This window comes from Dipodomys merriami, unplaced genomic scaffold, assembly GCF_024711535.1.
Source record: "Dipodomys merriami isolate MVZ:Mamm:240054 unplaced genomic scaffold, mDipMer1.0.p SCAF_712, whole genome shotgun sequence".
Lineage (NCBI taxonomy): Eukaryota > Metazoa > Chordata > Mammalia > Rodentia > Heteromyidae > Dipodomys > Dipodomys merriami.
In genome coordinates, this window is record NW_027206305.1 from 411,074 (window position 1) to 481,914 (window position 70,841).

Genomic DNA, 70,841 nt, shown 5'->3' on the forward strand with positions numbered 1-70,841 from the left:
AAGGAAGTGCAGAAGTGCAGGTAATAGCACCCAAGCTGAGTTCCATTTACCTGGTGATCATTTCAGAGTCCTTGAGACCTCAGGAAGGCCCTGTTTTTCCTGAAATTTCCTATCTGACTAACATAGAGCCTCCAAATACCACAGGAGAGGAAACAAAACTGTTACCTATTCTGCCCAGAAAACTGTTACTATCTGAACCAAGTTATCTTTATTCACTATAAATTCCACCTTTCACCTTCCCAGAACCGAGTACTAACCCCACCTCCCCAAAGCTACAAGTCTGGATCCCTTTCTGTAGCTCAGGATGCTGCAAAAACGTCAACTTCTGGTTCTCTTCCAGTCTCAGACTTGGTAGGATTCCTATATATAGGCCAGGATTGGTAGTATATACCTGATGTCCAGCACTGGAGACGCTGAAGCAGCAGGATTCTGAGTCCAAGGCCTGCTTGGATTATACTGCAACACCTTATCTTTATTTAAAACAAAAGAAAATCCTGCTGGGCATCAGTGGCTCATGCCTATAATCCTAGCTATTCAAGATGCCAAGCTCTAAGGATTGCAGTTCAAAGCCAGCTCAGGAGTCTTTGTGAGACTATCTCAATTAACCACCAAAAAGTCAGAAGTACTGTTGTGGTTTAAGTAGTAGAGCAGCACTAGCCTTGACAAAAAAGCACAGGACAGTGCACAGGTTCTGAGTTTAAGCTGTAGGATCAGTATACAAACACAAACACATACACACACACACACACACACATCCTGGCTGACAAGGATATCATGACTAAGGAGAAATGGAATGTTGTAGGCTGGAGGTTTATACTATCCTGGAGTAGCTTAAGGCTTTTATTTATTTATTTTTATTTATTTATTTTTTGCCAGTCATGGGGCCTGAACTCTGGGCCTGGGCGCTGTCCCTCAGCTCTTCAGCTCAAGGCGAGTGCTCTACCACTGGAGCCACAGCACCACTTTTGGCTTTTTCTGTTTATGTGGTGCTGAGGAATCGAACCCAGGGCCTCATGCTTGCAAGGCATGCACTCTACCTCTGAGCTACCTTCCCAGCCCCAGCTTAAGGCTTTTAATAGCCACTTACCTTCACATTTATATCTGGCCTAACATTCTCATGACTATTATTTAAACCTCTTGCAATGAATCACAAAGCTGAGTAGATATCCAGCCTCTACCAACCTAATACTAAGAATGCCGTAAAAACACATGAAACTGTAACTGAGTCTTCCCTGGCTTGTTATAGCCTGTCTACATGAGATTCCCACCAATGTAGCTGGTGATGGTACTACTTTGTGCCTTTGTTTTGTTCCATGATTTTAAAAAGTTCATATAACCTCTTATTTGGTGAAATGTGCCATTCAGGGTAAATTGAATGCATGTTCCTCATATTTAGCTCAAAATAAACTGTTCCTCCCTCCCCCCCCAACCTCAGGTCCATTCTCAAGCCTATGCTGCTTTAGAATAAACTATTTTCTCATATCTTTCAAAGCCAAGTTGTTATTTGATTGATGCAGTCTCATAATCATTAGATGGAAGGATGACCCTTCAGTGACTCACCTTGTATATAAATTCCTTGTACAATGTCTCTTTGTGCCAGGGAAAAAGAGTGCTGTACTTGTGTTAGTTAACTTTTTGTTGTTATAACAAATGACTAGAGGAAACCAACTTATGAAGACAAAAGGTTTACTTTTGAGCTGAGCACTGGTGGCTCACCCCTGTAATCCCAGCTACTCTGGAGACTGAGACCTGAGGCTTGAGACTCAAAGCCAGGCCAGACAGTTAAGTCTATGAAACTCTTATTTCCAATGAACCACTAAAAAGCCAGAAGTGGAGCTGTGGCTCAAGTAGAAGAGCACTAGCTTTGAGCAAAAAAAGCTCAGGAACAGTAACCAGGCCCTGAGTTCAAGTCCCTGTACTGGTGCGTACAAACACACAATTGGGGCCTTTAAGGGACATTCAAGAGTCAAGCTATCCAAGGAAAGTAGGATATCCCAGAGCCTGCGTCTCTGTAAAAGAAATTCATCTGGGATGCAGCAGAAAATGAATGTGCCCGATTCCTTTCAGCACTTGCCACCACAGGTCAGCATTCCTTGCATACCTGGAAGTAAGGGAAGTAGAAAATGCGATTGCCATCTGGCAGGGAAACTCTGAGATCACTAATAAAGGATCGGAGCAGAGATCTACACCTGAACAAAGCAAAAGGAAGGGCAGAGGCTCATGCTGGCATTTCCTATCCAGGAATTGTACAGGCCACTAACTTGAAGTATTTCATGTTCCAAAGGGAAGGATGGCTCAGAGCTATGAATTTCATATGTGTCTGATCTCACTGGCAAGACTCTCCCTGTCATAAACTGTATGCATCTGCAAGCCATTAACGTACATGCTGATTCCATGAGTATAGTCAACCTCAAGATTATATGTGGTTTCCATTGTGCTTTCGAGAAGGCACTAGATTACATCCAAACTATCTCAGCCTATCCACATGATTCATAATAAATCCTCAATAATGAGCCTGATTATGATTTCACTGCCCAGGGTTAGGAAGGAGACTGTGTGGATTTTACACAAGGGTTTTTTGAGTTCTGTGTTTGTGTGTGTGCCAGTAGTGAAGCTTGAACTCAGGACCTGGGTGCTAGCTCTTAGCTGTTTTTTTTTTTTTTTTTTTTTTTTTTTTTTTTTGGGTCTGGTCATGGGGCCTGAACTCTGGGCCTGGGCGCTGTCCCTCAGCTCTTCAGCTCAAGGCTAGCACTCTACCACTTGAGCCACAGCGCCACTTCCGGCTTTTTTCTTTTTGCTTATGTGGTGCTGAGGAATTGAACCCAGGGCCTCAGGCATGCAAGGCAAGTGCTCTACCACTGAGCCACCTTCCCAGCCCCTTTTAGCTGTTTTGATTAAGGCTTGAATCCTGCCACCAAAGCCCACAGCTTCACTTCTGGCTTTTGCTAGTTAATTGGAGATAAAAGTCTCATGGATTTTCCTGCCCCAGCTGGCTTTGAACTATCATCCTCAGATCTAAGCCTCCTGGAGTAGCTAGGATCACAGGTATAAGCCACTGGTGTTTGCCTGACATTTGAGTTTTATTCTTTACTACAAGCTACTGACATGTAAGCATCCTTCTATACATCTTCTTTTTACATGTGTTTTAGCATAAGTAAGTCTCCTCTCCTAGTCACTGATATTAGATGGTAATAGGCCTGAATCTTTGAGGCCTTCCTTGGGCCCTCAATAAAACACAGCCTGGGGGTACCTGTGCTATCAGCTACCATAGAGAAACAGACACAGAATTAGCACTCTGGTCATAAATAAAAGTAAAACTGGACAAAATGAAAACACCCCAGGCAACTCATGTTTTTCATTGAATCATTCAAAGAGAAAGAATGTAATTTCTGAAAGAAGGGGGACACCTTATTTGTTGTGGTTGACCATGCAGGGAGCTGAAGCCTGGCTGTGTGAGACCAATGGTAGGGACCTACATTTCCCTGGGACACTGGGACAAGAGTTAAGCACTGTTAAATACCATCTAAGCACAGTTACTGATAAGCTTGGGTTTTTTTTGTTGTTGTTGTTGTTGTCAGTTGTGGGGCTTGAACTCTTGAGTCTGGGCACTGTCCCTGAGCTCTTCAGCTCAAGGCGAATTCCCTGTCACTTGAGCTACAGTACCACTTTGTTTTTTAGTGGTTTATTGGAGATAAGAGTCTCATGGACTTTACTGGTTGGGCTGGCTTTGAACTGTGATCCTCAGATCTCAGCCTCCTGAGTAGCTAGGCTTACAGGAGTGAACCACTGGCCATTTGGACTGTTTTATGGCTCAGGGATTAGAATTTAGGACCTCGTCCTAGGCAGGTGAGCAATACCCCAACCCCATAAACCTGTATTTTAAGCATCTTCTGTATCAATTATTATTATTTTTCCTTCTTTAAATGTGCTGGGTTGCTATGTGCTGGTGCCTTCACCTATAATCCTAGCTACTTGGGAGGCAGAGGTCAGGAGGCTCATGGTTCCAGGCCAATCTAGGCAAAAAAAAGTTCATGAGTCATCACCTGAATAGAAAAAGCTAAATATGCCTGTTATCTCACAGCTCCACTTTTGACTTTTAGCTGGTTAATTGGAGGTGAGTCCTGTGCACTGTCTTCAAACCTTGATCCTCAGATCGGCCTCCTGAGTATCTAGGATTACAGACCACTGTTACTCAGCTATCCCTTTTGTTTTTGACCACAATAAAAAAAATTTAAAGGCAGTAAGGCTGGATCATGTGGCTATAAATTCCTGTGGCTTTGATTTATTTTGATTCTGATGCAATTGCTCCATCTCTTTTCACCTGAGAACAATAAGCACACTTTTTCTTGGACTCTGTTCGCTCTCAGGTCTAATATGGCACTGCTACAGTTTCATTTTCCAAACGGGTATCAAGGCGGCCAGGGTGTCAAAACAAACTGGAGGTCATAGACATAGAAGGAAGGCACCTGACTCAGAGGGAAACGTTGTTCTTTCTATCCACCCAGCCTATAGACTGGATCTATCCTGAATGCTGCTGACCAGGCAGCAATTCCCAGCTGTTGAGTGTAATTCCACTTTATATCCAAGGCAATATTTCCTGCATCCCCAATGTAGACCTTGTTCTGGGCACTTCCCTATGCATTGTGTTCTTACAAGCCATAAGGTTTTATCTGTATGTTATCTGATGCCCAATGGATAAATAGTTGCCAAGACTGATAGCTAGAACTGGAACCAAGCCTCATGCATGCCTCCAAGGTGGCTCACATCTGTAATCCTAGCTACTTAGGAGGCTGAGATCTGGGGACAGAGGTTCCAAGCCATCCCTAACAGCTCATGAGACTATCTCCAATTAATCAGCAAAAAACAGCTAGAGCGATGGCTCAAGTGGTAGAGCACCAAACTTAAATGAAAAAGCTAAGGGACAACACCCAGGCCTTAAGTTTAAATACCAGTATTGGCACACATAATCAAAAACATTTGATGTATGAAAAAAGCAAGATCCTGAACTGAGCATGCTCAGGAATGTGCCCAATTCAGCTTGTGATGCCGCCTTTCCTACATGAATATGTATGACCTTCCCCAATGAAAACTCCTTGATTTCTTTGTTCAGAGAGAGACAGCATTGGTAATTATTGCCAGTGTGCTTCTACCTTGCTGAAAGCAAAGAATTTTCATTTATTTATTTATTGTTGGTTGTGAGGCTTGAACTTGGGGCCTGGGCATGGTCCCTGAGCTCTTCTGGTCAATGCTGGTGTTCTACCACTTTGATCCACAGTGCCACTTTCTGTTTTCTGGTGGTTAATTGGAAATAGTCTCACTTTGGACTTTCTGCTCAAACTGTCTGAACCGGGATCCTCACTTCTCAGCCTCCTGAGTAGCTAGGATTACAGGCTGAGCCACCTATCAGCAAATCATTATCTTCCTATATGTTCTTTTGTTGTTGTTGGTTTTGGGGCTTGAACTCAGGGCCTGGGTACTGTCCCTGAGCCTCTTTGTACTCATCTAGTGCTCTACCTCTTGGACCAGCTCCACTTCTGACTGTGGGTGATTAATTGGAGATTAAAGTCTCATAAACTTTCTTGCCTGGGCTGGCTTTGAACCGGGATCCTCACTTCTCAGCCTCCTGACTAGCTAGGATTACAGGCGTGAGCCACCGGTGCTTGGCAACACAGCCGGTCTTTACCTTTGGGATCTCAGTTCCATTTCCAGCCCTCAAACGAAAACTGGTCCCTACATGGTCAGCTCTGTTGTGTGTTCGGAGAGGCCGGGCTCGTAAACTCGCCCTGGGTTGAGAGCCATGGCTGTCAGAAAAACACGGCTCTGTAAGTTCAAACTGGTGCTATTTACAAGGTGGTTTTGAACTCAGGGCCTGGTCGCTGTCTCTGTTCCCAAGGCTGGCGCTCTACCACTTGAGCCACAGCTCCACTTCTGGCTGATGGGTGACTAACAGGAAATAAGAGTCTCACGGGCTTTCCTGGCTGGCCTGGCTTCAAACCACAGTCCCCAGATCTTATCCTCTTTGAGTAGCTGCGGTCAGTTTTACCACGCATTTATCGGGAACGAAGTTTCGAGAAAGCCAGACGCAAGACCGGCGAAGACTCAGGCGAACGGCGTCCGCATCCCCTCAGAACCCACGTCTCATTTCTCTCACGTCGTGCGAGAGTACTTCACTGAGCCGGGCCTTCGCATTGCACGCCGGGATTTGTAGTTCCTGGAGTCCCGCGCGTCCCGGGCCAACGCAGGAGTCCTCCGTGTTCGACGCACCGTTCCCGGAAGCTGAGGAGGCTTAAAGCGTCTATAACTTCCTTTCCCCGCCTCTTGGTCCCGCAGATTGGCAATCTGGAAATCCAATGGGTGGGTTGACTGATGTTTTCTGCTACTTTATTGGCTTGGAGTTTTGTAACCGCCCTGACAAACTTGCCAACCATTGGCTGAGCCTTCAGGTTTGAAAATCGTAGATTTCGCCCGCGCTGCACCACCCGGTGGCTCCTCCGGTGAAGTGAGCCCTGAAGGCTCGCAGCCGAGGGGGTCCGGGCAGGCTGGGCTTCGGGGTCCGGAGGTCGTGGAGTTGGGTCGGAACAGTCCTTAGGAGACGCGATGCAATCGAGTGAGTGCGCGCGGGCGGCCAGCGGGGTACGGGTGGGTAGCGACTCGATCATCCTCGGTTCTGAGCTCCTTCCCTGCCCGGTCGAGGCCGGGGGTGTGACCCATTCCCTCACTCCCGCCGCTTCCGGCCCGGGAATGGAGGGGGTCCGCCTATCCCGGTGGCGAGGTGACCCGCCTTGGTTCTAGGGTCCTGAGGTGACGCCCCAACTTCCCATCTAGGCCCGAAGCCGCGACTTCCCGGGTGCCTGACATCTTGTTCTGTGTCTGGGAGACTGTTGACTTACTTAAGCTCCGGAAGTTGGAAACGGACCGGATTGTTTGGCTCTAGTGTGCCCGGAGGCCTCTCCGTACCGTGAAGCCCCTCGTCCAAGCTCCCCTGCTGCTGTGGGGTCTCTTTTTAAAGTGTCCATTTCTGTTTCTTGAGGCCCACGCCGCCCGTTACTTTGACACAGCCCCACCCCGTCTCTGGGGGCTGCTCCTGGGGGGCGGCCCAGAGCCAAGCCTTGACGCCCACCTTTCTGAAGCTGAAGTCCTGGAGTCTCCTCTAGCTAGTGATTAGAGTGCAGTTTTAATCCATGCTTCGCCCTCGATTTCCCGGGGGATGGATTTAAACTCGTGGCCTCAGTTTCCTTATCTAGCTTGGAGGAGGATTCAATAAAAGGGAGTGGCTAGTAGAATAGACCATTCTGTTTGGAGGTGTGGTAGGGAGGTGCTGAACTTCCTACACTTTTAAGTAGTTGTACAAAGGGTTTTCATTTGAGCATGTCAATTTATGACTACAAGGTATCTCAGTCAATGTCAACCAGTTAAGGATAAGGATTTTGCTACTGTTCAAGGAGACTGATTTTCGTAATTCTGACTCTTCCCAGGGTCACCTCTGTTCTAACGGTGACTTTTTTTTTTTCATTCTTTAAAATGGCTAAGTCATGGCCTACTAAAATCCATGGAAAATGCTTTTTTGGATTTTGTGAAAGAAGCATTTTGCAGGTTTGAAATAGGTACCCATTGTTGCTCTCTGTAGCTCCTTTGCATATCTTTGGCTCTTTCTTTCTTTCTTTCTTTCTTTCTTTCTTTCTTTCTTTCTTTCTTTCTTTCTTTCTTTCTTTCTTTCGTCAATTGTGGGGCTTGAACTCTGGGCTTGGGTGCTGTCCCTCAGTTCTTCAGCTCAAGGTGAGCGCTCTACCTCTTGAGCCACAACGCCACTTCCAGTTTTCTAGTGGTTTATTGGAGATAAGAGTCTCACAGACTTTCCTGCCCCGGCTGGCTTTGAACAGTGATCCTCAGATCTCAACCTCCTGGGTAGCTAGGATTACAGGCGTGAGCCACTGGCACCCGGCATCTTTGGCATCTTTGGTTTTCTTGAGCAGTTTTTTTCCCCCTCCTGGCCTTGAACTGGGGTTTTGCACTTTGCCAGGGCTGTGATCTGGGTGCAGAGGAATTAAGAGAGATGGCAGAGGAGAAGCTATGCCCTTGATTCCTTGGCTGCAGAGCAGAGATCTTTGCCTAAACTCTCTCTCAATTAGTATTGCCCTTGGCACCTAAGAGCTGGGCCTCTGGGTGTGTTTTGGCCTGCCCTAACCTGTGCTGAGGTGTTAGTGGTGCTGGTGGTAGGAGGGTGCGGCAAGGAGAATATGTGGCATTAGTTGATGGATGGATGAATTCATTTGAGTACCAGGCACTGTGCTGAGCTCTAAGCTCTGGCTGATGAGCAAGATGAAGGGCTTGCCCTGGGAAACAGTAAGTGGACAGACAAGTAATGAACAAGTCACTCAAGTACTGTACAAAGAATTAAAACCAGTGATTGCCATTGTGGCCTGGGTGATACTTTACATTGGTGTTCATTCCTCCCTGATGATCTGAGATCTGAAGGAGGAAGCCATACAAAATTGGAAACAAAATGTTCCTGATGGAGGGCAGAGCTTGTTTTTTTGTTTGTTTTTTTGCTGATCATGGGGCCTAAACTCTGGGCCTGGGCGCTGTTCTTCAGCTCTTCACCTCAAGGCTAGCACTCTACCACTTGAGCCACAGCACCACTTCCGGCTTTTTTGCTTATGTGGTGCTGAGGAATAGAACCCAGGGCCTCATACATGCACGGCAGGCACTCTACCACTGATCCACCTTCCCAGCCCCCAGAGCTTGTTTTAAGGACAATGGCTAGTGTTCCCCAATATCAGGACCAAAAAAGCCTCCTGAGGCTGCGATCTGACATGGTCTTAAGCTCCAGAAGGATCAAAGAATTAGCATCCTTTCATCCTACATGGATACTGAGTTAGGCATGATTCCTTTTGCTTTTCATGGTCTGAATCAGGATGGTGGGTCACTGCCTGACATAAGGATTCATTCCGTGATGGCTTGAGACGTCACTTTGACTTTCATTCATCATACTATGATTATAACACTCTTCCTCCTGGCTGCAGTGATTTTATGATCAGATCCTAAGCTCCTAAGCAGAAGAGGATGCCCAAGCTCCTAACCATTTAAAAAATTAAAAAAGCCGGGCACCGGTGGCTCACACTTACAATCCTAGCTACTCAGGAGGCTGAGATCTGATGATCTCAGTTCAAAGCCAACCTGGGCAGGAAAGTCTGTGAGACTCTTATCTCCAATAAACCACTAGAAAACTGGAAGTGGTGTGGCTCATGCAGTAGAGCACTCACCTTGAGCTGAAGAGCTGAGGGACAGTGCTGAAGCCCTGAGTTCAAGCCCCATGACCATCAAAAAAAATTTTTTTTAAGAAAAATTTGGGGGTCAGAGGTGTGACTCAGGTGATAGAGTACCAGAGAATGAGCAAAAGTATCAGATAATGAGTTCGAGTCCTTGCCTTAAACAAACAAAAATTTGTGTTCTTTTTTTGTTGTTGTTTTGTCGTCCGTCCCCCCCCCCCCCCCGCCTGATATTTGTAGACAGGTTTTCCTAAAAGCAAGGAATTGTTTATCAACATTTCTCTCATGCTTCCCCAACCCATTTTTAGGTCATTTCAGTTGTGGAGTATGTCTCTGAACCTTTACAGGAACAAACAACCCCTTTCTGGTCACTGACCTTATAAAGAGACAGCTGGAGTCAATGTCATTGCTTGATGGCTGGCATCAGCTCATATTCAGCATAGGTGTCTTACTCCTTTCTTACCCATTTACAAACAGTAGGAGGAGAGCCCATCATAGAGTAAGGATAGGCTTGTGTTTGGGGCAGGGACAGGGTGTAATTGCAGTTTCTCTCAGATCTAGGAAGGTAGGTGGCCATATCCAGGTATCTTAAGCCCCCAAAAGGCCATTTGTAAGGTTCAAATCCAAATTAGCTGGGAAGTGTGAACTCCTAAGGACAGCCATACTCTGTGTGTGGGAACTATGTGCGCATCAGGGGAAGGGGGTTTGAAGTTTCTTTTCCTAGAAATGAGGCCATTGGCTTGGTATTTGGAGTTCTGCATTGGAGAGGAGATACACTTGGAAGGGTCTGGTGTTTTATGGTGACTTATGAGTGAGGGCTGTTTGGTAGACTCTTCTGGTCCCCAAACCCAAGTCCTTGTGCCTCTTGTCTCTGCCTTTTCCCAGACAAAGCCAACATGGAGACCACAGCCCCAGGGCCCATTCACCTGCTGGAACTATGTGACCAAAAGCTTATGGACTTTGTCTGCAACATGGACAATAAAGACATGGTGTGGCTCCAGGAAATTGAAGAGGAGGCCAAGCGCATGTTCACCAGGTTAAGGCAGGGGCTTGTTGGTGTGGTGGTGACTGGGGGTGGTGGCAGGTGCTGCCAGTGTTGCTGTAGTTTTCTGTTTGGCCGGCCAAACGGCCTGTTGGGGCTCCTTCCTGAGCACCTCATGAGCTGGAGGTGAGTAGGGGAAGAAGAGCTTGAATACCTTGCCTGGCTCATAGTGGCTGAGCTGGGCCTCTCAGGTGCAGGGTGTGGTGACTCTTCTGGAAGCTGGCTTCTTTGCCATGTTTCTAGGAGGAAGCCCTGGATACCTGGCTTATACTTCATTTTGGAGAGCTCTTTTGGTGCTACTTGCCCCAGTTTGACCTGTCACTGCCAGAACAGGGGAAGAAGGGAGGCTAGTGGGAAGGGAGGCCAGTAGTTTCCAGGAAGCCTCAAGTGTGACCCTCCTTGTATTTACAAAGCAGAGAATTCAGCAAAGAGCCCGAGCTGATGCCCAAGACTCCTTCTCAGAAGAACCGACAGAAGAAGAGACGAGTTTCTAATGTTCAGGATGAAAATCGGGATCCCATCAGGAAAAGGTAGGAGAGGCCAGGGAAGGGTGAGTGGGGCAGGTGGCCTCCATAGGTGAGCTTGCTTCTAAAGTTGTAACTAGGGGCAGCAGAGCTGGGTGTCTATGGCTCACACCTATAATCCTAGCTACTCGGGAAACTGAGAGCTGAGGATCAAGTTCAGAGCCAGCCCAGGCAGGCAGGAAAGTCCAGGAGACTCCTATCTCCAATGAACTACCAAATAGCTGAAATAACACTGTGGCTTAAAGTGCTAGAGCACTAGCCTTGAGCACAGAAAGCTCAGGGACAGTACCTAAGCCCTGAGTTCAAGCCCCAGGACCGACATGAAAAAAGTGGGGGAGACAACAGCTTATGGTAGTGGGGTGGTCCCCTTGCTGGGGATGAGATGTTACAGGGAAATGAAGTGTTCACTGAGACCAGTTTAGAGTGGGTGTGCCCCTTCTTGTGTAGGTGTGTGGTGGGGGTTTTGGTAGGGGTTTATCTGAACCTTGGGGGAGAGGAGAGGGGAAGGACTTCCAGACTGGGGGAGGAGAAAGAGCAGCTGACCTTTTTTTTTTGGTTGGTCGTGGGGCTTGAACTCTGGGCCTGGGCGCTGTCCCTCAGCTCTTCAGCTCAAGGCGAGCGCTCTACCACTTGAGCCACAGCGCCACTTCCATTTTTCTGGGTGGTTTATTGGAGATAAAAGTATTATGGGCTTTCCTACCTAGGCTGGCTTTGAACCATGAGCCTCAGATCTGAGCCTCCTGTGTAGCTAGGATTACAGGTGTGAGCCACCAGCACCTAGCAATAGCTGACCTTTTTACCTTTTGATCCCCAATCTTCCTGTATCTGAGCTTGGTATAGTCAGACATAGGAATGATGGTAATTGGAGTATTAGAGCTGAAGCCCTGGGTCTGAGAGTCAAGGCAGGCCTGGGTGTAAGCTGCTAGCTCTGCCTTAGCAGCTGCATGCCCTGGAGAGTAATCTTTGACTTCTCTGACTCTCTTCATTCCTCCTCCAAAGTGCGGGAATCATGGAGTTCACCTTCCAGGACTACCTTTTAGCAAAAAACGAGAGCACAAGTGAAGTTGGAAGCCAAGGTTCTTAGCACAGTGTCATTAACTTAGATGTCAGCTGTTTGGTGAGGCCTAGGTGTCATTTCTAGTTTCTACTTAGGGAGACTGGATCTCGTAGAGGAGCAACTGGGATCTGGTGGCTTGAGGTGGAAGAGCTGCTCTGTGACCCCTTTGATGCATACTTCGTACAAGCTGGTAGCCACTGGGGGCATCTGTTATGCCCTAACTTGTTTACAGGGGTGCTTCCTTGCCCTCGTGGATTGCCAACAGTCTCCGTTCTGTCACCCTAATAGGTTATCCCGCAGAAGGACTCGGAGCAGCCAGCTGAGCACCCGACAGCTCCGCAGCAGAGACAAGGTGGAGAAACTGGCCACAGTAGTGGCAGAGAACGGCTCCCCTGTGCTGCGGCGGGTAACCAGGGCGGCTGCCGCAGCCGCAGCAGCTTCTGTGCCATCGGCTGCTCCTTTGCCCACCTCTGGGTCTCCCATAGAACTGACCAAGAAGGTTACGGTGAAGATAGGCATCAATGACCGCCAGAATGCAGAGAGGCGTCTTACTGAGCTCACAGCTGCTCTGACTCTGTCAGAAGCTGTGAACCCCACCCCACCTCCAGCTTCTCAGGACGGCTTGATTTCAGATGAAGAACCAACACCCAAGAAATCAGAGGCTGGGAGACTGGAGTCTGTCACAGTGAGCTCCCTGATGACTACCCCCCAGGACCCTAAGAATGGAGGGGCTGGAACAGGGCGATCTGCCTCCAAGCTTAAGATTGCTCAAGCTTCCCGGGACTCAACTGACTCTTCATATTATCCATGGCAAGAGCGTGTGCTGGTCCCCATCCTGCCAGATAACTGCTCCAAAACCAACGGCTCCCGTAGGCATACTCGGTCAATGCGGCACAGCCTGATTCCTTCAGGGTCCCAAGTCTCACTGGCCCAACAGTACTCCCTGGCCCACAAGTACTCCCTTGTGACCAAACAGGATGGTACTAGCCGCAGATCAAGCAGAAGGGTTTCCAAGAAGGCCACCAAAGAGCCAGCTGCTTCTGCCCGCATCATCTGTGAGTGTGGGGTATCCTGGGTTGGGGAGTGGTCCTGAGTGCCAGGCTCACCTAGAGGGTTTCTTTTTTTTTTTTTTTTTTTTTTGGGTCCGGTCGTGGGGCCTGAACTCTGGGCCTGGGCTCTGTCCCTCAGCTCTTCAGCTCAAGGCTAGCGCTCTACCACTTGAGCCATAGCACCACTTCCGGCTTTTTTCTTTTTGCTTATGTGGTGCTGGGGAATTGAACCCAGGGCCTCAGGCATGCAAGGCAAGCGCTCTACCACTGAGCCACCTTCCCAGCGCCAACACCTAGAGGGTTTCTAAGGGACTTTCTATAGACCTGTCTGGTGATGTAAATTTTCTATATTTTTGCTTTTCTGTGTGACGTGTAGGTCTAGCTAGCTAAAGCTGGTCATTGAACTCTTAATTTGGTTGAGGAATTGAGGTAATTTGTTTATACCTTATGTTTTTGGTGGTACTGCAGATTGAACTCAAGGCTTTGCACACATTAGGCAAGTACTCTACCAGTGAGCCATATCCCTGGACTTTAGTATTTTAGAGATTAGAGTCTTTGCTGTGTAGCCCAGACCAGCTTCAGACTCTTCCTTCTGTCTCCTGGGTGCTGGGATTGCAGGAATAGTTTACTAAGGAGGTAAATTTTAAGTGTCACCACATTTTACTCAGTTTAGATACAAATGGCCACCTGTAACTAGTGGCTGCCATATTGGATAGTAGAGATCTAGTTCAACCTTGTTTTTATAGAGAGAACTGAGGTTGGCACCAGTGTCCCTATTGTATTGTAGATGGCTACACTAAAGCTTGAACCTGAGCCTTTTCCCTAGAGCCAGAGGATTCCTCCCCCTTCCCAGTTCTGTAAAGCCTGACTTAAATTCACCATGTGTGTGTGTGTGCTGAAAGAAACCATGTTTGGTCTGGAGATGTGAGTTCTCATTGCAGCAGGCTTATTGTTGGAGCAGGTGCCTTGCATATCTGCAGAGCGTAGAGGAGGGGAGAATCAAGTGACTCTAGAGACTAATGGCCTGGTTTTGAGTGCAGCTTGACCATCATCTACCCAACTCTGTGACCTTGAATGGGTTATGGAAATACCTTCATAGGCCTCAGAGCTTTATCTGTGAACTTGGCTAGGTGTCACCTCATGAGAATGTTGGGAGCTTTTCTTTGATTGGTCCAGATAGAGTGTCTAGGATGGCTCCTAGTATAGGAAGGGCACTGTAATATTAGCTGGTTTGGTTATTCAGATCTCAACTCCAGATGTTGAGTTGATATCCTAGTGGGAACAGGAGTTTATGAATCACAGAGGAGAGGTGACAGCTCTGGGGGTCAGGGCTGGCTGCATGATGGGGTGAGACTGAGCTGGGAGGGTTTGGAAGGATGCCTGTAATCCTAGTTACTCAGGAGGCAGAGATCTCAGGATTGCAGTTCAAAGCCAGCCCAGGTAAGATGGTCTGTGAGACTCTTATCTCCAGTTAAAAAGATTTGTCAGCTTTGAACAAAATAGCTTAAGACCCTGAGTTCAAGTTCAAGCCTTAGTACTAATAGCGCGCACGCATACACACACACACACACACACACATACACACACACACGTGCGCACGCATACACACACACACACACACACACACACACACACACACACACACACACACACACACACACACACACACACACACACACACACACACACACACACACGAGGAAATGAGGAGAGGTAGACAGGGAGACTGGGTAGGAGCTAGTTGCAGAGTCTAAGCCAGAGAATGGACCTAGCAGTAGGACTGATGGAGAGGATGGGCCAGGGTTTACACTAGGGTATAGTCACTAGCAGCTGGATTTGGCTGACACTTCAAGGCTTAACAAAAGAAAAGCCTATGTAATTTGTCTGCAGCACCACCATGGCTTGTCAGCATTTTTGCACTTGAACAGAGAAGGACACTGAGGCATAAGGAGGCCATAGAACCTGACACTTGGGAAGATGGCTCTACCCTGGCAGTTTTTTTGTTTTTGTTGGTCGTGGGGCTTGAACTCTGGGCCTGAGCGCTGTCCCTCAGCTCTTCAGCTCAAAGCTAGCACTCTACCACTTGAGGCTTCAATGCCACTTCTGGTTTTCTGGTGGTTTATTGGAGATAAGAGTTTCACGGACTTTCCTGCCCGGGCTGGCTTTGAACCACGATCCTAAGATCTCAGCCTCCTGAGTAGCTAGGATTGCAGGCGTGAGCCACCGGCCCCGGCTTAACCTGGCAGGTTTTAAGCCCTTGTTCCTATTCTGTCTCTTCCTGCATGTGAGGGGGTCTCTGAGCTGACTGGGGCATGAACAAGTCTGTCTGATGCTAATTCTAGTTCATTTTGTGACTTGAGAGGGACATAAGAGGGTGACAAGAAAGCAGAGTCCAGGATCTGGAGTCACCAAGCCCCTGGGTGGCTTTTAGTGTACCCCTTCACTTATCTTACTGCCCCATCTATGAAATGGTGATGGCGTGTGGCTTGAAGGTGGAGAGAGACCTTAGTGCTTGTGTATGGGCAATTTGGTTTCAACACAACAACCTTAGAAGGACTGTGTAGCTGAAGTTCAATGGAGAGTGACCAGGTTGCCCCAGAACAAGGACCAGCAAGTAGGAAGATATGCTTTCTGGGTGCCTTCTGACACCAGGCTCTGGGGTGGGGCTTGGGTTACTGTGGAAACAAACTTTGACTTAAGAATCTGCAGGAATGGAGTGGGAAGGACATGCAGGGAATGGAGACTGGCAGGAGCGGCAGGGCACAGGGACCTCTGGAAGCCAGTGTGGAGCCCTAGAGGGTAGAGCTGCAGGGAGGGGGCGTGAAGCCCCTGCCCTCTGCCCTGGGGAGGGGCTGCCTGGAAGCAGTTCACAGGAATGGATAAGCAAGGAATAGTGGCCCCTGCTGCAGGATTTCTAGAGGGTTCTATACCAGCCAAGTTCCTCATTGGGCCTCCTTGTCCACTTCTGTATTGACAAACAGCTCTTCAGTCCTCTTGCCAGGGGAGAGTGACCTCCCTGCTATCAGATCTGCTAGGAGGCCAGGATGGCATAAAGTGGGCATTGATCATTCCAAGAAGTTCTTGCATGGGTGAAGGTTGGGTGGTCACATGGGCATCTTTTCACCCATCAGGGAGTGTGGATCTGGAGAGATGAGGGAAGCCATATCTTCTGGCTCCAGTGGGAACAGTTTCCTCCTGTAACTGCTCACTCTGTAGCTGCTCCCTTGCTGTCTCCTAGCCTGGCTGTTGTACCCCAGAAAGAAGAGGCCCCTGCTTCCGATGCCTTGCTTCTTGCTTGGTTCTTTCTGTGTCTTGCCAGTTGGCCATTCCAACATCTTGCCTGTCTTCCCTTTTTCCTGGGTGCTACCTGGCCTCACCTTGGCTTCCTGTCAGCCCCAGCTCTGGTCATATCCCCCTGGTCTATGCTGAGCTGGCCCTTTTCTTCATCCCATCAGCATTTTTCCTACCCATGGGCTTGGCAGGTGCTTTCCCTTCTTTCCAGACCAGTGGCTTTCAAGTTTTGGTCTTAGTACTTGTCTCCAGTTTTACAAATGATAAAGGCCTCAAGGTTTTTTTATTATGAGATTATATCTATTGATTTTTTTTTTTTTTTTTTTTTTTTTGCCATTCCTGGGGCTTGAATTCAGGGCCTGGGCACTGCCCCTGAGCTGCTTTTGTTCAAGGTTAGTGTTTTCTGTGTATGTGGTACTGAGGAATTAAACCCAAGGCTTCATGTATGCTAGGCAAGCACTCTACTACAAAGTCACCTCCCTAGCCGGGCGCTGGTGGCTCACGCCTGTAATCCTAGCTACTCAGGAGGCTGAGATCTGAGGATCTCGGTTCAAAGCCAGCCCAGGCAGGAGAGACTGTGAGACTCCTATCTCCAATAAACCACCAGAAAACCGGAAGTGGCGCTGTAGCTCAAGTGGTAGAGCGCTCGCCTTGAGCTGAAGAGAGCTGAGGGACAGCGCCCAGGCCCAGAGTTCAAGCCCCACGACCGACAAAAAAAAACAAAAAACAAACAAAGTCACATCCCTAGCCTGATAGTTACTTTTAGAAATAAAAACTGGAATTAACCATTTATAATACTACTTAATTGTGTGTGTGTGTGTGTGTGTGTATGTGTGTGTGTGTGTGTGTGTGTGTGTGTGTGTGTTTAAGTGTGAGACTTGGGCTTGAACTTAGGGCCTGGGCATTGTCTCTTAGCCTTTGTGCTCAAGGCTAACACTAACACTTGAGCCACTGCTTCACTTCTGGCTTTTTGGTGGTTCATTTGGAGATAAGAATTTCATGGACTTTCCTGCCTAGGTTGGCTTTGAACTTCGATCCTAGCTGAGTAGCTAGGATTATAGACATGAGCCACCGGCCCCTGGCTGACATAAGATTTTGTTTTGTTTTCTTGTTGTTGTTGGTTGTGGGGCTTGAACTCTAGGCCTGGGTGCTGTCCTTCAGCTCCTCAGCTCAAGGCTAGTGCTCTACCACTTGAGCTACCAGTGCCACTTATGGTTTTCTGAGTGGTTTATTGGAGATAAGAGTCTCACAGACTTTCCTGCCCTGGCTGGCTTTGAACTTAGATTCTCAGATCTCTGCCTCCTGAGTAGCTAGGATTACAGGTGTGAGCCACCAGTGCTTAGCTAACATAAGATTTAAAAAAAAAATTACTTTATTGTTATTATAGAGGTGTTATACAGAGAGGTTATATTTATATGAATCAGGTAATGAGTACATTTCCTTTCTTACAGTGTCTTCTCTTCCCGTATTCTGTCCCATTCCCTCCTTCCATCTCCACTTACCAGTTGTATAGTTCAGTTTTATCAGTGTCCGGTGAGCTCTACTGCTACACTTTTTCACCTTTTTTCCTCAAGTTCTGTGCTCTCCCCCCACCTTCCCAAAGATATACATGCAAATACACTGTATATAAGGTAAAGAATACAGAATCATCAGAAAGAGAAAAAAATAATTAAAAAAATCTTTTGTTTCCATATCTTAGGAGTTCATTTTAGTATACATGTTATTTTATATAAATGTGAAGAGGTGCTTAGAAATTATAACTTTGTAATTTCCTCCTAAGACTGTTCTCTTTTGGTCTCACTGTATGTGAGTATCTAGAATCCTGTGTAACTTATCCCACTGCATTTTAGATCTGTTTTCCGCATATCAGGGAGAACATGCACCATTTGTTTCTCTGATCTTGGCTTACCTCACTTAACATGATTTAACATGAGATTTTTTTTTTTTTTTTTTTTTTTTTTGGTTGGTCATGGGGCTTGAACTCTGGGCTTGGGCGCTGTCCCTCAGCTCTTCAGCTCAAGGTGAGAGCACTATTGCTTGAGCCACAGCGCCACTTCCGGTTTTCTAGTGGTTTATTGTAGATAAGAGTCTCACAGGGCTGGGAAGGTGGCTCAGTGGTAGAGTGCTTGCCTTGCATGCATGAGGCCCTGGGTTCGATTCCTCAGCACCACATAAGGAAAAAGAAGAAAAGCTGGAAGTGGCGCTGTGGCTCAAGTGGTAGAGCGCTAGCCTTGAGCTGAAGAGCTGAGGGACAGCGCCCAGGCCCAGAGTTCAGGCCCCACGACTGGACCCCCCCCCCCCAAAAAAAAAAAAAAGAGTCTCACAAGCCAGGTGCTGGTGGCTCACACCTGTAATCCTAGGTACTCAGGAGCCTAAGATCTAAGGATCTTGGTTCAAAGCCAGCCCGGGCAGGAAAGTCCACGTGAGACTCTTATCTCCAATAAACCACTAGAAAACCAGAAGTGGCGCTGTGGCTCAAGCGGTAGAGCGCTCGCCTTGAGCTGAAGAGCACAGGGACAGCGCCCAAGCCCAGAGTTCAAGCCCCACGACTGACCAAAAAAAAAAAAAAGAGTCTCACAGACTTTCCTGCTTGGTCTGGCTTTGATCCAGGATCCTCAGATCTCAGCCTCCTGAGTAGCTAGGCTTATAGGCGCGAACCACCAGTGTCAAGTGAAATTTTTTTTTTAATTAAATGAAAATATCTTTTCCAAAACAAAAATGCAGAGAGGAGACTGGCTTCATTGGACAGTTTACACATCTCTTTATGGTGAGGCTTAGCCAAAGACAGCCAGCATCTGCATCTGATCTATTGTATTAAAGTGGTTTGGGTTAAAGTATCTGGAAAAAAATCTGGCCTCATACACTAGTGTAGTTGAAATGAGCTTTTTCAAATAGTTGTACATATTTTTATTATGTCCAATACAATGAGAGAGCTCATTGGTCTATCACACACTTTGAATGGGTTGTTTAACTGTGTGGTTTTAGAACTTCATACATTGGCCATTTGGAAGCTATGTTTTGCTGAGTTACATACATCTTCCAAATGTCCACACATTATTAGATAATATTTTTATTTTTTATTTTTATTCATTTTTTTGTCAGTTGTGGGACCTGGTCGCTGTCCCTCAGCTTTTCAAGTGTTCTACCACTTGAGCCACAGTGCCACTTTCAGCTTTTTCTGCTTATGTGGTGCTGAAGAATCAAACCCAGAGCCTCATGCATACAAGGCAAGCACTCTACCACTAAGCCACCTTCCCAGCCCCCTAGATAATATTTTTAAAAAGCACATTTGCATTGCTGCACTATTAGCCAAGTTATGGAAATGGCCCAGGTGCCATAAAATGTGACATAGATAGACAATGGAATTTTACTCATCTGCTAGAAAAAATAAGGTTATGTCATTTGCAGGGAAATGGATGGACCTAGAACAAATCATGCTAAGTGAGGTAAGCCAAGCTCAGAAAGACAAATGAGGCATGCTTCCTCTCATATGTGGAGCTAGATCTAAAATATAACTGGACATGATAACTTATACAGGTCTCTAGGCATTCACACACATTCAGAGTAAAGAAGGATACCCTTAGGGGAGGAACCCAAAGGTGTAACTTCTCTGAACATTTAAAATACAATTTATTGAAATAAAGGAAATTAAAATAAACACTTGTTTTCTGATCTGTCAGGGATATCTTTAGGTATAAAAAAAAGCTGTGGTGCTTCTGTGTTTTTCAAAGTTCTATTTTTGGCCTTTCTTTGGCTCAGTTTATTGTTGTCAATGAGTATGTTGTTTAACAGACTTCATTCAGTCTTAAGAAAATGGCTTCTCTGAATATCTAACATTGAACCACCACAGATTGCCAGCTGTTCTTTCAGTTAGAAACAGTGCTTTATAAATGTCAGGGCTGGGCTGGGCAGGTGGCTCAGTGGTAGAGCGCTTGCCTTGCATGCTGAGGCTCTGGGTTCGATTCCTCAGCACCATATAAGCAAAAAAAAAAGAAAGAAAAAGAAAGCCAGAAGTGGCTCTGTGGCTCAAGTGGTAGAGCACTAGCCTTGAGCTGAAGAGCTGAGGAACAGCGCCCAGGCCCAGAGTTCAGGCAGGCCCCACGACCGGACCAAAAAAAAAAAAAAAAATGTCAGGGCTTAGCCAGGTACCGGTGGCTCACTCCTGTAATCCTAGCTACTCAGGAGGCTGAGATCTGAGGATCATGATCTGAGGATCATGGTTCAAACCCAGGCCGGACTTTCCGTGAAACTCTTATCTCCAATAAAAACCATCAGAAATCTTGAAGTGGCGCTGTAGCTCAAGTGGTTGAGTGCTCACCTTGAGCTGAAGAGCTGAGGGACAGTGCCTAAGCTCCAGAGTTCAAGCCCCATGACCGACCGGGGAAAAAATAAAGAAAGGACAGAACTAGTTCAGCCAGTAACTCAAATCTGGGCACTTTTCATAGAGACTTGGGTTTGAAGCAAATGGACATCTTGCATATGTCCACCTTTGTTATGCAGAGAATTAGAGACACAACTGGAGTACAGATGTAATACAACTGATACCTCTTCAGAGCCATTCCTGAGTATATGATAGGACACCCTTGATTAGTGTTGAGCTTCATTTTCTCCTTTCCCCTTGGCTTCATTAATGCAGGGCAAAGGGGAAGTAATACTTTAGGATTATAATAAAAACAGAACCTGAGGGATGCCGTGAAATGCTCTTGGAAATTTGTAGAAGTCAGAGAATACTCTTTGCACATAACTGGCCTGAACATCTTCCCATCCTTCATCTTTGTATCCCATCATCCAGGCCAGTTAGGGCCAGAATCTTTGCTCTTTTCTGTCATTGCACATACCACAATTGTCCTTTCTGGGATTTTTTGGCAGTATTTCTGTTGGTTTACCATTGAGTCCCAAAGCCTGTGTCAGAGCCCAGCACATAGTAAGTAGTTGTCTTGTATTGGTCTCAGCTGGGAGCTGGGCCCACAGCTCTGGCGACATTGTCCTTTTCCCTAAGAAACTCATAGTCCAGTGAAAGAGCAGAGATGTGCCCTTGGATGAGTGTGTTGTCAGGAGACATGAAGCCAATAGTTCTGCTGAGGGTGCAAGGTTGAATACAAGTGTGAGGCCCAGGCCTCGACTGGGGCTCTGTCTGTGACAGGAGCGGTTGCCTCACCCCTGTTAGAGGCGGATGCTGTAGACCTTTGGTGTGGTACTTGGTTGTTCCTGATGACACCTTTTGTTCCTTTGTGTTTCCTCAGGTCACAGTTACTTGGAGAGGCTCCTGAATGTTGAGGTACCTCAGAAAGCTGGGTGAGTTGAGTTCCAGGGCTTAGGGATAATCCTATACTGAGCAGGACACACTTGAACTGAAGGGTCAAGTGAAGACTGTGGCAGAGGCATTTCCTGGGGCTGAACCTGCCTTCTTCAGCCTGGGCTGCCCATGGCCCTACTGCAGTCCTTTCCTTTTAGTCCACGCCGCTTCCCGCCCCCCCCCCCCCCCCCCCACGGTCCCCTATCAAACTAGGCAGTGAGCAATGTGGGTATCAGGTCTCTGTATAGCACTTGTCAGCCCTGGTTAGCCTTGATCTCTTGAGTGTGGACTTCATGGGTTGTAAATGTAGCTGAGCAGCCATGGGAAGCCAACTTCAGTCAGGATGGGGGTGTCAGGGAATACTGTCCACTTTAGGGTTACATCCAGGGTTACTTCTGGGGGCCAAGATACTGAGGCCATGTCTTGTCATCATTAAAACTAGCCCCTTTCCTCCTTGCTCTGGGGCAGAAGTCAGTGTTTGAGATAGGAAGATGGGATTACTAAGTACAGTGCTGGTGTATAGTGTATAGTGTATAGTGAGTAGCCTCAAAAGAGATGGGGTTCGGCCGGGCGCTGGTGGCTCACGCCTGTAATCCTAGCTACTCAGGAGGCTGAGATCTGAGGATCGCGGTTCAAAGCCAGCCCGGGCAGGAGAGACCGTGAGACTCCTATCTCCAATAAACCACCAGAAAACCGGAAGTGGCGCTGTAGCTCAGGTGGTAGGGCGCTTGCCTTGAGCTGAAGAGCTGAGGGACAGCGCCCAGGCCCAGAGTTCAAGCCCCACGACCAACAAAAAAAAAAAAAAGAGATGGGGTTCATCTGGGCCCAGGAGATTGAGGCAGAGCTGGAAGCAAAGCTCTCCATTACTGTAACGAATAACCTGAGATACATTAACTCATAAGGAGAAAAGTTTTTGAGATTTCAGTCCATGTCCAGATAGGCCTGTGGTGGTAGAGACCATACCTGAAGGCCACCCACTAGGCTCCACCCCAAAAGTTTCTACTATCTTCCACTAACACTACATTGGGAAAGAAGTCTTTAACCCCTAGGCCTTTGGAGGACATTTATGATCCACAATATAGAGGTGCCTGCCTGAATCAGTGCTGATAGGATAAGATGAAGTAGAATTCAGAAACTTCCTCTGCTCAAGAAGCTATTGTTCATTGGCCGTGTCCTTGCATCCGAGGGGGCTAGGGTTTGTGGTCCAGGTTAGATCATCCCACACTCACCCCATCCCAGAGAGTCAGGAGAGCTTCAATTCCCTGGGCAACTCTCACAGAGCCTTTGTTCTGCTTTTAGTCCCGAGCAGGATCCCAGCAAGGAGGCTGAGCCCAGAGAGGGAGCGGAGACAGAGGTAAGGTGGCCAGGGAGGGAAGGCCTTGAGGCCTCCAGGGCTCAAGCACTACAACATGGCTGTCCTGAGTCCTAGATTGCAGGTGCAATGTCCTCAAGCCTCATGTCTCCCTGCAGGACTCTAAGAATGATGGGAGCACGTTGTGTACCTTTAGTACACCCAAACTGAAGCCTGGGGCATATAGACAAGAAACATCCCCTCAACAGCAGCAGGGTGAGTACACACAGATTCCCAGAGCTGCAGTGGGCTGTGGTGGCCTCAGCCTGGCCCTGTTTCTAGAGACAAGAAGCCCCTTTTTTTAGGTAACAGGTCTTTTGGTTGCTGCTGGGTGCTTTGTGTGAATAATGGTGGCTGGCTGGACCAGGAAGCAGGGGGCAGGACCGGAATTAGGTTATGAATATAAAGGTACCAGTGCCATGCCTCAAGCCCTGGTTAAATCAGAAAGAAACCTAGGTTAAATTAGGAAGAGCTGTAGGTTGGGGGTCTGAACTCTTACATGGCCTCCAGCTTTGTCTCTTCCACTGGCTTGGTTTTTTTAAACTTTTTTTTTTCAGAATTTTAATTTTAATTTGCTTTAGTTTGCTTTTAAGATAGTCTTGAGTTAGGTAACAGTCTTCCTACTTTCACCTGTTGAGTAGCTGGGATTCCAAGCTTTATCACCACACCTGGTCTTCTGGTGCACTTCTGACTTCTATCTTTTCTTGACTAAAGAGGACAGAGGGCTCTGAGAGCGGGTCTGGATCTGCCTGGCTTCCAGGGTACTGGAAGAGTCTTGGAGTCTGGCTGATGTCTCCCCGGCAGGGCACTTTTTTTTCTCTTGTGGGAAAATACTATGTGGGTGTTTTGTTTTGTTTTGTTTTTGTGTGTATGGGAGCTGGTTCTGTGGCTTGAACTCAGGGCCTCATGTTTGTACTTGCCTTTTTTGCCCAAGTCTGGTGTTTTACCACTTAAGCCATACTTCCACTTCTGGCTTCTTGCTGGTTAATTGGAAGTAAGACTCTCTCAGACTTTTCTGCCTGGGCTGACTTCAAATGGAGATCCTCAAAATCTCAGCCTCCTGCATAGCTGGGATTATAGGCTTATGCTCTGAGATTGTTGGCTACTGTTTTTAAAATCTTCTACAAAGGGGTAAGTGAGGGGGTGGGAAGGTGGCTCAGTGGTAGAATGCTTGCCTTGTGTGCATGAGGCCCTGGGTTCAATTCCTCAGCACCACATAAGCAGAAAAGGCTGGTAGTGGTGCTATGGCTCAAATGTAAGAGCGCTAGCCTTGAGCTGAAGAGCTGAGGGACAGTGCCCAGACCCAGAGTTCAAGCCCCACAACTGACCAAAAAAAGGTGGGGGGTTAAAGTGATAGTAGTCATGCTAGCCCCACAGTTCCCAGGGGTGCTGCAAGGACCGTTTGGAATAAAAGGTGCTTTCCTTCTTTTTTAAAAATATCAGCTGGGAATGTGGCTTAGTGGTAGAGAGCTTGCCTAGCATTCATGAAGCCCTGGTTTCAATTCCTCAGTACCACATACACAGAAAAAGCCAGAAGTAGTGCTGTGGTTCAAGTGGTAGAGTGGTAGCCTGAGCAAAAGAAGCTCAGGGACAGTGCCCAAGCCCTGAGTTCAAGTCCCAGGACTGGCAAAAATAAAAACAAAACTTTATTGTTAGATGATATACAAAGGGATTACGATGACATGAGTCAGGCACATTTCCTTTCATCCAGTATCTACCCTTCCCTCACTCTCTCAAAGGTGCTTTCTTAAGTGATGGTGAAAACAACCATACTGATTGTCCCTCATGGTGGCCCTGTGTAGAAGGCCTCCCCTCCTGTTCTGGTGGCACCCGCTGAAGGCCAGGCCGTGCGCGTGTAGCAGCTGTGCTAAACACTGCTCTTTGTGTCAGAGAGTGGGGTATGGTGAGGGCTTTGATGGGACTGCTCTGCCATTCCTGCCATAGATGTCTGGGCGTGGTGAGGGCTTTGTCCTGGAGATGTTTTGGGCTTTGGTTGAATTTAGATTCCTCAAGGCCAGTTGGTGTTAAGCTTCTGCCCCAGGCCACCTAGAGGCTATCAGGAAAGGGAGCCTTGCCTTTGCTATGGTCACTGCCGCTACCAGTGGGCCCCTTCCTTGAGCCCTTCATGCACCCCTTACCCTCGTCAACATCATGCGCCAATCTTGTTGAAATTGCTCTCTTCCAGAGTCCAAGACTGACCCAGCAGATGGACACAGGGAGCCGCCCCAGAGCATCAGGTTTGTGCTGTGAAGAGGCAAGCCAGTGACTCTGAGGGGCTCAGGAACATGACCCAAGCATGTGTGTGTGGACATGTGGTCCCAAGCTCTGTCACCTGTTGTCTGGGGTGGTGGCCTGGTGTTCTGTCTCAGCAAATGCAGTAGCATGATGCCTGAGATGAGCAGCTGGCTGGGGGATCAGGTGATGTGGCTGTAGACCCTGACTCTCTCTATCCTCCTGGCTGTGTGACTGGACACTTCCCTTTCTCTGAGTAGGCGTCATGATTTGATCTGCACAGTCCCTTCTGATCTAGAGTCCTATGGTCTGGGCCCAGATTTGCTCACAGAGTGAGCTCTTATGAGGTGTGGCAGGGTTGCGGGAAGGTTCCTAGATTTGCCCTGTAATGCTGTCACCTGTCCTGGACAGAAGGAAACGTAGCTATAAGCAGGCGATGAGTGAGTTGGATGAGGAGAATTTCCAGGAGGATGAGGACCTACAGCCCCCCAGGACCAAGACCCCTTCTCCGCCCTGTCCAGCCAACAAGGTGAGCAGGTTCCTGCCCTTACCTTGCATTCTGCCCTGTGTGCCCACTCAGTGCTGACCCTTGCTTGCCCTTGTTGGCAGGTGGTGCGGCCCCTCCGGACCTTCCTGCATACAGTACAGAGGAACCAGTTGCTCATGACCCCTACCTCGGCCTCCCGCAGCAGCATCATGAAATCCTTCATTAAGCGCAATACTCCTCTGCGCGTGGACCCTAAGGTGAGAGAGGCTGCCCCCTACTGGGCTTTGCTGGAACTGCAACCATGGCTGAAGGTTCTGGTCTTCTATTAGGCTACTGAGAGCCTAGATCCAGGAGAAGGAAAGTCTGGCCTGGCCCTGGGCAAGGGCCTTATGGATTCTGACTGTAACCCAGAGTCTTAACCATGTTAGAGAGTCCTGGGCTGGCAGGTAGCAGCGTGGCCATAGCAGACCACTGTGCTTCCCTCCATTCCCACAGCCTAGGTAGTGCGAGTGGTTGGGGGAGAGGGTTGGGTTGACATGGACGTTAGAGGTGCAGGCCCAGAGCAGATGTGCTGCTGCAGTTGGGCGCAAGGTCTGCTCTGTGGGCCATCTCCTAGCCTGACATTAACTCTCAGCTTTTTGCTGTCTCTTCTCCTCCACAGTGCAGCTTTGTTGTAAGTAAAGCTTGTCTTGTCCTGTCCTGTAACCAAGCAGTGTGTAGTGGTTTTCCTCTGTAGCCCTGTTTGCATAGCTTATAGTCCTTATATAATCACTAACATCACTGGAAAAGAGATGAGGCCGTGGGAGACACTTGAGGTGTTCATCCATGCTGGGGACCTGTGTCCTCCCTCTGCTATCTCTGGTCCTGACATTGCACTGCTCTGGGAAGGATACAGTGGGGTGTGATAGCCACAGTTTGAAGTGCATCCCATGCCATTTCTTTCCCCTAGCACTGGAGCCTGTGAGGCTGTGAAGAGAACAGACAGGTTGTGGCTGGTCCTTAGAGTCTCTGAGAGATGTATTAGATCACACTTGAGCAGTGACTTTGATGGGAAGGGATGGGGAGGGAGTTCTGGCTACTGAACCCAGGCTGGAGACTGGGTCTGCCCTCTTGGTTACAGTGGAATTGTTGGCAGTGGCCTCTGGAAAAAGATCACCCAAACTGTTCTCTTCTCAGAAACCTCCGAGCTGAGCTGATCCAGCCTGCTGGCCAGGAGCAAGAGCCGTGGGTTGCTCACAGTCCTGGCTCTATGTCTGTTGCCAAGCTACAGTGCCTTTCTTTATTGCCATAGGAGTTCTGAGAAGCCACTCACTGCCACCCTGAGGTCTTCTGCCTCTAGCTGAGGGCCTTGGCATGTGGGAGGGGCTTCTCAGCAGCTGGCCAGTGGGTCTTGAGCTTACCTCTCTAGTTTACAAGGTGATAGCACGTGCCTTCCAATATACTGACTAGTGAGCTTTGTGACCTTAGGTACCTGTTTTTGTGCCAGGTATCTGCTGTGCACTAGGCTCCTAGGAAGGGTCATGTATGTTTTTTCCCTTGGCCAATTTTCTGGGCCTGACTACCAGGCCCAGGAAATTACCCATACCTGCTTTGGGCAGTTCAGATCTCTGCAAGGACATCTGGTGGGTATAGCTAGTCCTTAGCTGGTAGACCAGGGACCGAGGAAGGTTCTAGATTCCTGGGATTGTGGACACTCTTCCTAACTTCTGGTCCTAAGTCACAAAATGGAGAGTCTCACGAATACTTGTGGAGATTTGGTGGCTCCAGGCATGACTGAGTCAGGCACTGAGTGCAGGGTCTGGTATAAAGTGGGGGGTTGGTGCCTGGCAGAGAGAGCAGGCAGTCGGGTGAGGCCTCTGGAGAGGGAAGGGCTCCAGCTTGTTGCTTCCTCCCACCCTCTGGATCTTGTGGGTGGCTCCGGGAAGCAGGGATGACCCAGCTCACTTGAGGACTGAGGAAGAGGAGAAATTAATTGTATGAGACTCAGAAACCTTGAATTTTCTTATAAAATTGGTAAAATTCAGCCTAAGAGCATAAGTAATGAAAGCTTGTGTCTCAGATTTTCAGTTAATGTATTTCTAGTTCTAAATTCTCCCTTGGCTTTTTCACTGAAGGCCGAGTTTCTGGCTTTTTGGTGGCTAACTGGAGAAAAGAGTCTCATAGACTTTCCTGCCCAGGCTGGTTTTGAACTGCTATCTTTAGATCTCAGCCTCCTGAGTATCTAAGATTACAAGCATGAGCCACTAGCACCTGACTTAAAAATGATAGTTCTTAAATCAAGCATTAGCTGTAACTTTCTTTCTGAGCTGCCTTTCTGTCTCTTCTCAGTCTCAGTCCCCATTCTCTTTTCAAGTGCACTGTTTAACTAACTGCAGTGCACATGTTTGGTTTTGAGATTGAGTTTTGTGCCACCCACAACTTAGCAGCACCCAGTTGAAGGCATTTGCAACTATGGCTCTGGGAAAGTGTTTGTGTCCTGGTATCAGAGATGGAAGCCTTGGGGCTGGCCTGGCTGGGCACGGAGGGCATGCTGGAGCCATCTCTGCATTTAAGAAGCAATCAGATGCTTTTGCTCACTTGGCTGAGGGTTGGTGCACACAGCTGACAGCCTGGGGGCTCGGGTTTGTCCTCACTCACAACCCAGTTCACCCCCAAACTCCCAGGAGAAGGAGCGGCAGCGCCTGGAGAACCTTCGGCGGAAGGAGGTAGCAGAGCAGCTGCGTAGGCAGAAAGTGGAGGAGGACAAGCGGCGGCGGCTGGAGGAAGTGAAGCAGTAAGTGGCCGGGCTCCCAGCATGTCCTGCGCTGACCCTGGCAGGGCTCCTCATGACTGCCCTGTGCCCACAGGAAGAGGGAAGAGCGCCTCCGCAAGGTGCTGCAGGCCCGAGAGCGGGTGGAACAGATGAAGGAGGAGAAGAAGAAGCAGATTGAGCAGAAATTCGCTCAGCTTGATGAGAAGACGGAGAAGGTTTGAGCCTGGGTTGGTGGTGGCCAAGCTGTTAGGTGGGCTGGGTCATAGTTGAGCCCACACATCGCAGACTTAGTGACCTCCAGGTTTGGCCTCATCTGTCCCTTGGGCCCTAGGGTCCATTCTGAGCTGAGAATTTGGTATCTGGCCTCGGTTTTTCCTAGAGCCTTTGGTGCATGGGGAGTCCTGGGCAGGCATGGCTGCCAATGCCCCTTTCCTATGGGCAGCAGCAGGGAGACAGGGTGACCATCAAGCAGAGTTCAGGGACCCTCTGTACAGGGCTGAGAAACTGGCTGCTCTAATAAGCACCTGTGGGTGGGTTCTGTAGGCCAAAGAGGAACGGCTAGCCGAGGAGAAGGCCAAGAAGAAGGCTGCAGCCAAGAAGATGGAAGAGGTGGAGGCCCGCAGGAAGCAGGAGGAGGAGGCACGCAGGCTCAAGTGGCTCCAACAGGTTTGTGTGCACAGACCAGGCACTGTCTCATTGCTGCCAGGTATACGCCACCTTGTGGGATTGAGCCTGGCAAATCTTCAAGCCCAGAGGAGGTCCACCCAGTGCCTTGGAGATAAGGTGGTGACTGCCACCTGCTCCTTACCTTCTCTAGGAGCCATATTCCCATCTCCACAATGCCATGTATTGCTGCATGACCTTGGGCAGGCTACTTGACCTTTCTGTGCTTCTGTTACTACAAGTAGCAATGGTGTTTTCCTGAGGGTTAGGTGAGTTAATGAATGTATGCATTAATAGATGTAGTGCTTAGGATGTTCTGCACATGGTTGCTGCCAAGATCCATCTCAAATATTGGAAGAGTAGCAACCTGCCTCTTTCTAGGAATTGTTAGAAACCAAATGGTAAGAAACAAAAGGTCATCACTGAAAAGTTCTATTACTATTAGGATTTATTGCATACCAAGTTAGGCATCATTTTGACTTAACTCAGCGACTTCATGAGACGTAGGTACTACTGCTGTGCCTATGGAGGAGAAAATCAAAGGCTGCAGGAGTCAAGCAAGTCACCCAATGTCCTAGTTCTTTTTTTTTTTTTTTTTTTGGTGCCAGTATTGGGGCTTGAACTCAGTGTCTGGGTGTGGTCCCTAAGCGTTTTTTGCTCAAGGCTTGGTGCTCTCCTACTTGAGCCCCAGTTCCACTTATGGCTTTTGAGGGGTTAATTGGAGATAATAGTCTCATGGACTTTCCTGCCTGGGCTGGCTTTGAACAGTAATCCTCAGATCTCAGCCTGCTGAGTAGCTAGGATTATAGGTGTGAGCCACTACTGCCCAGCTTCATATAGCTCTTGAGTCTGGCTGCATGGTGCTGAGCTTCCCTTGTTGTATCTGCAGCTGCTGTTGCCAGATGCCTTTCAGGCTGGCTGGGGCAATCCTTGCAGCGTTTTGCAGGGTCTTGCTGAGAGGTCCTGTTGCGCAGCCTCTACTGTTGTACTGGTGGCAGCCCCTGGGAGAGGAGTGGGCCCTGACCCCTCCAGCCGGCTTCTCCCCTGCCCTGTGGGCCCAGGCCTAGCCCCAGTGCCCTCACCTTTCCCTGCATCCTGGTCTCAGGAGGAGGAGGAACGGCGCCACCAAGAGCTGCTGCAGAAGAAGAAGAAGGAGGAGGAGGAGCAGGAGCGGCTGCGCAAGGCCACTGAGGCCAGGCGGCTGGCGGAGCAGCGGGAGCAAGAACGGCAGCAGGCTGAGCAGGAGCGACGGCGACTGGAGCAAGAGCGGCTCCAGGCCGAGAAGTAAGGAAGCCTTCGTGAGAGGTTGACCGGAAATGTGGTCCTCACCTCTTTTTCGTTCCCCACTTCACTCTGTAGCTTTTCCCTTGGTTTCAAAGCCAGATGTCTACAGCTTTAGACCACTGGGTTAGGTGCACATTGGCTCTGGGAGAGTCAAGAAGCATAAGGTTGGGTCATTGTGTTCTACCTTCACCCGAAATCCTTTCCTCAAGTGTCCTAGTAGGATGGGGGGAGTCTTAGGATGAGCTAGCCTCATGTTGGTGATGACGATGACTCGGGTTATTCCTGAGTTGCCCCCATTACCAGCCTGGCCCTGTTGGGAACCAGGGGTCTAGTGAGCCCTACATTCTTCTGGTTCTGCAGAAGCAGTGGTGTGTGTTTCTGTTCAAGAGACAGAAATGGCATTTTTGGGTTTTTTTTGTTTTTTGTACTAGTACTGGGGCTTGGGTGCTATCCCTGAGCTCTGTTGCTCAAGGCTAGTGCTCTACCACCTGAGCCACAGCTCCACTCCTGGTTTTGGTTTTGGTTTTAGTAATTAATTGGGGATAAGAGTCTCATGGATTTTTCCTGCCCAGACTGGATCCTCAAGCTCTCAGCCTCCTGAGTAGCTCAGGATTACAGATTTAGTTTTATTACTGCTTATCCAGGGCCCCTCCTGTGCCTGGTTGTGCTGAGCCCTGGGATATCGAGAGGATAATCCCCACTTACTGTGGGCCAGGAGATCTATGAGTACTGTACCATCGATATGTGCAGATATGCAGGCCCAGCAGCTACGATCTGCAGCCCCCACCTCCTGGGGACCTCCAGCCTTGTGGTGGTACAGGGTTCATGAATAAGTGAGGCAAGAGGGCCAGGGAGGCCATCAGACCTGTCTTCTGGTGCTAACTGGTGTTCCTGGTCCTCTGGGGACAGAGTCAGCGTTCTCAGTGTCTGGGAAGGGGAGATGGGAGAAGTGGCAAGTACTCTGTTTCAGAATTGGGTGGCACAGGACAGTATTGGGGGCCTGCCCCACAGGTGGAGAGGACTAGAGGACTAGAAGTAGTGCAGATCATCTCATTTAGTTCTTGTGACAGTGATGGGGGACAGGTATCACAGAAGAGAAGGCCTGTAGCCTCAAGTCTGCTTGCCACTGCAGTGGGCGCTGGCTCCACTTGTGCTCCTGATGCTTTCAGGAGTGCATATTCCCAGTGTGGGGGTTGAAGGTGCAGCTGTTCTCTAAGCCAGTGTCCCATTTGCTATCTCACTCTCTAAAGGGTACGCACAGATCCCAGGGCCTAGACTCTCTTCCACCTTAACAAGCTCTTGCTTGATCTTTAGGGAGAAGGAGAAGGCCATGCGGCTACAGAAGGAGCGGCTGCAGAAAGAACTAGAGGAGAAAAAGAAGGTAGGGGCCTGGGGGGAGTTGGGGGAGAGGGCGCGTGGGCTCCCCCATGTGGCCTGTGTGAGCTGCGGGATTGAGAGGCCTGGTCCCACAGGAGCAGGGCTTAGGCTTACCATGCCTTGCTGCATGGGCTGCAGTGAGGTCAGGGGAGGGGAGGCTGCATACACACAACACCCTTTTGCCTTTGGGGATCACAGGAGGAGCAGCAGCGTCTGGCTGAGCAGCGGCTACAGGAGGAGCAGAAGAAAGCCAAGGAGGAGGCAAGGGCCGGCAAAAACCTGAACGTGACTGTGGACGTGCAGGTGAGATTCACGCCCCTCGCACAGGGCTCTGACTGTTCCGATTATTTTCTGCCTTAGTAGTTACAGATACAGTCTGTGCATATTAGGACTCTAAGATAGAGGACGATATGCTTCAGAGAGGAACCCAAAAGTTCATAACTCCTCTGAGCATCTAAAATACTATTTATCAAAATGAATTTCAGGAAATGGGACCATATTTTTGTTGTTATTTGGGGGGGGGCGGTGGCAAAAGGGAAGCACAGAAATGGAGGGAGGAAAGATAAACAAATACAGACATAGTATTCAATATACACTATGTAAAAAATGAACTATGCAGCTTGTGGGCAGGGATGACGGGGAAATGGGAAAGCGAAGGAAGGGGTAACATTAAAAAGATTTGTACTCATTATCCGACTCATGGAATTGTGATCCCTCTGTACAACACAGTAACAATAACAATAAAATTATATTTAATCATTTTTTAAAAGGGGTTGGTTCATGTCCCTTGATTTTATACTTTTGGGGGTGGTGGTGACAAGAGTGTAGCCCAAGCTGGCCTCCTGAGTCTGGGATTTTATGTGTGTAACACTGCAGTAGGATTCTGTTTTTTAAAATTAATTAATTAATTAATTTATGCCAGTCCTGGGGCTTGAACTCAGGGCCTGGACACTGTCCCCGAACTTTTTTGGCTCAAGAGTAGCACTCTACTACTTCAGCCACAGTATCACTTTCTGCTTTTCTATTTATATGTTACTGAGGAATCGAACGTAGGGCTTTACGCATGATAGGCAAGCACTCTACCACTAAGTCACATTCCCAGCTCTGTTTTTACTATTTTTTTTTTTTTTTTTTTTTGTCAGTCGTGGGGCTTGAACTCTGGGCCTGGGTGCTGTCCCTCAGCTCTTCAGCTCAAGGCAAGTGCTCTACCACTTGAGCTACAGCGCCACTTCCGGTTTTCTGGTGGTTTATTGGAGATAGGAGTCTCACAGTCTTTCCTGCCCGGGCTGGCTTTGAACTGTGATCCTCAGATTTCAGCCTCCTGAGTAGCTAGGATTACAGGCGTGAGCCACCAGCGCCCGGCTGTTTTTACTATTTTTGATAGGTATATTCTGTAATATTTTACTTGAAAAAAAAACCCCAGAATTTTAAAATAAGAATGTATAAAGTTAAAAAGGGGGTCTTCAGAAGAAAACTGTAGCTCAGTGTGTGTCCTATGTTTTACATATATAATGATTTTATTATTTTTTTTGTGAAAATATTGTACAGAGGAGTTACAATTACATGGGCAAGATAATGAGTTCATTCCTTTTTTTTATTTTATTTTATTTTATTCTTTTTGTCCCGTGGCCGACCCCTAAGCTCCCACCCTCTGGACAGAGGAGAGAGAGGGGAAGAAGGAGTTCAGGAGTCTTGTCTCCCTTCCATCTTCCCGCCCAGGTCAGGCCAGGATCTGCCTCTCTTCTCCCTGACCCTGTTCCCGTTCCTCTAAAGGAGTGACAGGAGAAACCATCCATCTGTGTTTGTGATTGTGATTAACATTGCAAAAACCTTCAAAGAATCTCAGATTGGTTAGAAGCCCGTTGGGTTTCACTTCTCAGGCTGCTCCATACAGTGGCTACGGTGGCTTCCATTTCCATTTTTGTCGGGCATGAGGGGTTGTTGTCTCCTCTCCCTCTCTCTTTTGATTTTTACAAATTGTTAGGGAAATGGAGACGTACAGAACGGTTACAGTATGCCAGCCCGCACCAGTGGCTCACGCCTGTAATCCTAGCTGCTCCGGAGGCTGAGATCTGAGGATTACAGTTCAAAGCCAGCCGGGGCAGGAAAGTCACCAGACTCTTATCTCCAATAAGGCGCTAGAAAATCGGAAATGGCGCTGTGGCTCAAGCGGTAGAGCGCTCGCTATGAGCTGAAGAGCTTAGGGACAGCGCCCAGGCCCAGAGTTTAAGACCCACCACCGACCCCCCCCCCCCAAAAAAAAAAAAAGGAAAGGAAAGGTTACATTACATAAGTGGGGTAGGAAGAGTACATTTTTTTTTTTTTTTTGGGTCCGGTTGTGGGGCCTGAACTCTGGGCCTGGGCGCTGTCCCTCAGCTCTTCAGCTCAAGGCTAGCGCTGTACCACTTGAGCCACAGCGCCACTTCCGGCTTTTTTCTTTTTGCTTATGTGGTGCTGAGGAATCAAACCGAGGGCCTCATGCATGCAAGGCAAGCGCTCTACCACTGAGCCACCTTCCCAGCCCCTACATTTTTTTTTTATTAATAAGTTTTTGTTTTGTTTTGGTTTTTTTTTTTTTTGTCATGGGGTTTGAACTCTGGGCTTGGGCGCTGTCCTTGTGCTCTTCAGCTCAAGGCGAGCGCTCTACCCAGTGAGTTCATTTCTTATCAAGCATTGTTGCCTCCTCTTTGTTTCCCCTTCCCATCCCTTCCCATACTCCCCCCACCTCCCCCCACCTGATCCTCCCCCCCCCACCAAAGTTGTAAAGTTTGTTTTTCGACATAACGAGTTGTACATCTCATTGTTGCAATGGGTCCACCTGTATCCCTAGTTAAACGATTTGTTTTTGACCTTTCCCTCCTAAATTATACCAACATCAAATACAATGAAAGCAGGGGTTATACCGTGGGGAAGGGACATACAAAGCAACATAGAAATCATCTTATAAATATGTTAGAAACAGGGCTGGGAAGGTGGCTCAGTGGTAGAGCGCTTGTCTTGCATGCATGAGGCCCTGGGTTCGATTCCTCAGCACCACATAAGCAAAAAGAAAAGAGCCGGAAGTGGCGCTGTGGCTCAAGTGGTAGAGTGCTAGCCTTGAGCTGAAGAGCTAAGGGACAGCACCCAGGCCCAGAGTTTAGGCCCCACGACCGGACCCCCCCAAAAATGTCAGAAACAATTGTATGAAAGAAAAAAAAATATTTGAATACTTATCTTGGGGTTCATATTATTATTATTATTAGCCATTCCTGGAGTTTGAACTCTGGGCCTAGGCACTGACCCTAGCTTCTTTGGCTCAAGGCTAGTAGTGCTCTACCACTTTAAGCCACAGTGCCACTTCTGACTTTTTCTGAGTAGTTTATTGGATATGAAAGTCTTCATGGATTTCCCTGCCTGGGCTGGCTTTGAACTGTGATCCTCAGATCTCAGCCTCCTGAGTAGCTAGGATTATAGCTGTGAGCCACTGGCACCTGGCAAATATAGCCATTTTATATTCACAGACATATAGGCACCCATACATACTCATATAAGTAATGGTCCCATTGGGAAGCTTGAGTTTTTTCTTTTCATTTGGTATATTATAGACATCTATTTTTAATACATGCAGATGTCTTTTTTTTTTTTAAATTATTACTATAAAGGTGATGTACAGAGGGGTTATGGTTACCTGAGTTGGGTAAATAATACATTTCTTTATGGACAATGTCACCCCTTTCCTTGCTCTCTCTCAGTTGATGTCTTATTTTTGGTGTGTGTTCCAGTTAATTAAACTGATTTTCTCCAGCTCTTGTTAATGAGAACTTAAGCTCTTTTCAGTTCGGTGCTAACATCAGGCAAAAAAAAAAAATCTAGAATGAGGAGAGATTTTCTCAGTTAAGTTAGGATGGTGAAAACTTAAGTTAGCTAAATGGCTGTTCATGTAGATCGTTCAGTTATTGTTCAATCACATGGTCTGCTGGAGCCATTCTGAAGATAACATACTACCCTGGAAAAGATGCAGATGCAAAGTGGTACATAGTCTGTGACTTGTTTTTTCCTTGGGAGATGAGGGCAGTAGTGAGAGCTCAGGGCCTCCTAGCGGTGAGATACAGGAGTGCAGGGTAGGAGGCTTGACAGCCATGTTGATTTTTCCCCCTCCCCCAGTCTCCAGTTTGTACTTCATATCCAATGACTCCACAAGGGCCCAAGAGCCACCCCAAAATCAACCCAGATAACTATGGGATGGACCTGAATAGTGATGACTCCACTGATGATGAGGCTCATCCACGGAAGCCCATCCCCATCTGGGCCAGAGGTAAGTGGGGCCCAGAGCTCCCCAGAAGACTTGGATCCTCCCCTGGCCTTACCTGTCAGGGCCTAGCAGTAATGGGGCTGCCTGCTGCAGGTCGTCCAGGCTGTTGTGCCAGTACCTGGCCATGAGATATTGACCTAACAAACCTGTCTTGGGGCCTTGAGTGTTCATCTGCAGACCAGACCTAGGGTATTGGGTTCCTTTGATCTCTGAGTGCAAAAGTGTTGAGTGCACTGACCCGAGACTCCAGGCCTCTCCTTAGAGTCTTGCCCAGTAGGGCTGCTAAGGCTTGGAGTAACATTGCACCTGGGTGTGAGGAGAACTGAGAGCGCTGGTAGGGGTTAGGCAGTGTGCTGAGAGTGGAGCCTAGGTTTCCAGCACAGGCCCTAAGGAGGAGCATGGGGGCACAGGAGAGGATGTGACCTACAGTTTTCAGATTTCTGGAGGAGTGGAGGCGTGCATGACTGTTACCTGAGGCTGGAGCAGAGGCCGAGGCCTGTAGGTGTGGAACAGGACTGGACCAGGATAGGTGCTTTGCAGATTTGCTGATCTGGAGGCTAGAGCAGGGCATAGGCTCCAAAGGGAAGAGCGTGGAAACCCCATGGTGGCTAGCTCTGTACAGATTGCTCATTCTTGAGAGTTTTACTTCATTTGAACTCCACAATAACAGAAATCTTACTCTCTTTAGCCATCAATCAGTCTCAAGCCACTTGAGAAGTGGCCAGCCAGTGTGGGTGTGACAAGCAAAGTCACCTGACAGTGGCTGTCCTTAGGTGGCCTGCTTTCACTCTGCTTCTTTGTGGGGGATCATCAGCCCAGCTGGGCTTTACTGAGAGCACAGCGAATCAGGAGTAGCACCTGCTGCTGGACAAGGGCTGGGCCCATGCCCCAGGGTCTCCCTCATCCTGGCTGGCAGGGCTGTGCACTCCCACAGCCTCAGCCCCCTGTCCACGGCACCTTGGCCTACAGAGTTGATGAGAGTAGCTAGCTCACCAAGGAGGCGGGAGGGAGGTGGCTTCCTGTGTCTGTGCTGTGCTTCTGGCACCAGGCTCCTCTTTGCAACCTGGCTCTGCCACTTGTGTGCTGTGTGTCATGAAGCAAGTCTCCCTGTGTACCAAATAGGGTGAGCAGCACCCCAGCCAAGGGCTCATGGAGCTCAGCCTGGCTCCTGGGTTCTCTTGGGGCAGCTTTCTTGGCTTTGGCTGCCAGCAGATGTCAGCGAGGAGGAGGAGAACCGGGTACTAGGTGCTGTGGGCAGGGGGTTGGCTCAGCAGGAGAGGCTGGGCAGGAGCAGCGCTGCCACGTGGGGGTGGGGAGGAGGAAGTAGGGAAGCTCACCCGGCCTTCTGTGTTCCTCTCAGGCACCCAGCTCAGCCAGGCCATCGTCCACCAGTACTACCACCCCCCGAACCTTGCGGAGCTCTTTGGAACCATTCTCCCCCTGGACTTGGAGGACATCTTCAAGAAGAGCAAGCCCCGCTACCACAAGCGCACCAGCTCTGCCGTGTGGAACTCACCACCCCTGCAGGGGCCCCGGGTCCCCAGCAGCCTGGCCTACAGCCTGAAGTACTGAGGCATGCGTGCACTCTGCCCTTCCGGCAGTCTCGGGACCTGTGTCTTGTCTGTGTCTGTCTGTCTATTTTGTCTGTGTGGTGTGCGTGTTGGGCTGGTGCCCTGCCGCCTGGTGTGCCATTGCTGAGGGCTCTGCCGTGGAGTGGCTGTGGCTGTCCTCTGAGTGCCAGGCTTCTGTGCTGCAAGGGGAAAGGGAGCCCCAGACCAGTTTGGAGGTTGGTTCAAGAACTAGGAGCAGCCCCAACTGGCCCTCAGGCAGTACTGTGTATATAGATTCTTCGATTTCAGTTGAATTTTAGTTTCTAGTGTCTGAGAGGTAGATTAATAAAGTATATGCCGTGAAGCCTGCTGTGGATATTGTGGAGATGGGGGTTTTCAGTAGAATGTTCTGGAGGTACTGCAGTGTACCTCAAGATCACCTGTGGGGGCGGGGCCTGCCCTGATGTACTGGTGTGTGGGTGATTCTGATGTGAGACAACTCCCAGGAAATGGGTCAGTATCTCGTGATAGCTGCTTCCTGTTTAGGGGTAGCTATTCCTTGTTTGTTAAAGGGGCGTGTTCCTCAGCGTGTCCACTCAAGGTCCACTCTTGCTGAGGTCTGCAGGTCTGTGCCAAAGCCTGAGACCCATGGAGAAGAGCGATGTCCCTTGAGCCCCCTTGGGACCAGTATTTGTAAGCAATGCTTAATCAGTGCTTAGCATCAGGGAAGGCTGGCCCTGGTCCTGCCCGCTAGCTGCCCATTGCTCATGCCCCTCACATGGGGGTCGCAAACTATGGCCTATGGGTCCAGCCAAGCTGTAGGCAGTATTTAGTTAGATGAGAACACACCTAATAGAAATGTCCATTCACTCACCTGTTGTCCCCAGCTGCTGTGCAGACTGCTACTCTACAGAACACTTGCAGCTCGAGAAGTTGAAACATTTTCTGTCTGAACTAAAACAGTTTGCCAACTCCTGCCTTAGGACAAAAATAAAGGTTAAATACAACAGTGCCTTAAGCAATGAGGAAATGGTGACCCTACATGATAGAGTGAAGGCTCAGAAGACTCTGCCTGTGGAAAGCAAAGCTTTCTTTGGTTCATTCAGTTCCAGCTGATGCCACCTGTTATCAGAGACTGTAGTAGACTGAAAAGCAGGTATCTTGTCTGAAACCACAATACCAAAATGTCACTTCTTGTGCATGTAATTATATAGTATTCTAAGGAAAAGTTGTTCAGCACAATGGCCAATGGTCAGTATTTCTTGTTTTGTCCATTCTAATAGGTCATGGTTTTGGGTTGCATTTCCCTAATGACGTAATGGTAATTAAGTGCTTTTAAATTTGGGTTTACTGTTGAGTTTAAAAGATGAATTACCATCTTTTGCCAGATATGTGTCCTGCAGTATTTGCTCCCACTTGCAGCTTGCTTTTCATTAAAAAATTTCCTTCACAGAGAAGAAATTTTAATGTGACTAAGACCAACTTTACTATTTTATAGGTTATATTCTTCTGGTGTCATGTCTAAGAACTCTTTAGCCCCAGATCCCAAAGATTTCCTTCAGTGCTCTCTTCTAAATATGTCTTTATTTTACATGTTATATCTTGGTATATGAGCTTTTTGAGTTACTTTTTTTTTTAATTAAAGGGTGAGATTTGTGTTTTGTTTGTGTTTAAGGGCTTATTGGTAGTTATTCCAGCAATATTCGTTAAAAAGACTGTCTTTTCTCCATTGTATTCCTCTTGTCTTTGTCAAAACTCAATTCATCATCATCAATTCCTGAGTTCAGACTAGGTAGGGACTGAGAAAAAGGAAGAAAGAATCAGCCACACTGATGTGATCGAGTTTTGAGGGTTTTTGTTTGTTTGTTTGTTTTGATGTCGGTTAACTCAGGGTATGGGTGCTATCCCTTCACTCGAGGCTGGTGCTCTACTACTTGTGCTACAACTCCACTTTCAGGTTTTTTGCTGGTGAATAAGAGTCTCCTGGTCTTCCCTGCCTGAGCTGGTTTCCAACCATTATCATCAGAACTCAGTCTCCTGAGTAGGATTATAGGCTTGAGCCCCCCAGTGCCTAGCAGTTTCTGACTTCTTAACCTCCTCCATTGATGCTTGTTTCTTCTTTTCCACCTATCACTGGAATTCAACACCAATAAGTCTTAATCTGGTGGTGCAGTTCTTCCAGGTTTAATTGTCCTTTTCAAAATTATTTTGGCTATTCTGTTTTAACTTTCCATGGAAAGTTTGAAATTTTGAATATCTACAGAAACATTCCACTTGGATTTTGGCTGGAACTGCAGTTTGTCCTTAGATAAGTTTTGGAGAAAAGGATATAATTCTTTCAACCCATGAACACCGCAGCTCCTCTGTTGACATCTTTGGTTTCTTTACCAGCAGCATTCTGTGGTTTTACCATCCATAAACTATATATTTTGTGAGATATATTTATTTTCTTGGAGTTACTGTAAATGGTATTGTTTATCTGATTTTGTTTGTTTAGTTCCATTGCTGGCTTGTAGAAATACAGTTGATTCTTGTGTGTGGACCTGTGTCTTGTAACGCAACTTAAAGCAACACTCAGTGAAATTTGTAGCCCTAAATGCTTTCATTAGGACAAAGTCAGTCCTCACCAGTGAACTCAATTTCTTCTACGTTAAGAAACTAGAAAAGGAAGAGCAAATTCTAGTGAAAGGTCCAAAATAGCAGTAGCAGAAAAGAAGCCACTGGTATTAGAAAAGTAAGAGAAAATTCTAAACTGGTTACTGAGAAATTCAAGATTGACTGGTCAGAGGTGAACAGAGGTGAGATACCAACTTGTAAATCAGGAGACATTGGCATCACAGCCAATTGGTGCTACACAGGAGAGTGAGGCCAGAGGATCTAGAGTTGTAGGCTGGCCTAGACTGTGTAATGAGTTTGGGGCCAACTTAGGCCACATAATAGGACCCTGACACAAACAAAACGAGAAAACAATACAAAAATCCCAAAACGAAATGAGAATGTATTTGGCAATTTAAATAAATGGAAATAAGAATTTCTCAGTTTACTGAAGAAATAGAAGCCCTAGTTGGACTTTTAATTTCAGAAAACTATATTCTAGAGAGTTGAGTGATGAATATTGCCACATTTTTGTGGGAAAAAAAAAAAACAAAACTTTTTTTTGCGGTTTCTTTAAGAAATCTGGAGGAAAGAATACTCCATTCCTCTTATGAAACAAACATTGCCCTGGCCACAAACCAAAGATATTTCAAGAAAGGTAGACCATTGGCCCTCATAAACCAAGCACCCTGGGGGAGTGGATGGGGAGACAGACTTCCTATGTATTCTTGGCTGTCTTTCTACCTCCAGCTTCTGCGTGTTAGGATTACAGGTATACACCAGCATTCCTGTCAATTGCTAACACAGTTTTAGCTATTGAAGCCCGACAAAATAGAGTTAGCATTCAAAAGTTAGTGTCATTCACTAATACAAGAGGAAAATGGGACTAAATTAGTAGGTACAGAAACTCAACAATTTGACAATTTGTTATTAGTAATTCATGATTAAAAGTGAATGTGTACTTTGAGGGGTTTTCCTCACTTTAATAAAGCACTTGTATAAAAAATAGAAGCACTTGGGCTGAGAATGTGGCTCAATGGCTTGCTTAGCATGCATGAGGCCCTAGGTTCGATCCCTCAGTACCATATGCAAACACAAAAAAAGATAAAATTAATTTTAAAAATAGGTAAGCCAGGGCCAGCGGCTCATTCCTGTAATCCTGGCAATTTAGGAGGCTGAAATCTGAGGCTTGCAGTTCAAAGCCAGCCAGGTAGTAAAGTCTATGAGACTCATGTCCAGTTAACTACCCAGAAACCGATGTGGTGCTGTGGCTCAAGTGATAGAGCCCTCGCCTTGAACTGAATTGCTCAGAGACAGCACCCAGGCCTAGAGTTCAAGCCCCATGACTGACAAAAAAAAAAAAAAGGAAAAATAGAAGCAAAATCCTGTAGCAACCAACAGTCCATGGGGAATGGCTATGTTCCTTCTCTGCCAGGCTCAGTGCACAGATGCCCACTCTTCTGAACAGGTAAGGTTGTAGCAAGAGCACTAAGAAAAAGATAAATGTATTAGGAAGGAAGAATTAAACTCTTCAGGGCTTAGGGATAGAGCTCAGTGGTGGATATAGAGTGGATATAAAATATGTATACAAAGTGTGTATTTAGCATGCCAAAGGGTTTGAGTTCACTCGCCAGCACCAGCCAAGCCAAACCTGAGTTGACTTGTAGGCAAATACAATATCTACTGAAAAGTTATTAGACCTGAGTGAGTTTAGCGTGGTTGCAGAATGCAAGACATGTAAACTATTGTATTTCTCCATGTTAACTGTAATCAGAAATAGAAATGATGCAAATGATTGTAACATCTATAATTACAAAAACATTAGGAATACATTTGACAAATGATCTAGAAGACCAGTGCAGAGCAAACTACAAAGCATTGCTGAGAAAAAGAAGACAAATGGGATATACTTAGTGTGTTCATGGACTGGAAACTATTAAAATGTTGGTATCTGCACCTCTAAATATTCTAAGTCCATTTCAACCCAGTGGTAGAGCTCTGTCCTTTCGCAAGAAATCTCAGGAACATTGCCCAGTTCAAGTCCCATAACTGACTCCCCTACACCAGAAAAAAGTAAACCTTTGTGCTTTTTCAGTTACTTACAGTTGGGTTTTGGTGGCTCATGCCTATACTCCTAACTACTCAGGAGGCTGAGATCTGAGGATGGTGGTTTCAGGCCAATCTGGGCAGGAGAGTGTGAGACTCATCCAATTACCCATCCAAAAAAGTCAGAAGTAGAGCTATGACTCAAGTGGTACAGTACTAGCCTTGAGCAAAAATGTTCAGGGACAGCGCCCAGGACGTGAATTCAAGAACCGCCCCCCCCCCCAAACAAAAAGAAAACATATTCATCATCTTTCATTTTCATTCACCTTAGGGAGGGATGGTGTGAACAACACTCATACATATTCCCAGGAATGGACTGGGCCCTAGTCTTCACACTGGTCAGAGAAGATGAAAGAGGTTCTCTTGCTTTAGCAAGATCTGTTCAGGAACGCCAACTCCCTGGCTGTGACCCACCCTCTGCCCTACCTGCCTCACTTCCTTTTGTCAAGGCCTAGTTTGTTGCTATGGGGTGAGGCTTTCCTGTCTCACTCAGGTGGACAAGGATGTACCCTCTTCCTGGCTCGCTCTGAGGTTCTACCAGTACCAAACCCATGTAGACAGACATCCTCTTCAATGACCAACTTCCATGTGGGCAAGACACAGGTTGTTTTAATCCGTAATGATGGGCCTGTGGTGTGTCTATCTCTTTATCAGTCCAGCTTTCTCTGTATTTATCCTTTCTGCACTGAGGACACAGAGCCCCTGTACCATCTGTGCTTCCTCCATAGTCTGCTATAGGAAGGTTAGCTGTTATCCCTAAGCAGAATGGAGGGGTTTCCTCAGGCCTAACTCATGACGTCAGAGTTATCATCTGACAGATGACATGGGGAATTAACTTATGCTGACTTTGGAGCATGTAATATGGTCAGCTCTTCCTCTGAACTGACCCATACAAATTAGCTGAAGGTAAACAGTTGCTCCAGCCCAAGCATTTTAGTTTTCCTTTGTCATTCCCTTAACAAAAAAAGAGCTTCCTTTAAATGGTTATGGTAGTTTAGGGGGGTCTATTCTATAGTCTCAGTTTCTTACATATAGTCTACCCAAGCCTTTGCTAATGATATTGAAGCAATATGTTCAAAGTTCTGCTTCCTGTACAAGATAGAACTTTCCTGGAGTGCTCGAATGATTGAATATGTGTTTGTGTGCTGATCCTGGGCGTGAACTCAAGGGATTGGGCACTTCCTGAACTTTTATGCTCACGGCTAGCACTCTACCACTTGAGCCACAGCTCCACTTCTGGCTTTTCATTGGTTTAATTGGAGGTAAGAGTCATCTGCTCAAAGCTGGCTTCCAACCATGACGCTCAAATCTCAGTTTCCTGAGTAGGCAGGATTTCAGGCAAGAGCCACTGGCACTTGGCTCAAACGGGTCTTCTTTTTTTTTTTTTTTTTTTTTTGTCGGTCGTGGGGCTTGAACTCTGGGCCTGGGCGCTGTCCCTCAGCTCTTCAGCTCAAGGCGAGCGCTCACCACTTGAGCTACAGCGCCACTTCCGGTTTTCTGGGGGTTTATTGGAGATAGGAGTCTCACGGTCTCTCCTGCCCGGGCTGGCTTTGAACCTCAATCCTCAGATCTCAGCCTCCTGAGTAGCTAGGATTACAGGCGTGAGCCACCAGCGCCCGGCAGGGTCTTCTTTTTTTTAACTGCTAGATAAGACTTCCTCTTAAGCTTAACCCCAGCCCTTTCATTTCATTTTTTTTCTTTTTTTTTTTTTTGGGGGGGGGGGTCCAGTCTTGGGGCCTGAACTCTGGGCCTGGGCGCTATCCCTCAGCTCTTCAGTTCAAGGCTAGCGCTCTACCACTTGAGCCACAGCGCCACTTCTGGCTTTTTTCTTTTTGCCTATGTGGTGCTGAGGAATCGAACCCAGGGCCTCATGCATGCAAGGCAAGCGCTCTACCACTGAGCCACCTTCCCAGCCCCTCATTTCATTTTTTTGAGATAGAGTTTTGGTGCCTTTGCACAAGTGGGCTTGAACTACAAATCTCCTCCACCTTTCAAGTAGCTGATATTATAGGCATGCACTAGAGTGTCCAGCTTGATGATGATTCTTACTCATTTACAAATTTTTATTACTTTTCTCTAAGTAGCTGTACAAAGGGGTTTTGATTCAACCTGTCAGTTTATATATGAGCAGAATGCATCTTGATAAATATCACCCATTCTATCATTTTCCTGTCAGTTTATATATGAGTACAGTGCATCTTTTTTGTTGCTGGTCATGTGCCTTGAACTCTGGGCCTGGCCACTGTCCCTCAGCTGTTCAGCTCTAGGTTAACACTCTACCACTTGAGCCACAGTGCCACTTCTAGTTTTCTGAGTGGTTTATTGAAGATAAGAGTCTCAGGGGAAGTGGCACTGTGGATCAAGTGGTAGAATGCTGCCCTGAGCTGAGGAGCTGAGGGACAGCGCCCAGGCCCAGAGTTCAAGCTCCTTGATCAATTAAAAAAACAAAATTGCTCTGTTCACCCATGGCTCACGCCTATCATCCTAGCTACTCAGGAGGCTGAGATCTGAGCATGGCAGTTCAAAGCCGGCCTAGGCAGGAAAGTTCTGAGACTCATCTCCAATAAACTACTAGAAAACTGGAAGTGGTGCTATACCTCAAGTGGTAGAGTGCTAGCCTTGAGCTGAAGAGCTGAGGGACAGCGCTCAGGCCCAGAGTTTAAGTCCCATGACCAACAAAAAAAAAAGTCTCATAGCTGGGTGCCGGTGGCTCACGCCTGTAATCTTAGCTACTCAGGAGGCTGAGATCTGAGGATCACGGTTCAAAGCCAGCCCGGGCAGGAAAGTCCGTGAAACTCTTATCTCCAATAAACCACCAGAAAACCGGAAGTGGTGCTGTAGCTCAAGTACTAGAGTGCTAGCCTTGAGCTGAAGAGCTGAGGGACAGGGCTCAGGCCCAGAGTTTAAGCCCCACGACTGACCAAAATAAATAAATAAATAAAAGTGTCATGGACTTTCCTGCCTGGGCTCACTTTGAACTGCGATTGTCAGATGTTTGCCTCTTAAGTAGCTAGTATTACAGGCGTGAGCCACCAGTGCCTGGCTGTACAATGCATCTTGATCAATGTCACCCCTTCTATTATTTCCCCCTATCTCTCCCAAACTCACCCATCCCCTCAAATTACCTGGTACCATTTTCACACATGTGCATTGAATATTATGACTGCATTTGCCTCCACTGACCTTGTCCCTTACCTTTGGTCTCCTGATAACATTTATTTGTTTCCTGGTGATGAATAACCATGAGGTTTGAACCTCTAGGTGACACCAGTCCATGTAGAATCCAGATAAAGAGCTGCAATATACCACTGGCCACTAGGTGGAGGCCATTAAATTCTATTCCTGAGTACTATGCTCAAAATGACCAAAATAAAATGCCACTCATGTTCTGTTTGCCTCTTATTGACAGAAGGAAGTATTGCTCCATTATGGTCATGCAGGTGTATGTAATGGTTCTCAGATTTCATCCCAACAAAGCAAAAAAAAAAAAAAACAAGCAAATTTGAAGTTAACACAGGCTGATGAAATTATGATACAGTTGAGGCTGATCCTTATGGGCAGAATAAGGAGCAAAAATATAGTTATTATTGATGTTTTGCCAAAGGTAAGGAAGTAAAAATTGGAGGATGGTGCTGGGCCTAGCTGGCTCACACCTGGAATCCTAGTAACTCAGGAGGCTGAGATCTGAGGATCTTGGTGTAATGCCAGCCTGTGCAGGCAAATATGAATCTCCAACTATTTGGAAAAAACTGGAAGTAGAGGTATGGCTGAAGTGGTAGAGCAAAAAAAGTTAAGCTAGAGCACAAGGTCCTGAGTTCAATCCCCCATATCAGGGTGGGAAAGAAAAAGCCAGTTGGGGCAGAAAAGTTCATGAGACTCTGACTCATGTGACTCTGTCACAGCAAGAAAGCTGTGTGAGAGGCTGATGCTCTGAGGTCAAGCTCTTTGGGAAAAATTATGATAGAAACTCTGAAGAGAGTAGGAATATATCTCAGAAAAAAGTCATCTTTTGAATGACTAGTGAAATTAGAGGGCACAAAAACATGAATGAATTCAAATAAAACTCAAATAGACAACAAAATAAGACAATGTGGGTCATGAAAGAAGAATTCGATCAAGTCATTCAAGTTCTGAGAAAAGACCAAATGAAAATTCTAGAAATGAAAATCTCAGTGTAAAAAAACAACAAGCTCTCAGTTGAAAAATGTCTTCAGGAGACTGAGTCAAATTGAAGGTAGAACATCAAGGCTTGAAGAGAGAAGGTGGTTGTATTTGGACATGCAGAAAAAATTAGAGAAAAAAGCTGACACACAAATGAAGCATGAAATACCTCTGGGACACCATTAGAAGCCCTAATGTATGAATTATGTGTATACAAGAAGGAGAAAAGTTACAAGACAAAGCCATAGAAAAATCAATTGTTCTTTTTAAATTCACTCTATTTCTGTGCCTCCTCTTACACTCTCAAAGACGGAAACAGAACCAAAAAAACCAGCAAAAAGAATAAAGAAAAAGTATTTCCATTTCCTGGAGTTCATTTTGAGAAATATTACTTTGTATGATCAGTTGCACATAGGCATTGTGCCTTTCTGTACCTCTCCTAACCATATCCTCCTCTGGTCTCACTGTGTGTGAAGACCTAAAGTCCTGTATCACTTATCAGGTCCCAGTATTTTATCCCTAGCTTTCACATATGAGGAAAAATGTTCCATTTATGTCTCTGAATTTGGCTTACCTCACTTAACATGATTTGTTCTAGTCCATCCATTTCCCTGCAAATGATTATAGTATTCTTTCAAATGGCTGTGTAAAATTCCATGTGTGGAGGTACCACATTTTTTGGATCTATTCATCTACTATAGGGCATCTGGGCTGTTTCTACAGCTTGGCTATTATGAATAGTGCAGCAATGACATGGATAGGAAAATGTCTTTAAGGTATCCTGGCTTGTGATGTTCTGAGTAGATAGCCAGGAATGGTATGGCTGGGTCATAGGGGAGATGTGTGTTTGTTGAACCTCCAGACTATTGTCCAGAGTAGTTGTACTAGTTTACATTTCCACCAACAGTGCAATAGGGTTTTTTCCCCCACATCCCTGCCAACATTTCTTGCTGTTTGAATTTACAATGTTGGCTAGTCTAAGTGGGGTGAGATGGAATCTCAGAGTTTTGATTTGTACTTCCTTAATGGGCAGGGATAATGAGCAATTTCCTCCTGTGTTTCTTTGCCATTCTTACTTCTTTTGAGAAATCTCCCCTTAGCTCCTTTGTGCCTTTGGCAATTTGTTTATTAGCTTTGGGAGGGATTCGTTTCTTGAGCTCCTTGCATACTGGATATTAGGTCTGTGTCTGATGTACTGCTGGTAAAGATCTTCTCCCAGTCTGTTGTCTGTCGTTCTAGTTTAGAAACTGTCCTTTGCTGTGCAGAAACTTTATTTTGTTGTAATACTATTTGTCAAGTCTCTCTCCTATCTGCTGTGCCTGTGGGACTCTTTCCAACAAGTTTCTGCCTATGTTTATGAGTTGTATTTCTCCTACTCACTCTTGCAAGATTCAAAATTTCAGGTCTGATGGTGAGGTCTATGATCCACTTTGAATTGGTATTTGTGTGTGGTATGTACCTGAGCTTTCTCTCTGGGCAGTTTTTATTTCTTTCTATATTAATGGTACATAGATGCTTGGTTTAGAAATCTATCTGGATCCAATAGCATGGAAGTGTCATTAACAGCTCAGGGCCTGACTCAAATATGAAATTGTGATATTTGAACCTGGAGTTCATGGTGTTATAAACACACTTCCCAAGCACAATTGAAGACATAAAAATGAAGAATTATCTCAGCAAGGTAAATTTACTTCTGTGCACAAGTTTGAACCATTAGCCAAAATCTGGCGAGCAAGCCAAAGAGCAGGCAGGCTGCTTCCTATTTATCCCAATTCAGCAGGCCCCACCCATCTGCTCGGATTGCCAGAGCTCTGCTTGTGACTGGCTAGTTTGAAGAGGGCAAGATGTATTTATACAAAGTGACCATTAAAAGGTTTTGAAATAAGATTAGTACACAAGTCATTTCAAAACATAGCCACATCCTCTGCTATTTCTTGACCAATTTGAAGTGTGTCTTCTGAGATGTATCTTAATTCCATTTTGAAATAACCTACATTTTAAAAAAATCCTTCCTTATCCCAAAGCAGTTTCTTTTTGCCTTTGTTTACTTGCTAATATTGTCTAAGCAGAATATGGCAGAATAATCAACAAGAGCCAAGCTGTCAGGCCAAAATATGAACTTCTTTCCTCCTTCTCCTCCTCCTCCTCCTCCTCCTCCTCCTCCTCCTCCTCCTCCTCCTCCTCCTCCTCCTCCTCCTCCTCCTCCTCCTCCTCCTCCTCCTCCTCCTCCTCCTCTTCCTCCTCCTGTTCCTCCTCCTCCTCCTCTTCCTCCTCCTCCTCCTTCTTCTTCTTCCTCTCCTTCTTCCTCCTCCTCCTCCTCCTCCTCCTCCTCCTCCTCCTCCTCCTCCTCCTCCTCCTCCTCCTCCTCCTCCTCCTCCTCCTCCTCCTCCTCCTCCTTTTTGCTGGTCCAGGGGTTTGAACTTAGGGCTTAGACACTGACCCTCTGAGTCTCTTTGTACTCAAGGCTACGACTCTATCACTTTGAGCAACAGCATCACTTCCAGATTTTTTGGAGTAATTTATTGGAGATAATAATCCCACAGACTTTCCTGCCTCAGCTAGCTTCGAACTGTGATCCTCAGATCTCAGCCTCCTGAGTAGCTAGAATTACAGGTGTGAGCCACTGCCACCCAGCTAGCATGAACTTTTAAGCAGCTCACACTGATAGAAAAGATGTCTTTTCTCACAATTATAATTGTGACCCTGGTGACATATCCTGAAAAATAATGGTGCACTATTTGTAGCTCTATGCAAGGACAACTTCCACAAAGGAAATGCTCCCCTCCCCCCCTTTTTTTTGGTCCCAGTTCCAGGGCTAGAACTCAGGGCTTTGATTTTTGTCCCTGAGCTTCTTTTGCTCAAGGCTAACACTTGACCACTTGAGCCACAGCTCCACTTCCTGCTTTTTTGGTAGCTTATTGGATTGAACAGACTTTCCTGCCAAGGCTGGCTTTGAATCCTGATCTTCAGATTTCAGCCTCCTGAGTAGCTAGGATTATCGGCGTGAGTCCTCAGCACCCAGCCTGCCTCTTTGATTACTTGGATTAATGTTGCTTTTAAAAGGAATCACCCCTTCTCGTCACTCTTTTTCAGCCTAAAGATCCATAGTTAGAATCATATTTATGTTCCTCTTCATCTTCTAGCGTTTCCTCCTGCTAAATTATTTCTTTTCATTTTTATCATTCTTTCTCCTTCACTTCCTATTCTTGTTCCTTTCCTCTTGGCTTCAAATGTCATAGGCTTCCTTCCCATTCTGTTTCTGTTAGATTAATGGTTGGGGAAAATGCAGCACCACACTCCTTATCCGTGGAGCAGGATTTCCTCACACAATGGAACTTTTTTCTGTAAGGTGCTTTACATTTTGCACAAAACTACCAACTTTTTTTGGATGAGCTCTTATTTCACTTGGTTCACCTAATTCATTCATGCATCTTTAAACTGATTTTCTTTGGCATTTATTAGGTTTTTAAGTATTTCCTTCCACTTCTGAGCATGTGACTGATAGGGCAATGGATTCAGCAATGTCTGTGAGTGAATACTAGGAAGTGGTTGAGCCTTATGTTAATAGTTGCCAAGAAAGATATGCCATGGCATAAATAAAAGAATCTTTTCTTCCTGGGTGCTGGTGGCTCATGCCTGTAATCCTAGCTACTTAAGAGGCTGAGGTCTGAGGATCCAGCCCTGGCAGCAAAGTCTACGAGACTCTTAGCTCCAGTTAGCCACCAGAAAGCCAGAAGTGGTACTGTGGCTCAAAGTGGTAGAGTGCTAGCCTTGAGAAAAAGAGCTCAGGGACAGTGCCCAGGCCCTGCGTTCAAGCCCCATGACTGGCAAAAAGAAAAAAAAAAGAATCTTTTCTCAATCAGTACAATGAAACTCTGGCCAGTGTGAAAGTGATGAGAGTGAATTTCCTTTCTCCTTTTATGCTTTCTAGCACAACTAACAGGAAAATCAGAGGCTGACATTGTCGTTGATAATGTCAAAGCAGTTGGTGCATGTACTCTTTAAAAATTATATAGTGTGAATAGTTTTATGGAATGTAATGTCTTTTCCTTTAAGAAAGTCTTCCAAAAACTATGTAAAGTGAATTAAGTCAGGTGTAGAGAGGAAAAGGACATATCTTCTCTCTCACTTGTGGAAGTTAAATCTAATTTGTGAATATATATGTAAACACATATTAGCTCATATGCACATGTACACAAACACATTAACTAAAGTTTGTTATATGCAGGCAAGAATTCCAAATGGCATAACTCCTTTCAACAACGAACTCATAGTCTAAACAATGATGACAAGGAACTGGAGGTGTCAGGGAGTGAAGTCAAGGGAAGAATTAGATGAATGAAGGAGGGAGAAAGCAGTCGCCATGTTCAATGTACACCTGTGCAAATGGAACCAGGAAAATTGAGGGGATGGGTGGTGTTGGGAGAGAGGGGAGGAAATGATGGAAGTAGTGAGACTGGTCATGATACATTATAGTCATCAATTGCCAGGTTGAATTGAAATTCCTTTGTACAACTACATAATATTATTATTAATAATAATTACAATAAAGCCCTCCACGTCCCAATTCCTTTACTTTGGAAACACTCAGCAAATGATGGAAAAAGACAAGAAATATTGAGAAGGCTTTCCAATTCCTATTTCTCACAATGTATACACCACACACACACACACACACACACACACACACACACACACACAGAGGAGACAGATTCAAAGGCAAAACTTAGCAGGTACTCAAGAAGTCCACATTTGTTACAGTGATCAACAAAGACAAATACTATAATTAAAAAAAAAAGAAAGGAAAATTCTAGCTCTTAAGAGTCACTTTGATAGAGTCCAAAAAATCATTTGAATATTATTCTATTGACATAATTTAACATTCAGATTTCCATATAGGTATACAGGAAACTCTTTTAGTTTGGCACCCAAACATAAGTAGAGTAGGTTCCTGTTTGAGAACTATGGGAGACAGATTGTTTAAAACAAAAGTGAAAGCCTGGTGCTGGTGGCTCATCCTGTAAGTTCTAGCAGCTCTGGAAACTGAGAATGGAAAGAACCAGCCCACGCAGATAAGTTCATGTATCCAACAAAGAAACAGTGCTATCAGAGTGGCTTAAGTGGTAAAGCACCAGCGTAGTAAGTGCCAAGCCTGTCTTCAAACTCTAGTACTCTTGAAACAAACTGCACTAATTGTACAAATAATCTGATTATTTACTGATTTATTATTTAAAGTTCCAGTATTCTATTTAAAGCAATCTACTGTAGGAAACTTAGAAATATGTCAACACCATAATTACAAATGGAATATCACCTGCAGCTGGAGAAAATGAGATGTTTTTAAGATTAAAAGTTGTTCTGTTTTTTTTTTTTTGGGGGGGGGTCCGGTTGTGGGGCCTGAACTCTGGGCTTGGGCACTGTCCCTCAGCTCTTTAGCTCAAGGCTAGCACTCTACCACTTGAGCCACAGAGCCACTTCTGGCTTTTTTCTTTTTGCTTATGTGGTGCTGAGGAATCGAATCCAGGGCCTCATTCATGCAAGGCAAGCGCTCTACCACTGAGCCACCTTCCCAGCCCCTAAAAGTTGTTCTGGAGGGAAAATTGGAAGAGAATGAGGGAAGGGGTGACATTGTCCAAAAAAAAAATGTACTCTAAATGTACTGTGACTTATGTCACTGTAATCACTCTATATATTACATTTGTAATAACAATAAAAATTTAAACTAGATTTGAACAATTATGGTGTGGAGCTCCAGAGTGCTGAGTCAAGTTGGAGGTCCCCTGAAGGAGATAGCTCACTTTTAAGGCTTTAGATTTAGCAAGTAAAAATGGTAAAACAATGTTAGTTGAGCACAAATTTTAGCAGCTCTGTGATGAAAGAGTGGAATCAGAGGAGTTGAGTGTGGGATTCTCAGCATTACCTGGTGGGATTCTCAGCATTACCTGCAGCATCTTTCCTGGATACAAGACTTAAAAATAAGTCAGCTTAGGAAACCCTGAATCAGTTTTACCTTTTGGGGAAAGAATCCAGATAGACCAGCACTACTTGGCATAAATAACTCAGGAGCAATAACACTTGAGTAGATAATCTAATTCTGTTTTTAGAAGAACTTGCTGGATACTTGTTATTGAAACTAAAGAAAAGCCAACAATATAAAAATCAATAGGAAGAGTGGTTTTAGGTTTAACTACTTGATGTGGTAGTGACAGCCAAGCAAGAGGGTTACTCTCCCTTGAAGTCACTCCACTTGAATGAAAGCATACATGAGCTGGGAAGGGGGATTAATGAGGGAGAAGGATGGAAGGGCTGACATTGACAAAGATGCATTGGCCTCATACTGTGACTTAGGGAATTACAACCTCTTTGTAAAACTACTTAATAATAAAAATTTTAAAATGAATATATATGTATATAATTAGATGAAATCTTTGCCAGAGAAACAAAACCTGAGTTTATCAATTCATGATAAACTCTAGTATTCTTGCCTTTAAAGAAAATATAATGTAACGAAACATTGGTGGCTCATGTCTATAATCCTAGCTCCCTCCTCTACCTATATATACTCTCTCTCTCTCTCTCTCTCTCTCTCGATCTCTCTCTCTCTCTCTCTCTCTCTCTCTCTCTCTCTCTCTATATATATATATATATATATATATATATATATATATATATATATGGAACTGAAGATGGCTCCTATTTCCTACCTTTCTCTATATAGCTTAACTCTTTTTGGTGCTTTAAAGCCATTATCTCCCATCCTTAATCATCCCTAACAACTTCCTCTTCTAACTTGAAAATGTAGTCTTTCTTTAACCTGATTTTCCTCATTTACTCAATCACTCAGAAGAACCATAGAGCCAGGTGCTGGTGGCTCACGCCTCTAATCATAGCTACTCAGAAGATTGAGATCTGGTGATAGTAGTTCAAACACATCCCAGGCAGGAAGCCCCTGAGACTCTTATCTCCAATAAAGTACTCAGAAAAAGCTGGCAGTGGCACTGTGACTCAAGTGGCAGAAGCCTAGTTCAACCTTGAACACAAAGAGGCTCAGGGACATTGCATAGGCCAGAGTTCAAGCCCCAGGACCAGCGAGAGAGAGACAGACAGACAGATAGACAGAGAATGTGACAGCTTATCCTACAATCTATTTGAGATATATTTAGTTAAAATTAAGAAAAACAATTTAAAAAATAGGTTCCTTTTCTGAATAGGAATCTTGCCAAAGGGCAGTTAGATGGAGTAAAAGGGCAAGATAGTAGAAGAGAAGCACATAGACTGACATGCTTTCTAGGGGGCAGTGTTGAGTCTTGGCCTTGCACAGTGGCACTGGTGGTGTCCATTGCTTGTTACCTTTGCCATCATGAACACCCCTGTCTGCAGAAAGAGAAAGTAGCATCACATTGCAGAACCATTCCTGACAAAGATTTACCTTTCTGTTGCCTGATGATCAGGTGTCCATAGGTCACAAGGTTTTGCCCCAGAAAGGCATTATTGACAACACAAAAGTTCACTTCATAATCAAAGCACCATCAGTGAAAGACCAAACACCATAGGATAATAATAGACAAATGGAAAGTGCAGCGCAAGTAATTTATTGAAGTTTTCCAATTTTCAAAGCTTTATAGTTTGTTTCATGATTGTAGCCCTGAATGATGCCAGGAACAATGAATTCCTAGTTAGGAAAACATTTCACGCCAGCGTTTACCTGAAAACAAACAAAAAGAAAGGGAAAAAATGTGAGATCAGACATAAAGATTCTATAGCAAAGATACTAACAAAAATACATAATCCTAGAGTTTTGTCATACAACAACACTTTGGATGGCAGAAGTCACAAAAATCAGAGTATCTTGGGAAAACTCCTGAGGAGTTCAACAGATAACATCACAAACAATGCACAGGAGAGAGCATCCTTTGGGAAACCACACAAATCCCAGGAGGGCTGACTCAATAATCCTACAAAATGAACAGTGAGGGAAGGCCCCGGTAAGGGAGGGATGGGTGAGAGTATTGAAAGGCGTGACATTGATCAAGCTACATTGTATATTCCTAAACGGCTTTGCTAAATGGCCACTCCTTTGTAAGACCACTAAAGATAACTTGAAAGGTGAAATAATTTTTAATAAAGAATGAGACTGAGGCGTTCTTGGAACTGGAAAGGGGAGGAGCAAAAGAAAAGAACTGCTCTGTGTCCTGCTATGTCCTAGCTGTGAAAAACACTTTCCTCTCTCATGGGAGAGCCAGCATAGAGAGCTAGCCAGGGATGAGGGGGATTCAGAGGACCAGCCCTCTTTGTAGTGGAGGGAATTCCAAGGAGGGAATTGTCAGTCAGGGAAGTGGGCAGAGAATCCAACCCCACGCAGGCAGTGGCTAGCTCCTGTTCTGGCTCTCCCATCTGTTTCTGTTCTTATTCTTCACATTCTGCACAAAATTCTACTGTCCTCAGGAAAGCTACAAGGCAGAGGTAGCAGGACTCAGCCCTGAAAGGTCCCTTCCAGGTGCCAAATTTGTCTTTCTCAGGACATCATAGAGAACATGGCATCTAGGGATGTGCCCTGGGAAGGACAGGTCTACCATAGGGGCTGTGGGTAGCTGGGTTTCAATCAGCAGTTTAATTCAGCTTCCTCCTTGTAGGTCCAGATCAATTTCCCATAGGTGACCAGAAAATCAAGTGGCCTCTCTTCTGTGTGCACACAGGAAATGACAGGCCAACCTCTTTCCCCTGTCCTTGGCTGATTAAACCTCAATGTATAAAGGAGAAAGGAATTACCAGTGCAGATGCCATTAGTGTTCTATCGTAAAAGGGAATTTTATCTATGCATTTCTTCACTTTCAGTAAGGCTTCTGCAGATCCTCTAGGTGAATTGTATTCATCAAGTCGCTGCTTCAGTTTTATTTTGGTACGAATAAGCAAACTGATAAGTTCACGGAGAACATCTGGGCAGAAATCGGCATGCACTGCGGCGTGAGAGTAGAAAGATAATGTTGTTTAGAAAGTCCAAGATTTTCCCACTTACACAGACTTGAGACTAGAAACTGGGAAGAACCACCAGGGCTTTCTGCTCCTGTCTAAAGAGAGGGTCAGGTCGACACTCCAGGCTGGCTTCCCAAAACTCTCACGGGAACAGGAAAACAAGGATTTTATGATCTCATTTTGACTTTGCTTAAAAAATTCATTCTGAAGGCTTCTCTAGGTGGCTTAAATTCCCTTTACTATGTTGGGGAAAATTATTTATTTCCACTAATGGAGCTGCACATGATTAGTTTTGGATAGTAGATCAGGGGAATTTTAAATGTGACAATTTTAAAATGAATCATAGAGTCATACTCTTACAAAAAAAAAAAAAAAACTACCACAAGACCTTGAGGAAGTAAATTGTTAAATTAGGGAATGTTGAGGTTTAAAATTTGGATATTTTTCGTGCCATTACTGGGAATTGAACTCAGAGCCTGGGGACTTTCCTTAGGTGCTTTTCTCTAGGTTAGCAATCTACCACTTGAGGCACAGACCAAATCTGGGTTTTCTGGGGGTTAATTGGAGGTTGGAGTCTCACAGACTTCTGGCTGCAGTGGCTTTGAACCATGATTCTCAGAGCTTGGCTTTCTAAGCAGCTAGGATTACAAACAGTCATGAGCTATTGGCTCCTGGCTCCTTGACAATTTGGGTGTTTCATCAAGTTAAGTTATACATTTTTTTGTTTGTTGCTCACACTATTAATGTCATCAAATAAATCATTACCTAAATCAAAAAACAATGATATATAAAAAAATAGCCGGGCGCTGGTGGCTCACACCTGTAATCCTAGCTACTCAGGAGGCTGAGATCTGAGGATCGCGGTTCAAAGCCAGCCCGGGCAAGAAAGACCGTGAGACTCCTATCTCCAATAAACCACCAGAAAACCGGAAGTGGCGCTGTAGCTCAAGTGGTAGAGCGCTCGCCTTGAGCTGAAGAGCTGAGGGACAGCGCCCAGGCCCAGAGTTCAAGCCCCACAACCGACAAAAACAAAAAACAAAAAACAAAAAAACAATGATATATAAAAATTAATTCATAATCTAGTCTATGTTCTTAGTTGTAGAGTGGCCTGAAAAGCTAAAATTAGGAATAATATTTTAACAAAAACCAGAGCTTCTTCACAAAATTGGGACATTCTATTACCTTCTATAGATGCCTAGATCATTAATGAGAATGAGAGGAGGAAAATGAATTTATTTGGTTCTTTCTCAAATTGTGGTTACATGAAGAAGAACCATTTTTCAAACCCTGGATTTCCAGATGTCCATGAGACATCTTCTGGTTTTCTTCTTTTACTCAGGTCTGACCACAAACACTTAGACCTCAAGCCTTATCTTAATTGGTATTACAGGTTTTCACCACCAGATCAAGCTCCAAGGTCTGGCATTCACAGGGCCAAAGGTTGATTTAACAGTCTTCTGTAGGGATCCTGACCAAATAACATCATGCAATGGGAAGTATTAGGACAGGGTAAGGCCAGGGACATCTGGGAGAGCAGGAGGGAGAATCCAGAAGTCAAATGAAAAGTAAAAGCCAGTGACACTTGGTTCCTTCCTCATGGTGGGAATGACAGACCACGTATAGTTGAAAGAGTGGCTAGAATTAAATCTGGAATAAATGAAAATCTTTGTAATAATGATTGTACCACTTTTCCTTCCATTGCTATTAGGATTCCCAGAATGCAGGCAGGGCTGTGCTAAATCTCAGAATGTATTGAAGTAGTTTTATTCAGAGATTCAGAGACAGTGGATCTTTTGGGCTGTGGGCCTTCTAGCTACATGGGAAGAATTGAAATTTAGGAGTTCAAAATCTATAGAACCCTGTATTGACACTCTGTTGAACAAAAACGATTGATAATGCCATGCTCATGAACAATCCATGAGGCTTTTCATGCATTCATCTCCCACCCTCATCCGATGTGTCTGTGGCTGTAGCTGTGAGTACTAATAAGGAGAAACTCAGAGAACATGCACATTTGTCCCAAATGTAAAACAGATGGGAAGTGGATAGAGCCTAGACTCCCATTCCATCCACTACTTCTGAAATACAGGTCACAGTCTTGAAGGAGTGACACACTGAATCATCCCTAAAATTTGCTTAAAGATCCTAGTATTAAAGAAATAAAAGACATTATGCTTGGACGGGAGGCCGCCTTAAGAAAGTCAGGAAAATAAAATGGAAAATATTGAAAGTTCCCTTAACTCAACCCCCACCACAAATAAATTATATCTAATGTTGAGAGATGGAACTTACCAGAGCTGGTGCTGGACGGGCTATAAATAACACTTACCTTCGTAGCAGCAGAGGGCCAAAGTGACCAGCAGGAGGAACACCAACAGCCTCATGCTACTTAATTTGCTTTCAGCTATCAGCTTTAGCAAATGCGGAGAGAGAAATTTGGTCTTGAGCTCTCTGTCTTGTGGTGTACATGGAGTTCAAGGTTATTTATACCTAGTGAGCCTCACTGAACCTCCATGTAGAAGCATGTGTCAGGTCCCATGGCTTTGCTGGCACCCCTCCGTCCACAAGGAAGTCAGAACCCATCACTTAGTGGGAATAGCACTCTCTTCCTCCATCCTGTTTGGACCAAAGCCCAGGAAATCAAGCTCACAGGAGCTTTGCCATGTTCACCAGGCCACCATTTATGTTCCCTACTAACAGATTCCACAAAAGTCTCCTTGCTCTTAAGATTTTTATAATAATCTCTGTTTCTGTCTCAGTCTATGTGCACAGGGAGAAATGGACAAGAAGAAGACAAATCCCCAGCACACAAGTGCCGGAGCCTGGCGGCAATGAAAGGGAATCCTGTTTTAGGGGGCGAGAATGAGGGGGAAAAAAAAGACACGAGACAAAAGATGGGGTCAGGAGGTCTGCAGCTCAAGACTGCAGCACCGTTTATTTTTAACTTTCCCTAATATATACTGTTAGAAGTCAAGAAGTAGCATAAGGTTACTATAGTCCAGAAAAACAAGGAAAATTTCAGTAAAAACAGAGTGCAGTAAAAACAAGACAAGGTCAACTGGTTGACAGTAAAACAAACTCTGCAGACATAGCAAAGCAATCCCAGGCACCTGGTGTCTTTCAAGTAAGCCAGTTCCTTGTACATGCCTTCAAGCGATCACAGGGGTCAAGATGACCTTTGAGCTTTACTGTTGGCTCCCAACACACAAGAAAGTGGGGAGCACTTTAGTTGCAAGGGAGATTGTTTATAAGCTGACCGAATTTGGACTCCTCAACTGACATTTGTGACAGCAGTCAAGATGTGCTTCATTGCACATTCCTACACAGAAAGCAACCATCACTTACTTACATCTACTAACACCACCTCCTCACCATCCATGTACCCGAAAAGTTTCTTTGTTTACTTTTCTTTTTTTTTTTTGCTGGTGTTGAAGTTGATTCTTGGCCTAGGTGCTGTCTCTGAGCTCCTTTTATGCTAGGCTAGCACTGTACCTATTGAGCCACATCATCATTTCCGGCTTTTTCTGTGATTTAATTGTAGATAAGAGTGTCAACAGATTTTTTTTCCTGCCTGGGCTAGCTTCAAACCAGGATCCTCAGATATCAGCTCCTGAGAAGCTAGGATTACAGGCATGAGCCAGCACTGCCCCTCATGAAAACATTTTTTGGAAATCTGTTTTACGTGTCTCAGCTCATCTCAATCAATAGACAGATTATTGCTTATTTTTAATTGATTAATTGACATCTTTGAAGAGCTTTACGTTTTCAGTCCAGTAAAATTATTGTCAGGGAGTGAAATCTACTACAAGGAGAGAAAGTAAGAAGCTCTGGAAAGTAGAAATGGCAATAATGCATATTTCTCTCTGGAGAAACAGAAATAACAAGAGATATTTCAATAATTCACCAACCCATTCCCTTCCCAATGCATCATAAACCAACTGGAAGGCCTTTGCGTTCTCAAAAGTGGAAGCAACCCTACTGACCTTCACTAGGTAAATAGATACACTTTGGTGCACCTAGGAATTAAGGTTTTATTGCCAATAAAAAGATTGTAAACAAGTGAAAACAAGCAAATATCAAAAGCTATTGTGTTATCATAGTAATATATTTAAGAAATACAAAATGATGGAGACAGGAAAATGACAAGTGGGGACCAGGGTTCTGGGAAGAATTGGAAAATTAGAGCCCCGAGGATTTGGGGACATGAGGTAATTCTGTGTGACACGTCATGAATGCACATCTTTCTACATATGTCCAAGCTATAAAATACGGAAGATCAAATGAGTTTTACAGGTGAAATCTTGACCTGTGTGGCATCTACATATTATTATGTGTGTGCTCTTGCTATAAGAAAATAGTGCACTGATGCAAGCTGTTCATGATAAGGGATGTAGTCGTGTGTGGCTGTTCTGAAATCCAGCAGAAAGCTTTGTTCCAGTACTTCAGAATGTTGTGAATATAACATTTCCCTTGTAAACACATCGACATCTTAAATTGCCTGGACTAATAATTAAAAATAAAGTGAAAAGGTCATATCCAAAGGAATTTTAAAAACATAAGAGGGTGAAGGAGGTTGAATATTGTCAAAACAGAGGATCTACAACTATGAGAACAGAATAAGGAAAACTGTTGAAATGGTTGATGAAAGCAGGTGGAGTGAGAAACATTTGAGTTTCAATGGAGAAACTATATATGCTTGTGGGAAAGTAATAATTAAAGCCCCCAAGCCTTGTATGATGAATATCAGCTAATTAGTAAATCAATCCATCATGGATTCTTGATCAACCACCACTTATACATAAATAATTGATTGACCACATCAATGCACAGGGAAAAGCTCAAGACAGCCTTACTATAGCAATGCCTTTCTTAACACGTCCCTATTACAGCTCATGCCGGTGGCTCCTGCCTGCAATCCTGGCTACAAAGGAGGCAGAATTGTGAGGTTTGTGGTTCAAAGCCAGGCCCTGGCAGAAAAGTCCTTGAGTCCAAATATCTGCCCAAATAAGGGGGAAATAGAGCTGTGGCTCAAATGGTACAGCACTGGCTTCCCAGGTTCAAGCTAACCTCTGGCAGTCTCTACTCTAGCATCCTTAGCAGTCTGCTTTACCTGACAGCCTCAGTTTCCTCTTCTGTTCAGTAAAGGTGATGCTAAGGGGAGATGTAAGGGGAGGGTAAGGTGATGGTAAGGAATGGAGGGAGGAAGGGTGGATGTTGTCATGGTGTTCCAGTATCCTAAGTAACAAATGAACTATGCAACTTGTGGGCCTGGGCAGAGGGGAAAATGGGGGAAAGCAAAGGCAGGGGTGATACTGACTTAAGATTCATTGCACTCATTACCAGACTTATGGAATTGTCACCCCTTTGTATAACTCCTTCACAAGAATAATAAAGACAAAGCTAATACATGAAATGCAAACTAATAAGTGATGATAACCCTGTGCCATGGGATTTGTCAGGGGATACAATGATCTCAATAAAATCAGCATCTGACTGTAAAGGTCAGTGCTGATGGTTGTGTAACCAAAAGAAAATACAAATGAATCAAGTGAAATGAATAATTTTTTCCCAAACAAAATGGCAAACGCACTCTCCTTTGCCAACAAGGAAGTTTTCTTTGCTCTAAAGGTAAACAGAAGACTGCAAAATCTCCTGTTCAAACACTGCGGCAGGATGTCCTCCAGCTCTCTGACCAGGAATGGTTTTCTGTGATTTTTTTTGGTTGGCTGGTTGATTTTTGAGTGGATTTTTTAAATTAGTAATTTATAGGGTTTGCTGTGGTGGTGGTGGTGGTGGTGGTTCTTGTTGTTGTTCTTGTTTTGCCAGTCCTGAGGCTAGACCTCAGGGCCTGGGCACTGTCCCTGAGCTTCTTTTGCTCAAGGCTAGCACTCTATCCCTTGAAATACAGCACTACTTCCAGTTTTTTCTGTGTATGTGGTACTGAGGAATTGAATCCAGGGCTTTATGTATACTAGGCAAGCACTCTACCACTAAGCCACATTCCCAGCCCAGTTAGTGGGTTTTAACTCAAGGTCTCCTGTTTACTCAACTTCCTTGCTTGGCTGGGGTCTACCTTCTGAGTCTTGCCTTCAGAGTGGCTTTTGCTGGTTATTTTGAAAATGAAATCTGTTGGGCTTTTCTTCTCTGGCTAGTCTCAAGTCATGACTTGCAGGTCTTCTGCAAGGATTGAAAGTGTCAGTCACTTGTGCCTGGCTTCATTCTCACTCTGCCCTACAGTTGATAACAGAATCCATCAGTTTCCTGTTATTTCTACTCTTGTAATGACTACATTGTGTTCTGTCTCTGATCCTGGGGACATGATTGTTTTGATAAGGGAGGATAATTTTCCAGCAGACAAGAAGGTAGAGAGGATTTTGGAAATGGGAGAGCAGGTGCATAAGTAACTCACTATGCACTTACCCCACAAGATTGTATGACAGCCTGGGCATAAAGGTGCTAGAGACTCCATCTCCAACAATAAAGCCATGGCCCAGACTTGAGCAAGTAAGACAAGGAAGAGTATTAGATGCTGAGTTCAATCCCTTGAAGCAGTAGAACACACACACACACACACACACACACACACACACACACACACACACACACACACACACACACACACACACACACACCAAAAAACAAATAAAAAGACAAAAAGAAATTAGATTAACTGAAGTGTCACAATTAACTCTTCAGAATGAATTCCAGAAATTCACAATTTACACTTGGTCAAGTGGCTGCTATATTTAGCTAATTGGCTGAAAAACAATCGAATGCCAGGGCAAATCCTTAACATTACTGAATACCAAATCAGTTCAATAAAATAAATCATTTTCCAATAGCCAATGCATAGCAGTAGATAGCACCTAAAGAAAAGCATTGCTAACAACAGCAACAGCAGCATCACAGAGTTCAAATTGACTTGCATGAAAACTCACATACATGAAGTTGGAAAAACGCAGCTTTCCCTCTGGACATGGCAGGATATCATGGGGGTGCACGCCTTGCTCCTTGTGGAATTATTGGAACAATGTTAAAGGTCAAATTCTCTCAATGTAGCATCCACCAGAATTCTGGTGGGGTTGGTGTATGCTTTGTTTTAATTTCTTTTCTTTTTTTTGGGGGGGGGGGTCCGGTCATGGGGCCTGAACCCTGGGACTGGGCGCTGTCCCTCAGCTCTTCAGCTCAAGGCTAGCGCTCTACCACTTGAGGCACAGCGCCACTTCCGGCTTTTTTCTTTTTGCTTATGTGGTGCTGAGAAATCAAACCCAGGGCCTCATGCATGCAAGGCAAGCGCTCTACCACTGAGCCACCCTTTGTTTTAATTTCTAAACTACAGTTTAGATCTTTCTGAGAAATGGACAATGGGTTGATCTGTGGGTAGACAACCTGGGTTCAAGCTCTTCTGTGGCATTATGCATTGACAGGATCCTCAGCAGATTGCTCCAGCTCGCTGATTCCCCCATCTCTATAATAAATATATTAAGAATACAGCGTACCTCATCGGATTCCCAAAGAGACAGAAGAAGCAATGCAGGGCTGGGCACCCCTGGTTCATGCTTGTTGAAAGGATCCTTCGGGACCTTCCCAGAGGACCATGCAGAGGCAGGCAGCACAGGAGAGACATAAGGTTTATTAAAGGGGCCATATCTCCCGGGAGAGGGAGCACATGGCACCTGCCCCCATCCAAGATGAGGGGGAAGTGAGGGCAGAAGGGAGGTAAGGCGCATGCACTGGTGGGTCTGGGTGGGGAGAGGGAGTGGTCAGCAGTAGGGTGCGAACTCCAGGACAGGGAGGAGCTCAGGTCTGGGTGGAGCTGAGGACCCAAGGTGGGAATATAACTAACACTTGTAATCCTAGCTACTCAGGGGGTTGAGATCTAAGGATCTCACTTCAAAGCCAGCCTGGGCAGGAAAGTCTGTGAGACTCTTATCTCCAAGTAACCACCACAAAAGCTGAAAGTAGAGCTGGGGCTCAAGCGGTAGAGTGCTAGCCTTGTATAAAAGAGTTCAGGGACAGCAAGCTGGAACTGTTTCAAGCCCTAGGCTCAGAAAAAAATATTAATAATGAAATATCATGGGCTCAGAGTTTGGTAGTAAATGTTACTGGTCATAATCATGTAACAAAACCAGAAAATTAGAAATAAGTCCAGCATAATGAACCGATCACCTCCTGCCCAAAGCAAGCAAATTGAAGCTCACCTGTCAAGAACGGGTATTCATGTACCCTAAACGTTAACAAAATGTGCTTGGCTTCCCATCCAATGCACTTTTGGTGTCAAGCTGAGTTAGTTACATTTCACCTCTTGAATGTTTTCTTTTGTAGTCAATTTTAGAGGTGTATGATTATAGATTATTCCGTTCATTTTTTTGTGCTTAGCAGCACTGGAGTTTGAACTCAGGGCCCCCTGCCTGCTAGGCAGCACTGTAACACTGGAGCAATGTCTCTGTGCTTTTAGGAAGGACCTTTCATCTTTGCCTCTGTTAGTCTCTGTGATCCTACTCAATATGGCCTCCAGCACAGCTAAGATGATGGGCAGGAGCCGCCATGCTGTCCTCTGCTAGGATTTCAGTTCTGAATCATGGAAGTAAAGTCCTGTGGGTGGTGGGTTGGGAGTGGATATTTACCCCCAAGTAGATGGAGTGTGGGCCATGCTGTGCACACAGTACAGCTGGCCCCATAGTCCTTTTGGTGGAGGGAATACAGCAGGGATTCTCTGGCTTGGTCCTGGGGCTGGGGAACATGGTGCTTTGGGTGTAACCTTCTGCAGGGTCACTTGAAGATGCCGGTGTCCACGCAGACTTTTCCATGTTCAGTTCCTGTGCAGACACTGAATCTCACTCCTACCTCCCTGTCATAGTCCCTCTGCTGCCTAGTTACACTGCATCCACGGGAATGGGATCAGTAACAGTAATTTCAAATATACAAAGCTCTCATTCTCAGGCTATCAATTTCAAGTTCTGGTTTGTTTTTTTTTTTGGCCTAAGCAAATACTTGTTTTCAATATTTTCTTTTTAACTAGAAGTAAGAATATGGTGGTTCACACCTGTAATCCTCGCTACTCAGGAAGCTGTGATCTGAGCATCATGTTTTGAAGCCAGCCTGTGCAGAAAAGTCACCGTGACAGTCTTATCTCCACGTAACCACCAGAAAATCGGAAATGGAGCTGAGGCTCAAAGGGGTAGAAAAGCAAATATAAACAAATAAACCAAAAAGAGAGAGAACATATTCGTTTACGGCCGGTCCAGAAATCACAGACAAGAATGTTGAGGTAACCCAGAACAATATAACCATATTGTTAGAATATTCCAAAAAGGGAGTGAGGTATTACCAGAGGACTCCGGCCTCCCGAGGTGCTCATTTGTGGTATGCATTTGAAAAGTTAACTGATGGAGGAGGGGGAATGAAGACGGCACCGAGGAAGGCGTCTTGATGCAATCCACACAGCATTCTTTGCATGTCCGGAGGAAGGTTACGGGAATGCACTAGCAGGTGTGAGCCTATTTCAACGACACTGCGCATGCGTACGAAAGCCTCACCAGGAAACTCCTTAGTAGCATTGATGCTTGAAAAACAAAATAAAAACAATGCATTTCGTGTTCGCAGCCAGCGCCGCCTCCCGCTCGCCCAGCTCCAGCCGAAGGAGAAGGGGATGGGGAAGGCCTCCCCACCGCGGCTCGCACCATGCCGCCCTCCCGCCTGCAAGCCCAGCGGCCGCAGAGCGCACAGGACCAGCCTGATACAAAAGCCGCGTGCGAGAGCGCGCCCCCTGCTGGCCGGGTGAAGAAGCTGCAGGGCTGCGGGCCTGGGACTGAGGCGCGGCCATGAGATGAGACCCTCCCAGAAGTCGATTCGCCAGCTTCCTCTCCAGCGGCTGGGCCCAGACCTTGCTCAGGGCTTCAAAACTGTGCTTTGCAGGAGGCCAGTGAGGCCTAGCTGGTTGGCCTCTCTGAAGACACTGATCTGTGTGCTACCCATGCCAAATGGGTAGCAATGGTGCCAAAAGCTAGCCAGCATACGTGGAGAACGGGCTCAAGAATCCACTAAAATAGGAGGCATTTCATTCTCAAAGCCCCCCCCCCCCCCGCCCCTTTTCTTGTTATCAGTAGTCCTGAATAGGAGACTTTTTTCCCTCATAGGGTCAAAATGTACCTAAGTATATATATGATTGCCAGTGGAGAAATAGGAGACAGAAATCAGGTATTGGCAGTTTTTCCATGTTCATTTGTGTGTGAATTTTTAATATGGGGATATAAAGCATTAATGCACGTCAAAATGGTTCAGTGAGCAAGTGTCAGCAGTTCAACTTATTTATTTTTTTTTGTCGGTCGTGGGGCTTGAACTCTGGGCCTGGGCACTGTCCCTCAGCTCTTTAGTCAAGGCTAGCACTCTACCACTTGAGCCACAGCGCCACTTCCGGCTTTTTCTGCTTATGTGGTGCTGAGGAATCAAACCCAGGGCCTCATGCATGCAAGGCAAGCACTCTACCACTGAGCCACCTTCCCAGCACCAGCAGTTCAACTTTATAACAATTATAAATAAGCCTGTTAAATTTTTCTGGACTATGCTAGCATTTGGATTTTTTTTAACATAAGTTTCTTATTGATAGCAACTAAAAAATAATAATAAAATTAAATAATAGAGTAGTTTTCAGTGAACAAAAATGTTAAACTTGCACAGTTCACATTAAAAAGTATTAAACATACAATGTAAAAAGAGCACATTCTTATCACAGTGATGTATTTAGTGACCATATATATATATGTATGTATGATTGTCAATATCAAACACACAATCAGCAAACTACATGACTTATTTTCTTAATTTATCCCTTGTTCTCTGCTGAGGCTGTGGGATCTATGCCCTTCATTTCTTCAGAGTATTGGGTGAGCTGATACAACTAGCCCCTAATCTCCCCTAGACCACTTGTTTATGTACATTCTTTTCTTGCACATTCTCAGAGTTAAGTAACTCTACATTGAGAAAACCCCATTAAACACCTAAGATGATTACCTTGAGCTTGTGCATAAAATCCTGGCACAAAGTTAAGTAACTCTACATTGAGAAAACCTTATTAAACATCTAAGATGATTACCTTGAGCTTGTGCATAAAATCCTGGCACAAAGTTAAGTAACTCTACATTAAGAAAACCTCATTAAACACCTGAGATGATTACCTTGAGCTAATGCATAAAATCCTGGCACAACCAGGAGGTACTGTGATGTCTAAATCTTTATTTTGTGCCCTATCCCAGGAGGAAGAAGGAAGCAAAAAATCATACATGCTTGATTCACCTCTGAATTTTTAAGTATAATGTCTTCTAATTTTGCACACTGACGTCCTCTTTAATACAAAAGCTAGAGTTTAGGGACTCTTCATATGCCTGTAAATTGACTTGATAGATCAACTGCGACCAATAGATTCTTCTCATTACCAAGCTGTAAAAAGCTCTCTCTTGTTCTTTCTCTCTCTCTGTGATACCTTGAGGCCTCCAGCTAAGCTACATGCATTTTGTTGTTGTTGTTGTTGGTCATGGGGTTTGATCTCTGGGACTGAGCACTATCCCTGAACTCTTCAACTCAAGGCAAGCACTGTACTACTTGTGTCACAGCTCCACTTCCAAGATAGATGCATTTGAACAATATTTAGTTTGCGTCAGCAACAAAAACAAAGACCTCAAATTCACAGAAATATACAGTGGCCTAAAGGCAAGTCCTAGAATTTCAGTGTGCTAATATTGTAGTGAAACAATAGTAATGGCTTATAAGAAAACTGGTGAGATATTGTTTTCAAACAAAATAATTTAAATGACTATCTTGAAGTAGTTGCACAACGGAGTGGCCATTCAACAAAGCAGTTTCCAAATACAATATATCTTGATCAGTGTCACCCCTTTCAACATTCTCACCCATCCCTCCCTTACATATTCCTCCCCTCACCCTTCTAATTCTGTAGAATATACATTGGATTTTTGTCTGCATTTCCCCCCTTTCTCCTCTTCTCTTGTCTACTACTTTTCTCATGACCCCAACCCACCCCTTTCAAGTACCTCCTTCCTGGATTTATATTTTGTTGAACTCTGACTTTGCCTTTCTAAGGTATGACACTATTTGGATTAGCCATTGGAGCTACCATATTTCAGTTAGTAACATTAGTGTACACTTGCATACCATCCAACATATTTACTAAGGACCTTTAAAGTTAAATCTGGCTCCCAAATAGAAAGGGAAACATGGATCTTTTGTCTTGTGGCCTTTACTTCACTTAACATATTTTTTCCCAAGTCTTTTCATTTCTTTCCAAATGGTACGATATCATTCTTTCTGGCAGTTGAATGAAATTCCATTGTGTATATTTACCTGGTGAGACATTCTAAAGTACGTGCAGCTGCCTCCAAAGTACTGCAGGAATTTTGACTTGTGAAATCATCACTGACTCAGAGACATCAATGTTGTATTCCAGTGGTTTTCCTCCAACGTGCAGAATGCACTTGATTACTGAAGATGTGATTTCCTCCTGATGTTTCTTGTCACCACTACCCAAGGCAACCAGACCAGCAAGAGATCTACAGTCAATACAATTATCCTACCTGGAAACCGATGTTACCTTAAGTCATCTCAGGGGATGAACTGCCATATAGTCATAAAGTCCCCTAGCCCTAACAATACTTCCTGGCCCCCAAAGCTGCTGGGCCTTTGTTGAGACCAAACTCACATAAATACAACTTCCATTAACTATCTTTTCAATATTTGGATCTCTCAATAAATATATTTTCATAAATCATCAAAAAAAAAAAACAGTTTAAAGTTGCTTTCTTCCAGGGTTTTAAGTGTAAGGTTACTAGGAATCAACAGTCTAAACAACATGCACAATTCTATATGCAAATAATAGCCTTTCTGTGTTTTGATAAAAAAAAAGAAACAAACACAACAGAACCTACAAGGGAAACAATTACCTTTTTATTAACACTTGGTTTTTAAATTAAAAAAAATTTTTTTTTGTCAGTTGTGGGGCTTGAACTCTGGGCCAGAACATTGACCCTCAGCTCTTCAGCTCAAGACTAGGACTCTACCACTTGAACTACACCGCCACTTCCTGTTTTCTGGTGGTTTATGAGATAAGAGTTTCAAGGACTTTCCTGCCCAGGCTAGCTTTTGAACTATGATCCTTAGATCTCAGCCTCCTGAGTAGCTAGGATTATAGGTGTGAGCCACCGGCACCTGGCTAAATCCAAAACTTTTATAAAAGTTTATGCAAAGTGATATGTATGGGCAAAATCTTTGTATTTTATCAAGAGAATTTCTTGTATTTCTTGATAATTTTGTTAGGTTTTCGCTACTTAGAAAACAAACTTAATCAAATTGGAATACTTTTAAGTGTCTCTTTAATGTTAAGTTTCTAAAATGACTATTTTATTATTTATTATAATTCATTATATCATACATCTGTGACAAGCAAATATATAAATTTATAGATCTACATTATTGAAATGCTTTTCCAAAGTTATTAAAGTTCAAGCTATGTTAGTTCAATGTGGACAAAGTGGTCAATAACTGCTTTCTTTTCTCCTTATACATTCGATGTCAATCTATTAAACTGTCCATAAAGTTTTTCCAGTTCTTGTCTTTATAAAATGTTCCATTAACATTGAGAAGCAGAGACTTGGGGCTTTGATAATGATACTAGCCTTCTACAGGTTTATGAATATATGCTCCTAATTTTATCATAACTATTATCATTCTCCGAGAGTACTTATTTTTTCCAGTCTTGGGGCTTGAACTCAGGTCTTGGATGCTGTCCCTGAGCTCTTTTGCTCAAGGCTAGTGCTCTACCACTTGACTCACAGTATCACTACTGATCTTCTGATAGTTCATTGGAGATAAGGTAATAACTAGTGGGGTCGAAGCCCACCACGCTGACCTCATCTCCCGATAGGCCCAGCCGCTGGAGGGGCCAGGGCGTCATGCAGTTGCACAGTAGGTGGCTTGGGAGAGGGGCATGAGTGGCAGTGAAACCATTAGAACTGTTGGACTGGGGGAGGGCCACAGCTAATATCTAGGCTGCGTGTTCTGAGGAGGGAATGGAGGTAGAGAGACACACTGGAGAGGAAAACGGCCAGAGGTACCTACTGAGGCAGAGCATGGTAAGCCTGAGGCCTGTGAGAGGACTATGGAGCGGGCTTTACCAGAGCAGAGCAGGGCAGGCAGGTGGAAAGGCCTGAGGCCTGCAGAGAAGCCTGCAAAGAGAACTATGGGTAGGGCTGGGAGGTTCCTGTGGAAAGGCCTGTGGAGAGTCAAGAGGCCTACAGAGAAGGAGGAAGGAAGGAACAGGAAAAGCTTTCCCCTTTGGAGGTTTGGAGCTTTGGAGCTTTGGGAGGTCTGGGGTTTGGAGGTTTACAAACCAGCTAAATGGCAGTTTGCAGACTGACTAATAAAGGTCAGGGCCGCCCTTTGGAGGTTTGGAGGTTTGGAGGTTGAGGCAGCTTTTGGTTCTGGGTAGCTAGCCCAGAACAAGGTAGTCACAGGCTCCCTAGTCTGGTGTAAATAGTGTAAATAAAATTCCTTTGTCACTTTTAACTGTGTCTCTGTGGATTGTCTTGCTCTCAGGTCATAACATTTGGAGGCCCCAGTGAGAGAAACCATTTGGACGGCACCAGGCCTTGGTTCTCAGGTGAAAGCGTTGGCCTTCAGGGGGGAGATGGCCTCCCTCAAGTGTCTGTTTCCCCAGGACCAACATGGACAGGAGTCATTTGGAAACCTTGAAGGGGTGAGTCTGAGCAGGCTTGCCAGATTGCATCTCAGTGGAAGGCTGAACCCAGCATAACTTCCCTGAATCTGAGGCTGGGATGGGATATCTCATGTGCCTCCTGGGGCTTGATTGAGAAGCCATTTGGGACCTCCTTGAGAGGTCATCTGGGACTTCTTCAGGAGGTCATCTGGGAGATGTGGGACATGTTGGCTAAGTGCCAGTGGCTATTTTTCTGTTTTTATTACTAGTTTTATCTGTATACATGTCTGCTTACTCAAGACCCCAAGGCCCTGTACGATGAATGTAAGCTAATTAATAAATCAATCCATCATGGATTCTTTGTTGTTGTTGTTGGCCGTGGGGCTTGAACTCTGGGCCTGGGCGCGGTCCCTGCGCTCTTCAGCTCAAGGTGAGCGCTCTACCATGTGAGCCACAGCACCACTCCCGGTTTTCTAGTGGTTTATTGGAGATAAGAGTCTCACGGATATTCCTGCCCAGGCTGGCTTTGAACCACGATCCTCAGATCTCAGCCTCCTGAGCAGCTAGGATTACAGGCTTACAGGATTACAAGAGCCATGGGCACCAGCTCCATCATGGATTCTTGATCAACCACTACTTATACATAAATAATTGATTGACCACAATCAATACACAGAGAAAAGTCTTCATCAGTAATGCTGTATGTCAAGACAGCCTTACTATAACAATGCCTTTCTTAATACTACTCTATTACAGCTCATGC

The 70,841-nt window shown here is 45.5% G+C and overlaps 1 protein-coding gene and 1 long non-coding RNA gene across 5 annotated transcripts; one reads left to right on the plus strand and one right to left on the minus strand.

Moving 5' to 3' along the window:
• Nucleotides 1–6,333: 6,333 nt before the first annotated feature.
• LOC138818124 (inner centromere protein-like) lies at nucleotides 6,334–37,879 on the plus strand. Of its 4 annotated transcripts, none has more exons than XM_070009039.1 (18): nucleotides 6,334–6,354; nucleotides 10,155–10,305; nucleotides 10,725–10,841; nucleotides 12,181–12,947; nucleotides 21,476–21,527; nucleotides 22,828–22,882; nucleotides 22,999–23,095; nucleotides 25,065–25,116; nucleotides 25,523–25,640; nucleotides 25,721–25,855; nucleotides 28,262–28,371; nucleotides 28,445–28,565; nucleotides 28,894–29,016; nucleotides 30,119–30,297; nucleotides 31,612–31,678; nucleotides 31,873–31,977; nucleotides 35,818–35,968; nucleotides 37,326–37,879. In XM_070009039.1, the coding sequence occupies exons 1-18, from the start codon at nucleotides 6,351–6,353 to the stop codon at nucleotides 37,535–37,537; spliced, it is 2,616 nt and encodes an 871-aa protein (XP_069865140.1). In that variant the 5' UTR covers nucleotides 6,334–6,350; the 3' UTR covers nucleotides 37,538–37,879. The 4 variants fall into 4 exon arrangements, with proteins under 4 accessions (XP_069865140.1, XP_069865138.1, XP_069865139.1 ...); XM_070009037.1 differs by lacking the exon at nucleotides 6,334–6,354 and adding an exon at nucleotides 6,483–6,607; XM_070009038.1 differs by lacking the exon at nucleotides 6,334–6,354 and adding an exon at nucleotides 6,483–6,607 and having other exon boundaries at nucleotides 10,728–10,841.
• A 16,084-nt stretch (nucleotides 37,880–53,963) lies between these two features.
• LOC138818120 (uncharacterized) lies at nucleotides 53,964–58,163 on the minus strand. The gene is made up of 3 exons (XR_011368982.1): nucleotides 57,680–58,163; nucleotides 55,147–55,334; nucleotides 53,964–54,082 (listed from the first exon to the last, which is right to left on the minus strand). It is a non-coding gene; the product is annotated as an uncharacterized lncRNA (long non-coding RNA).
• Nucleotides 58,164–70,841: the final 12,678 nt, after the last annotated feature.

Coding starts and splice junctions, on each gene's coding strand:
- LOC138818124 (XM_070009037.1), top strand. Junction 25,641..25,720: donor CGCCCTGTCCAGCCAACAAG/GTGAGCAGGTTC, acceptor CCTTGTTGGCAG/GTGGTGCGGCCCCTCCGGAC. Junction 29,017..30,118: donor GGCTCAAGTGGCTCCAACAG/GTTTGTGTGCAC, acceptor TCCTGGTCTCAG/GAGGAGGAGGAACGGCGCCA.